General features: G+C 41.0%; 2 protein-coding genes and 1 long non-coding RNA gene across 6 annotated transcripts; 1 reads left to right on the forward strand and 2 right to left on the reverse strand.

The window, feature by feature from the left end:
- Nucleotides 1–5,082: 5,082 nt before the first annotated feature.
- TYMS (thymidylate synthetase) lies at nt 5,083–18,663 on the reverse strand. The gene is made up of 7 exons (XM_035564020.2): nt 18,327–18,663; nt 17,559–17,632; nt 16,169–16,343; nt 10,285–10,386; nt 8,947–9,122; nt 6,863–6,934; nt 5,083–5,941 (listed from the first exon to the last, which is right to left on the reverse strand). The coding sequence occupies exons 1-7, from the start codon at nt 18,502–18,504 to the stop codon at nt 5,804–5,806; spliced, it is 915 nt and encodes a 304-aa protein (XP_035419913.1). The 5' UTR covers nt 18,505–18,663; the 3' UTR covers nt 5,083–5,803.
- LOC126913196 (uncharacterized) lies at nt 18,286–22,328 on the forward strand. 4 transcript variants are annotated; one of them, XR_007707880.1, is made up of 5 exons: nt 18,312–18,432; nt 19,399–19,477; nt 19,604–19,732; nt 21,231–21,282; nt 21,382–22,328. It is a non-coding gene; the product is annotated as an uncharacterized LOC126913196 (long non-coding RNA). The 4 variants fall into 4 exon arrangements; XR_007707878.1 differs by having other exon boundaries at nt 19,615–19,732; XR_007707879.1 differs by lacking the exon at nt 19,399–19,477 and having other exon boundaries at nt 18,286–18,432; nt 19,615–19,732.
- A 109-nt stretch (nt 22,329–22,437) lies between these two features.
- On the reverse strand, nt 22,438–33,662 carry CLUL1 (clusterin like 1). The gene is made up of 7 exons (XM_050709015.1): nt 33,560–33,662; nt 32,052–32,200; nt 29,219–29,386; nt 26,827–27,277; nt 25,431–25,568; nt 23,755–23,969; nt 22,438–22,611 (listed from the first exon to the last, which is right to left on the reverse strand). Exons 1-7 carry the CDS (start codon nt 33,660–33,662, stop codon nt 22,438–22,440), a joined length of 1,398 nt encoding a protein of 465 aa, XP_050564972.1.
- Nucleotides 33,663–60,073: the final 26,411 nt, after the last annotated feature.

The following is a 60,073-nucleotide window of genomic DNA, read 5'->3' on the forward strand; positions in this document are numbered from 1 at the left end:
ACTACAAACCCGGGAAATTAACGTGAAGCCTGAACTGATTGAACAACTTAGCCAAGCTCCAGGCAGGAAATCTGTAGCACAGCTAGAAATTGAACCCTGACTCTTAACCAAGTGCATCTTTTCTAGCAGGCCATCTCTCATCTGGACAGATCTCCAGGAGAAAGAACGATTTCCTGTAGCAGAATCACTGCTGTATTCACTTTGGCTGTCTGAAAATGGGAATAGCTGCTTGTTCACAAAGGCAAGCAGATCCCAAAGCTGCTGAGTGTGCTGAAGTATGGCTAAGACAGTCCAGCCCGCAGGGCAGCTGCAGTCCTTACCTGTAGACACTGAGCTTAGATGACCAGAGGGGGTTGAGCTGGCTCCTAAAGGACCCTAAACCCTGAAATGATCTTGAGGCAATCTGGGAGGCAATTACCTGGCAGAGCTGCCAGATCAGTTTGTGTGAGCATTACCTAATGGCTTCCCTACAAAGACAGCCTTATTTGCTTAGGTGAAAGCCGCTGTCCTTGTCCTGCAATGGAAGAACCATTTTCACTTTGCCTTTGACTTGTGTGGTTCAATACCCAGTTAAGGGGCAAGAATTTCTGAATGCACTCCAGAGAGGCTCTGCCCTCACACACACTGATTTTTTTTTTTCTTCCATGTAACTGAGTTCATCCAGACCTGGGTCAGGTGTAGCCCCCTTATAGTAACTTACAAGTGCAATCCGATTCTTTTAGTATTGGTAACATCCTTGAACATTGTTTCATCCAAATATTCACGTGACCTTTCATTTAAATGGAGTAATTAAAATAATTTGCATTTATTGAACCACACAGAAGGGATACTGTACAAATGTTTTGATATCAGTTGCCAGCAGCTCTTGTAGCAGCTCTTGTAATATGTTAATTTGGGAGACTTCAGGTCTTGTTATTTTTCCCTTACAGTGCCACAACAAAGTGATATTTAAACAGCTCCTACAAAGCTAGTGCCTTGAGTTATTGCCAAAGTGACAGCTGCAGGCAGGGAAGGGTGAATGAAACCTTGTCTGTCACTGATGGACAAAGAGCTCCAGAATAAGGCTCTGCAAAATGCATCAAGAACGAGAAAATCTTTTTCTCCCTCCCCTCCAAACTAGTCTGATTGGTTTCTTCAGCTATGTCTGTGATTTCTAAGCATAAACTTGTATGCAGTTCTGTAATTTTCTTTGTTTCATGTCATGCTATAGGGCTGCACCAAGAGACTTCTGATTCCTTTTAATCCCCAGTATTGGACACTGTGTTTAGTATTGATTTGGGGGGGGGGGATGTGGGGCAGAAATTGCTAGGACAGTTTGTCAGAAGCCGTCTTAAAAAATCATGAAAGAATAGAAACACTGTTGATCTTTATCATTTAGTCCTTTATCATTTAGTCTATTATTTAGAACATTCCTCTTGTGAGCTTAATTAAACACAGGCATTGCTGTTGTGTTTTCAGTGCCTGTTTGCTCTCATGCTGAGAGTGTTGGCCTCTGTGAATTGGTCCAGCACTTGATAATATTTGATGATATTTCAGCATCAGGAAGTCTTGAAAGCATGTTAGTTATACAAAACACTCCTGTAACAATTTACCATGAGATTCTTTTTTTTTTTTTTATTAAAAAGATGTTGCTACTTGGTGTTCCCAATATGCATTAACCTTGTTACACATGTGGGCTACAAAGAGAAGTTAGAAGTGTGATTAAATTTCAAGCATATGAAAGTGAAAAGTTTATTTTTAATAAAAGGTACTCAAGACCTGGGCTATATTCAGTCTTCAAGGCACTTCACGGATTCCAGACAATAAGGTGGCAAACTTACCAAGGCAGACAAATGAACAGACTATGGATTTTGATGATTGATGAAGTGTTAGTCTCAAAATTCAGAGACAATTCTTTCTTTTATGACCCCTTATCTCTCATAAGTAGATAACTCTCCTAGTGGTATTGCTGCAAGGCCAATTTTGTAACATATAAGACAACAGGAATAATGTGGGTTACAGAAGCTTGACTAACACAGAGGCAGTTAGTGTGCCTGACAAATGTGCTGGCCTTCTACAGTGGGGTTACAACACTGGTGGATAGGGGAAGAGCAACTGACATCACCTACCTGGACTTGTGCAAAGCATTTCACACCGTCCCCCATGATATCCTTGTCTCTAAATTGCAGCGACATGGACTTGATGGATGGACCACTCGGTGGGTAAGGAATTGGCTGGATGGTCGCACTCAGAGAGTTGCTGTCAATGGCTCAATGTGCAGGTGGTGATCAGTAACAAGAGGTGTTCCTCAGGGGGCAGTGTTCGGACTGGCGCTGTTTAACATCTTTGTCCGTGACATGGACAGTGAAACTGAGTGCACCCTCAGCAAGTTTGCCCATGACACCAAACTATGTGGTGCAGCTGACAGGCTGGAGGGCAGGGATGCCATCCAGAGGGAGCTGGACAGGCTTGAGAGGTGGACATGTGCAAACCTCATGAGGTTCAACAAGGCCCAATGCAAGGTCCTGCACCTGGGCTGGGGCAATCCCAAGCACAAATACAGGCTGGGTGGAGAATGAATTGAGAGCAGCCTTGATGAATATTAATTATATTATACTGCACATTATTATTATATTTTATTATATAATTATACTATATATGTGTGTGTATGTATAATAATTATTATTAATTATAATTTCAGCCCAGAAGGCCAACTGTATCCCAGGCTGCATCAAAAGAAGCGTGGCCAGCAGGTCAAGGGAGGTGATTGTTCCCCTGTACTCTGCTTTCATGAGACCCCACTTGGAGCACTGCATTCAGCTCTGGGGCCCCCAGCATAAGGACATGGACCTGTTGGAGTGAGCCCAGAGGAGGGCCACCAGGATGATCAAGGGGTTGGAGCAGCTCTCTGATGGAGACAGGCTGAGGGAGTTGGGGTTGTTCAGCCTAGAGAAGAGAAGGCTCTGGGGAGACCTTACAGCAACCTTCTAGTACCTAAAGGGGGCCTAGAGGAAAGCTGGGGAGGGACTCTTTGACAGGGTGTATAGTGATAGGACAAGGGGTAATGGCTTTAAGCTAAAAGAGGGGAGATTTAGATTAGCCATTAGGAAGAAGTTGATGCTGTGGATGCCCATCCCTGGAGGTGTTCAAGACCAGGCTGGATGGGGCTTTGGGCAACCTGGTCTGGTGGGAGGTGTCCCTGCCCGTGACAGGGGGGTTGGAACTGGGTGAACTTTAAGGTCCCTTCCAACCCAAACCATCCTGTGATTCTACTATCTGAGCAAAGTGGTACAAAATTTCTTTGCTATCTCCAAGTTGATTGTATTACCCCTGGAAACTGGGGAAAGGTATGATGAAAGGATGCATTTGGAGAAGAAATGATGGAAGACTGGAAAAGGAAACTTCAAGGCCAAACTGGGAGGCAGAATGAGTGTAGCATTCAGCAGGGCGAATGGCAAGGACTCAGAAATGATACAGCTATGCAGAGCTAGCAAAGAACTGACTTCTAATGCCACCTGTAGGGCTCTTTAATGCCACCTGTAGGGCTCTTTAAGTCATCAGTTGGAAAGCGTGAAGGATAGGAAGCTGCTGGGGACAGCTTATTCATCAGAAAGAAAGTCCAGGAACACCCCCTTCTCTCAAAAGGCCTATGGGTTCCTTTCATAGCTTCCCAAAAGATCTAGAAATGTGCTGTTCTGTCTAAAATACTGCTTTAAATATAGTCTTCAGTCATACCAGTCATCTTTGCCAGCAGTGAACAGTCTTCACATTCTGTAAATTCTTTGAGTACTTCCTTTGAGTACTTCCTGTTTAAGTCTATATATTCAAATTTTCTGAATATTAATTTCCATTGCCTGAAAACATGCAAGTCTCACACTTATTAATTTAAACCACATTAAAGCCTGCTGTATAATAAACTACTTCTACTTTTTTATATCTTTCTGATCTCTTGAGCAGCATAAACTAGCTTGGACTTTAAGGTCCATGCTTCATGTCAACAACTGCTATCAGTAGTAAATCGTGCTAATAAAGAGGAACAGTGATGTTTTAGTTAATTCCTATAGTGAAAAGAAGTAGCTCTTCCGGAGCTACGTACTCGTCTGTTACCACGTTTAAGCATTCTGTGTATGTCCATATACCTATGGAAAGATAGACCATTTGTCATGCTTCATACTTAAAAAGATTTTTTTTTAATGGTTGGACTAAGTCCTCTTCAATTTATGAAAGGCAGGCAATGATTCCCATTCTAAATTCTTTCTTCTCATGTCTGGGTGTGTCTGTACTGGTCAACTTCACCATGTGCTAATTCCCTCTACTCAAGCCTTGAGGCCAACATTTTGCTTCACATTCTCTCTAGCTACACTTGCTAAAACACCCTGCACATTCCACCTTAACTGAAGTGTTACATAAAGTGGTTTCCAGCAAAAGGAACTTAACTTGCTAAGTGCAGGCAGAACTCTTAAGTGACTGCACAACCTAAACTGTTTTCTTGTACTTTAGAGGGCTGTAAATACACTCAAGAATCGTTAACTTACAAAAGTATGGTCATGGTAAGAAGCTGCTGACAACCTAAAGCTGCGAGGTATGATTAATATAGATGACACCTGAAGAACCTAACTAGATGACCTTAAAACTGCTAGAGCTGGGATGAAATTTACAGGAAAGAGCGTGTGACATGGCTTTCAGGTCTAGTAACAAGAATACTGCTACTGTCTGTGAGTTCAGTGTGTTTAACCACAGATTAGCTACTGAGCATCCATTTAATGGATCAGAAAAAGGTAAAGTTTGATCCTTCCATGTATTAAGCAAGTTTCTGGTATGATCTCAGGTGAAATAGTCTGTACAGTCTGATCATCTCTGTTCAAGAAAGGTGGACTACATTAGATGCTGAGGAGAACCTATCTAATAAGCAGTAGCTTATTTACATTCGGTGCGCTTACAAAAGACAATGACATCCCTGTGCTGTGTGTTGGGCTACATGTCATAGAAAGAAAACAATAATTTAAGCTTTGTAAGTCCGACTGGTTGGAAATTAAAATACATTTTTTCTGTAAGTATTAATGTACTGAATAGGAGTGAATAAGGGCAGAAAGACACAACTAGTTTTACGGTGAAAGTTGCTTTCTTTATGGAAGGACATACAGGAAACTGTTGCCCATGGTAGCAGAGATTGGACTGCTAAAATAGAATTCACCTTTGCTTTCCAACTCTTATTAACAGCATTTACCTTTGTTTCCCAGCTCTTACTTACTACTATGAAAAAACATACTAAAATTAAATATGCATCATCCATTCCAAAAGACTTTTTTTAAAAAAAGCTTTATTAAACATATGTATTTTAAAGACTTCTATAAACTTGAAGAAAACCTCTATCACACATAAAAGTTCTTATTTTCAGTACTAAATTAATCATCTAAGCAAGTACAACTCAGAAATAGTAGATGAATGGTAACTGAAATGGCCGCTGTTAACTGAAACGATGTGTAGAAAACCATCTCACAAGCAACCTAAAGCTAGGGTAACCTCTGCATAGTACATGCATTGCTTACACAGAAGGAATAATCCAAACTCACCTTCCAACTCACGGAAGCTAAGAATTCTACTCTGCTTTGTAACAGATGGAAAAAAACAGCAGCGCTTTCCATGCCTAGAAATTTGTTCTGACAACTCAGTACTGAAGATAACATTGACCTATTATCGCCCATTTATTTTTCAATAATAAAGCTTATACCTTTTGAAGTATATAAAAAAAAGGTACTGTAAGCACAGAGAAAGCTAAGTAGCTTCGGTAAATTTCCATGTTAATAGAAGCTGTTCTACCGCATTAAACAGCCATCTCCATTTTAATAGGTGGATGAGGATTATAATCTTCAATCTGAAAGTCTTCTGCCTTAAAGTCACAGATGTCGTCAACCTTACGAAGAAATCTGAGTTTGGGGAAAGGTCTTGGCTCCCTTTGAAGCTGAAATAAAAGCATGTCCTAAGTTTATTGTACAAAGGTAATACTTCGAGGCAGAGATTTATGTTATAAATTTGATCTCATTAATCTCAATTCGGATTACACCATGTAGATTCTCCCTCCTCCCCAAGAAGACTTAAAGGCAAACAAATGACAGTTTGGCAGTATCTAATTTAGTATTTTGATTGGAAGCAGCAGTGTCCAAATGCACTGCAAGCAGTTTCAGTCTGTAGAGCAATTCTCATGGATGCAAATTAAATTCCTTCCAGAGGAAACTAAATTGGAAATTCTGACCCAGATGTGCATCCAATGTGCTGCAGTTTCTCATGGGAACATTAGGGCCTAAACCAATAACTAGTTCTCTGGATGGTTTTGAGCCATATGAATGGTGAGGATGTTCACTCCGAGCAAAGTCTAATCAAATAAAATTCTAATTGTTTCTACCGCACCAAATTAGATCCTGAAGAAAATATACCCTTATTCAGCCAAATAGTAATACCGACTAACTAATGTGAATTGATGAGTTATCCTTTTCTGCTATACTCCAAAGACATTTTATTTTGTGTTTATCCTATTAGGCAGAACAGTTTTCTAAGGCTTTGTAATGATGAAGTCAAAAGTAAGATACAGATTCTGGGTCTCTAACTTGGTTCTAGAGTAGTACATTTCAATGTGGAATGGTACATTGATGTACATTTCAGTCATGTTTGTATAATATTTCTGTTTGCAAACAGAGGTGAACATAGGTTAAAGGCCAGTTTACTACAATAATACCCATTTTCAATACTACAATTATTAGCACAGAAATGTGAAGAAAAGACATACAAATGAGTATCTGCAAAATAGTAATTACAACACCAAGGTAACTTTGTATTGGATGAGCATTGTGGAAGATAAAAGGATACAAGAACACAAAGTACTTACTTGAATTTTTAGAGGTTCCACATGATTCAGATATATGTGAGCATCTCCTAATGTGTGTACGAACTCTCCAGGCTGAAGAGAAAGGAGAATACAAGTGGTCTTCAAATAGTCAGATTTCAAGAAAGCACAACATTACAATGCCTACGGTGTTGATTCTTAGCATCACACAGCTGGCACGGAACTGCACCTTCTGTACTGGATTACATTATCAAGACATCCTTGCAAACTTCAGTGGACAGTCTCTTCCCAGACGCATGCATGGTTAATAAAAACATAATGAAACTCCCATTAACGTACTAAAAAATGTATCCTTGAAATCTTCTTCAGGAAACAGGTACAGTAACTGAATGGAGTACTACTGATCTGTTCACCCAGTTGGAAACAAGTGTGGCAGTGACCTCCAGCTTTCTCTTTCACATCCTCAGCAAGTTAGGACTTGCTGAAGTTGTTTCAAACTAGCAACCTTAGTCACTACTGAACAATGTAGTTTGTGGCAATGGAGGTGTCAGTCACAGGCTAAAGCATTTATCCAGCATCCAAATGAGTTTTGCAGGCTTGCAAGTTCTGTGACTTAGCAACCCGGAAAAATCTAATTTAACTTAAGTTTTACTTTACTCAACCTCTGACCAATGTAGATGAGCCTTTGGATACATCATGCTAAATGTTGTATGTCTGACACTCAGAGATTACACTGCTACAGTACAGAAAGGGCAAGGCAAATTTCCTTGTACTTAGTTACAAAGGAACAGCATGGAGCTGTGACAGGGGAGGGTCAGGCTGGGTGTTAGGGAAAGGTTCTGCACCCAGAGGGTGGTCAGGCACAGGGACAGGCTCCCCAGGGCAGCAGTCATGGCACCGAGCCTGCCGGAGTTCAAGAAGTGTTTGGACAACGCTCTCAGACACATGGTCTGATTTTAGGGTAGCCCTGTGTGGAGCCCGGAGTTGGAATTGATGGTCCTTGTGGGTCCGTTCCAACTCAGGATATTTTATGATTAGTTTAGACACCTACCTTGAGTGGTCAAAATTGTCTGTCTTCAGAGGCTGCATTACTTCTCAACTAATGGTAAGTAGGGCAAAAAAATTTGAAAACTAAAATTTATCACTACCCATTATACATGTGTATTAAAAATCTATTTAATTTGCAATTTTATACAAACCAAGATATTAAAATACTTATTCAGAGCTCTGCATCACCTAGCACTTCTCATTGTAATATTTCACAGTGTGCTAGATTTTAAAAGCAAAAATTTGTGGATCTCTCCACAGGAAAAAAAGGAAACCATCAAAGCTGTGAGAGGAAGTGGTGGAGGGGGAAGAGCTACTTTATGGACATAATGTTATTTTTGCTTTTCCTAGTACTTTGGCCTATTTTTTTAAGTATGTCTATTCTCTTGCTGTGAAGTTTGATTCTTCCCTACTTCCCTATTTTAAATTAAGTTCCCTTTCGTATTGCTGGTAGCAGGAGGATCAGGCCCAAATGGCCTTGCTAGTTTAATTTTTAAATGCTCTAAATACAAGGCGGGCTCGCTTGTTTAAGACTGTGGGCCACTTAAATTACTCTACCGAACTGCAAAATACAGCTCTGGAATCAGGGCAGTACCTATTTGAGCACATACTGCCACTCTACATAACCATCTACAGTAGGAAAAATAAACAAACAAATAAATAAATAAAGCCACAAAACTGAAATTATAGCAGGAAGTTAGGTGGGCAGAATATCCAAATTGGAATCTTGACAGCAACTACTGAGCTACTGTTCACTTACAACAAAATAACAAATTCTACAAAATTTAATCACTTGTATGTTATTATCCCATAACAACAAATGCTCAGTTAAGATTTCTGAGTAGAGTACTGGAACAGGTCTGTTTTGACACGTTCAATTAAAGAGACCTGGAGAATCTCCTCTGTTTGACCTGAATTTAAGCATTCTTACACTGCTGATCCCAACTGCCAACCTCTTTTACACATATTTCAGCAAGATTTTGAAAAGTATGTTCATTCCATTTTTTTTGGACATGACACCAGACTCTTATCTTTGTCACTCTTCAAACAACATCAGGTAAAATGACTGATTAGCCTACCTTCAGCCCTGTGACATGGGCAATCATGTATGTGAGCAGCGAATAGCTGGCAATATTGAAAGGCACTCCTAGTCCCATATCTCCAGACCTCTGATAGAGTTGGCAAGACAATTCTCCATTTAGAACATAGAACTGGCAAAGGGCATGACAAGGTGGCAAAGCCATCAGAGAAATATCTACGAATTGCAATACAGGAAGAAGGGGAAAAAAAGTCAAAACAGCATTAGTATCATAAATGTAGAAAATGCAAAATCTGAACGAGCACTTGATGAGATATGGTAGACAGCAATATCAAGCTGCACTACCATTCTGTTGCTTTTCCTCGTTTAAAAACACCTGCTGCCTGAGCAATTAAGACTGGGTCATGACAAGCTGCCTCCTGGGCTGTATGATTAGAAAAATCATAAACAGATATTCCACAGAACAGATTTACGCCATAATGCTGCACAGCAGTTTGGTTTTACTCACCTAGGTGAGCCAATTGATTTCCCTAAAGGAAGGCATTAAGACTAAAATTAAGCGTGTACCCTAAAGCAACTTCCAACAGCTTCATCTTATGCTCTTCTCAATGCAATGTATCTTTACTGCTTGTTTATATAAAACCGAGTGATCAACAATAAACTAATTAGCAAACAAAAGATCTTTTGAGTGCTTATCTACACTTAAAAGTGAAGATAGTAAATTTACAGCTAGGTAAGTAAAACTTTAACCCACTCCTGATATCGGAGAATGTTTAACCTGTAAAATACCAGCAACAGTGCATGGAAACCTCTTTTAGAGACATGAGTGGAAAATGCTGGGGGATTTTTTTGTGGGCATGGAACTACTGCTGCTGAAGTAAAACATCCTCTAGCAGCAGCTCTTATTTAGAAGCAGTGCTACAGAGTGAATAGGCATCCAGACAACGTATAGCCAAAGAAAATGATTACAACACAAATAATATTTTTGTTCTCTAGTTGCAAGGATTTTTATAAGTTTATGGTTTAATATATGACTGAAAAACAGACATGCTGCTTTGGTATACTTTTTTTTTTAACCTTTTTAACATAACAACTTCTGTCATTGGTAGTAATGTACATCCCTCACTCTAACCTGCTGAGAAAAACTTTGGAGTAATCGTTCAAAAATTGTGAGGTCTGAACGTGAGAATTAAGTAGAAAGAGAACCAAGCTGATAATCCCTGACCATTTTTATTGCATTCAGTGACCTACATTCCTGGTAGTTTTATGAAGCATAAGCAAAGACACCAAGATGGAACCGATTGCTGACACAGTACTTAGAGCACAGGTTACCATACAGTAAGATAACGGCATTCCCTTAATGTGTGCTGTTCCGTACCTTTGGGATTCCAAGCACACATAATGATTCTTCTGTCATCTGGATTGGTTTTGATCATATCAATCACGTTTTTCAGCTGATCAACTCCTTGGTTGGAATAATCTGAAGAAAGATACCAAATATGATCTAAGTCAGATAGATTCAAATCATGATTTATTTCCAAAGCCCAGCTCACACCCCACTGAAAGGTCATACCCAAATAACAGCCTCTGAAGATTTTAGTGGAACTTTGAAAGTGACTAGATTTATCAGTTTGCACCTTCCAAGTGTAGGCTATTCTTGGTCTTCCTTTGGGTGCTCTAAGGCTTGTGAAATTCTCGTGATGGTATTACAACACGTCCCACCATCTCTTGTGCGCTTTCAGTACCTTTAGCACCCATTGAAAGGGGAACATTCCTATTTAGAACATTTTCTTCAAAGCATCAACAACTAGACATTTTTTAAGACCACAAATGAAATCTGCATGAACACTACATCCCAAAAAACAATGGTTACAGTACAAAAACCTTAATTGTACAAAGCATGTTACTTCATCATTCATGACAACTTGTTACCTAAACAGGACAAAGGCTGTATTGGAATGAGCAACAAGATAGTCATTCTAGTCATCTAGTCATCCACATTACTTAAAGTAATTCTCCCATTGCACTTCTGGATTAAGACGTCTTTGTCTCTAGATGTTAAACTTACATGCTACAGACCTCCTTAAAAATACACATATATATTTATGTATTTTACATCCAGACCAGTAACATGGAGTGCCATGAATTCTTTGAATGCTCAAAAGCAGGAAGTTTTTGGCAGGTGAATATACACATCCATCTGGGAGCCCTGGGAGCAGCAGTAAGGAACTCGGGAGAGCAGGTAATTTTTTCACCAGCCCTCCCAGTCAAAGGGAAGGGGATTGAAAGGTGCAGTCAGATCCAGCATTGACGTTTGGCTACTTAGACCATGGGACTTGCTTTGAGAAACCTGGGGGCTGATGAGGTCCACCTGTCAGAGAAGGGGAAGATCACCTTCGGTCATAGGCTTGCCAAGCTGGTGAAGAGGGCTTTAATCTAGAGTTGCCAGGGGAGAGGAACCTCAGCACATCCCACTCCTCCTGGTTGGATGCCAGTGTCAAGAGAGATGCCCAGAGCCTGGAGAAGGGTCACAGGTCAGCAGGAGAGCACCTGAAAACCCACATAAAGGAATTCCAGCCACTCCAGGCAGTAACTTACATGTCTTTATAGCAGTGGGAATAAATAAGAGGAGTTAGAGATGTACATGCACATGCTGGGCTACAACCTCACTGGCACTACAGAGACGTGGTGAGATAGCTCCCATGACTGGAGTGTTAGGATGGAAGGATACAGGCTCTTCAGGACAGACAGGCAGGGGAGGAACGCCATACTGCACCTCGTTCTCACCAACAAGGAGTGTGAAATTCAAGGGCAGCCTTGGCTGCAGTGACCATGAAAAGGTGGAGTTTAGGATCCTGAGGACAGCAAGGAGGGAGCACAACAAGCTCACTAGCCTGGATTCCGAGAGTGCAGACTCTGGCCTCTGCAGACTTGGCAGAGTACCATGGGACAAAGCCCTGGAGGGAAGAGGAGCCCAAGAAAGCTGGTTAATACTCAAGTGTCACCTCCTCCAAACTCAGGAGTGATGCATGCCAACAAAGAGGAAGTTGGGCAAAAATACCAGGAGACCTGCATGGATGAACAAGGAGCTCCTGGCCAAACTCAGCTCTAGCCGCACAGCCCAGGTCCTAGAAGGCAAAGGCAGAGACTGGGAGAATGAAGAACCGCCCACTGTAGGAGAAGATCAGGTTTGAGACCATCTAAAGGAACTGAAGGTGCAAAAGTCCATGGGACCTGATGAGATGCATCCACAGGTCCTGAGGGAACTGGCAGATAAAGTTGCTAAGCCACTGTCCATCATATTTGAGAAGTCATGGCTTTTTTAAAAAGGGAAAAAAGGAAGACCCAGGGAACTACAGGCCAGTCAGCCTCACCTCTGTACCTGGCCAGATCATGGAGCAGATCCTCCCTGAAACCATGCTAAGGCATATGGAAAATAAAGAGGGGATTGGTGACACCCAAGATGGCTTCACTAAGGGCAGATCGTGCCTGACAAACCCGGTGGCCTTCTACAATGGGGTTACAACACTGGTGGATAGGGGAAGAGCAACTGACATCACCTACCTGGACTTGTGCAAAGCATTTCACACCGTCCTCCATGATATCCTTGTCTCTAAATTGGAGAGACATGAATTTGATAGATGGACCACTCGGTGGGTAAGGAATTGACTGGATGGTTGCACTCAGAGAGTTGTTGTCAATGGCTCAATGTGCAGGTAGTGATCAGTAACAAGAGGTGTTCCTCAGGGGGCAGTGTTCAGACTGGCGCTGTTTAACATCTTTGTCCGTGACATGGACAGTGAAACTGAGTGCACCCTCAGCAAGTTTGCCCATGACACCAAACTATGTGGTGCAGCTGACAGGCTGGAGGGCAGGGATGCCATCCAGAGGGAGCTGGACAGGCTTGAGAGGTGGATATGTGCAAACCTCATGAGGTTCAACAAGGCCCAATGCAAGGTCCTGCACCTGGGCTGAGGCAATCCCAAGCACAAATACAGGCTGGGCGGAAAATGGATTGAGAGCAGCCCTGAGGAGAAGGACCTGGGGGTGGTGGTTGATGAGAAGCTCAACACACACTAACAATGTAATGCAACCCTATCCTGGGCTGCATCAAAAGAAGTGTGGCCAGCAGGTTGAGGGAGGTGATTCTCCCCCTCTACTCTGCTCCCTCAGGTGAGATCCCACCTGGAGCACTGCGTTCAGCTCTGAGGCCCCCAACGTAAGGACATGGAGCTGTTGGAGTGATCCCAGAGGACCATCAAGGGGATGGAGCACTTCTCTGATGAAGACAGGCTGAGGGAGTTGGGGTTGTTCAGCTCAGAGAAGAGAAGGCTTCAGAGAAACCCTACAACAACCTTCCAGTACCTAAATGGGGCCTACAGGAAAGCTGGAGAGAGCCTCTGTCAGAGAGTGTAGTGATAGGACAAAGAATGATGGCTTTAAACTAGAAGAGGAGAGATTCAGATCAGACATTAGGAAGAAGTTCTTCACTGTGAGGGTGTTGAGGCACTGAAAAACGTTGCCCAGAGAAGCTGTGGATGCCTCATCCCTAGAAGTGTGTAGTGGGTTTATGTGGCAAGGTTTTGGTAGCAGGGAGGCTGCAGGAGCAGCTTCTGTGAGAAGAATTCAGCAGCTGCCCCATGTTAGATAAGGGCCAGTTTCAGCTGGCTCCAAAGGGACCTGCCGAGCCAATAAGTGATGTTATTTGCACCTCTGTGAGAGCAGATTTAAGAAAAGGAAAAACAAACAAACAAACAAACAAAAAAGCCTGCTGTGCAACAGCAACTGGGAGAGAGGAGTGAGAGCCAGCCCTGCAGACCCCCAGGTGAGTGCAGCAGGAGGGCAGGAGGTGCTCCAGGCATGCAGCAGCAGTTCCCCTGTGGCCTGTGCAGAGGCCCCTGGTGGAGCAGGCTGTCCCCCTGCAGCCCATGGGTCCCACACAGAGCAGATCTCCACGCTGCAGCCCGTGGAGGAGCCCCTGGTGGAGCAGGTGGATGTGGCCTGGAGGAGGCTGCGGCCCATGGAGAGCCCCCGCAGGAGCAGGCCCCGGGCCGGAGCTGCAGCCCGTGGAGAGGAGCCCACGCAGGAGCAGGGGGTCTGGGGGGAGCTGCCGCCCACCCGTGGGGGACCCGTGCTGGAGCAGTTTGCTCCTGGGGGATGGACCCCGTGGTACGGAGCCATGTGGGAGCAGTTCTTGAAGAGCTGCTGCCTGTGGGCAGCCCCCGCAGGCTCAGTTTGGGAAGGACGGCATCCTGTGGGAGGGACCCCACGTGGAGCAGGGGCAGAGAGTGACCATGAAGGAGCGGGGGAAATGAAGCATCAGGGACTGACCGCAGCCCCCATTCCCCGTTCCCCTGGGCTGCCTTGGGGGAGGAGGTAGAAGAGAGTGGATGGGGGGGAAGGTGTTTTTTGTTTGCTTTTTTAGTTTCTCACTGCTCTAGCTTGTTAGCAATGGGTAATAAATTACATTAATTTTCCTATGCTGAGTATTTTTGCCCATGACAACAATTGTTGAGTGATCTCCCTGTACTTATCTCAACCCTTGAGCCCTTTCCATCGTATTTCCTCCCCCTTTCCCTTTGAGGAGGGGAAATGAGAGAGTGGCTGTGGTGGAGCTCAGCTGCCCACCTGCATAAAGCCACCACAAAGTGTCCAAGGCCAGGCTGGATGGGGCTTTGGGCAGCCTGGTCTAGTAGGAGGTGTCTCTGCCCATGGCAGGGGGGTTTGGAGTTCGATGAGCTTTAAGGTCCCTTCCAACCCAAACCATCATTCTATGATTCTATGATCTAGAGCTCACAAGGTCATTTATAAAAACTAAATTTCCGTAACATTCGGTGCCAGAAGGGAACTTTCATCTCGTATATCACAGGATATTACAATTCACCCACTGACCCTTGTGCTGGCTGATTTTAGGCTCAATATCAATTATATATGCAATTCACTGGAATTAACTTACCAGCAGAATGGATTCCAAAATAAAAGAGTCATTAGTTGTTATTCATTATTCTGACTCATGTCAGTGAATCAGCATGGTTGGTAACTAATTTTTTCTAATAACTCTTATTGCAACACAACACCAAATTATAGCTATAGGGAGAGACCCAAGCTGGCTGGGAAGCAAGGTAGTAATACATAATTAGCATCTCAGGGATTTCTTCTGCCAGCAGCACTGTGCCAGAAGCCTTTTCAAATGGTTTTGTTAGCTCCTGAAGCTAATTACCTATCCATTAGTAGCAAAACATAACAAAATCCATTAGCAACAAAAGTTAAGGGTATTTATCTCGTTCATTTTTGCTACACTACGTTAGGCCTCAGTCCTTTTACATTCAGTAACGCAAAAACATTTCTGTAAGTTTTTAGACTTGTCAGTTCACCATTTGGACCACCTGTGTTAACATAAAACTGTACTCTGCCAGCGGTCAACATGCCAAAATTAAGTACAGTATCTATATCTAATGTCAACTTTGAGAATGCATTGACAAGAAAATACAGGAAAACATATAATTAACCATTTTGATATTCTACATGAGTTAAAAAAAAATCACACCAACCAGACAGGAATATTCTTTTTTTTTTTTTGATTCTTTTTTTATGGCAGTCCTTCTAAGTTTTTGTATGTCCTCTGCTTCGATGATTTAGAAAGAGCCATCCAGACACTTCAGAGTAAGTTTAATGGACCAGTTCCACTGAAAATAATATCAACAGATATTGCATCACATCGTAATTTGTTACAGCTATTCTATCCACAGCATCATCAGCTGTGGATACATCCTACATAGTTCCAGCTGCAAAATGGAAATACCTTTCTGTTCCACAATCTCCCATGGTGCACTAACATCAGCTCCTGCCAGCACAAGTGCATCACAGAATTAGGATCCTGTGTTAATATTCAGAGTGCAGTCTGTGTTCCACTGCAATCACACTGAGCTAGCTCACATTTCTGGATTGCAATACAGATACCTTTCCATCTATCAATGCCCATGCCAATTCTACATTAAAGTAAAATAACACACGCCTTATGATTCCTCTGCTCTATAAATGCCAAACTACAATATACAACACTGCTTCTTTCAGGATAATTAGATTCAGTTAATTAAAAAATAAAAAGCAAAACTCACCCTCTCTGAGATTATTCATTCTGTTTTTCAGTTCACCCTGTGAACAGTCCTTTTAACAACAGTCCAAACCATCCACAGAATTCTGGAAGTGAGGTGTTACAGTCATCTCACTAAGCAATCAAGGTTGCATTTTTATGTGATTACCTGTGTGCATATCTTTGTATTCTGCTCCAAAGTGCCTCCACTGGAAACCATAAACTGGTCCCAAGTCCCCCTCCTCTCTGGTGCAAAAACCCTGCTTATCCAGGAATTCACGTGATCCATTGGCATCCCAAATCTTCACACCCTTTGCAGAGAGCTCTTTGGCATTTGTCGAACCCTACAAAATACAGACAGTACAGAGTCTACCTCCTAATCCCAGCACAGACGACATGACTCAAAATGGCTGCATTAAGCTTTGCCATTCAACAATCTCTCTCCACTTTTAACATAAAGGATAAACAGTCTGATTATTATACTAGATGCTGTTCTTGCACTTAGAATAAAGCTTATGAGCAACATACTAGACTGAGGTTTGAGATGCTATGCTTCTGTTATTTAACTCAGGATTATTCTGTGAACACACAAACAGTACAGTCTTAAGGTCACATGCAGTATATCAGTTCACATGCACATCTACAGAGAAAAACATTTTGCTTTTTAGATGAATATAAGTAGACAAAAAATGTATGGCCTAGACATTGTCTTTCCCAAGCCACCTATAATGAGCTTAAGGTCTTAAAACCCCTCTTGTTAGCATGACAAAAATTAAGAATGTGACAAAATGACCTAGAGTCATGCAACAATAATTGTAGAACAATGAGCTCCTCAACAAGTCCGAATCAGCAAACTCAGAAATTCAACATAACAAGTGTTCTGTTTTGGAGAGTATCTAGTCTTTTATCTTTGGAAAAAGGATACTTAAAAAAAATATGTGTGTACTTGAGTCCTGCTATTTAGCAAATGGTTAGGTAGATTTTCGCACACCAGTACAATGTCAAAACGTATCAAGAACTCTTGTATAGCAACATATTATCTACAGAATTTTAGTACTCTAACTACAGGTATTAGCTCTATTAGGTCTCATTTTTTTGCTGCTAAAAAGCCTAGTGTTTACATCAGTCTTACTGCATCTGTGGTTCCTCACTGCTTGTTTCTATTCAAATCAATAAAAACTACCTCAACATTAAAAAGTGGATCATTAAATTGTTTACAAGCTACTTCATATTATTATTTCTTATGCAAACGCTACTAAAATAGGCTATATTAGGCTTTCCAACTGCAGAGTATAGCTAAAATAGCACAAGAACTCACTGTATGAGACTATTTCCCTTAAAAAAAAACAGTCCAAAAAATTTAATTTGCAACAATGCAATAGTCTTCACTAAAATACACGGAATGTCTTGAAGATAATGGTCTTGTGCATGCAGTGTGTTCTGCTGTATGAACAGAAGCACCCGCAGTCATCCCAAATTCCTTAACCTATTCCATACCAGAAAGTTGTTTTGACATTATTCTCAGGCGTGCTACTGATAGAGACATCCAAATACTGAACCTTGATAAACCACAGCAGCTCCTCCAACACGCCTTTCCAGAACACTCTCTTGGTTGTTAGCAGTGGAAACTGATCTGAAAAACAGATACAAGGTGTCAGAAATGATCACCAATTTGTTAGGGTGAACCGACTTAGGGTTTTCTCCAGAGGACAGTGTCCTCATCTGATAGTCAGGAGTTTGGAGACAAGATAAGAAGCTGGGAAAGGATGTGTAATGCTCTTATTGGGACAAAGGAAGGTAAGAGCCTGACTTTTCTTTTCCTGGAGCAAAGTGCAGCAACAGATGGAGGCCGATGGCTTGCAGAGGGGGATTTTGCAGAGCGCCGCTGATAAGACACTGTGGGGCAGCATGCGGGGCCGTGTAGGCCTCCTGTGTAGGAAGTACAAAGAGGAGGCTTCGAAAAACTTTTATAGGATAACCAAACCTATTTCAGAGGAGGCTTAGGGTAAACTTTTATAGGATACACAAACCTATTTCACCGGTTCTCCCTCCTCTGCCCGCATGGCAGGAAGGTTCCCTCCCCATCTTCCCCGTTTCACCACCACACCCAGGGACACTACCACCCCTCCCCGCGATACCAAAAACATTGCCGGGGGGTGTCCCCGAGCCGTCGCAGCCCGGACAAGGGCGAGGGGGCTGCAGGGCTGCCCCCACACACCTCCGCAGCCCCCCGGGGCTCCCCCGACAGAGAAGATGGCGCCCGACCCCCGGCGCTGCGGGACGGCCCCGGGCGGGGCTGGGGCCGCGGGTCCCGCCTCGGTGCCGACCTCTGAGGCTGTAGCGCGCCTGCATGCCGAAGACGGAGATGGTGCCGGTGCCGGTGCGATCGTCCTTTCGGTGGCCGTGCTGCAGGATGTGCCGGACCTGCTGCAGGTACTGCGGCTCGCCGGCCATCGGCTCCAGGCCATCGACGGCCGCGCTCGGCGGCTCCCCCGCCGTAGGCATGGCGGCGGTGGGCAGCCCGGGCTGTCCCTGCGGGCTGGGGGGGGGGGCTCCGGCTCCGGCTCGGGCTCTCTCCAAGCCGCGGGCCTCCTCTCGCCCGAGCCCGCCAAGTTTTGCCTTCCCACCAAGCAGCGCGGAGGAACGGGCGGAGCAGGGCTTCCCCTTCCTCCCCCCCCCCCCCCCCGCAGTGGCGTTCCCCACGGCTTTGCCCGGGACCCCCCGGGGCTGAGGGGGGCTGCGGACCCCTCCAGACCCGCCGGGCTGGGCTGAGCCCCCGCTGCTCGGTAGCTGGCCGTGACAGCCCCTGTGCCGCCTCCAGTGGCCCCCCCGGAGCGCCGTGGCTCCTCGCCTTGTCGCCCAGCCGCCAGTGAGGGCTGCAGGGACAGCAAAATGGTGTCACGGCGGGCACAGTCGAGTGAATGAGTTGCCGAAGGGACCCCAAGAGAAATCCTCAGTAGCATCCCCCTCGCACGCACCCAGACAGGCCTTTCCCGAAAACCTAACCGAGCCTGTGCACCAAACTGTCCTAACTTTTTACTTGTTCCACCCCACGGGCAAATTAATCCATCTCTGGTCTCTTTCATAGCAGGCAGTGCTGAGCTGGGTAGGACAGAAGGCTTCGGCCTGTGCTGCCAGGCTGCAGTGCCTCAGGAGGGATCGCTCCAGCCTCAATACCCAAAGCCCCGAGTGCAGCCCAGCACCTGCCTCCATCATCTTCTGTGAGATGCTCCTGCAGCACGATGTCCCATGCACAGGCTTGCCTGCTGTGTTACACCCACCCATGCTTTTACAGCTGGGCTCCTTTTCTGCCATACCTTCTCACCAAGGGTACCACTCGGTGCTGGATTTTATTGAGTTTCATCTTGTCGATCTCAGCTTCTCTCCCCCATTTTTCAGCATCGTTTTGCATTCTGACTTGTGCCTTCTGAACTGATTGAAATGATTCCAGATGCAGCATCATCTGAAATTTTTCTAGGTATATTTTCTCTGTTCATCAAAACAAACTCTTACCTGAATATTTCTTCACTAGTATGTCTTAGAAGTTGAGCATTTCCTAAGAGTCGCTTATCTCTCATATAAAACCCAACTTTCTAACTACTAGTGTGATTACAGGAGTTATGACTACTAATCTCTCAAGATTAGGATCCTGCAATACAAGCATATATAATGGAGGTTGAATGGAACAGAGGACTGTTTACTAGAAAACATTACTTCTCCTTACTGCAGGCAGGTAACCATATCTTTCTCACTATTTAAACAATGAAATTACGATTTTTCTTGTGTCTCGTGCATGGTTTTGTACATTTTGAAATGTGTAAAACTTAATTAGCAAAGACACAGTTGAAAATGGTGATAACCATGTGCCAAAAATTCTAAGAAATGTCGGGCACAGTAAATGAAACCAAATTACTTAGAACTCTGCTTCTGAGAGATGTATCAGTACTTAACCTTTATTATAATTTGCAAATACCATGCAAGCTAAAGTGTATAATGTAGGAAAAGACAAACATCTTTTCTGATAAAGGATTCCCTGTTGATTATGGCTCCAGAGGCAAACTACAAGTAAAAAAGTGCCAAAGGCAGAAGACTTACTCATTACTGCATATTCAGAAAAGTCAATTAATGTGCGTTATAAACATCAAAAGCAACTGGAAGAAGAGATGGAAAGTTTTCATTGGAAAATAATATACTATATGCATATGGAAATCTGGTTGATTCAGACTTAGCTGAATGTGCAACATCTGTAGGGACCAATCTGGAAAAGGCTTAAAAATGTGCCTGAATTTAAGTATGCAAATAGGAATTATTTGCATGCTTAGAGCTGATTATTTCCTTAAGTCTTTGCATAAACAGGACCATAGCTGGTTATCAAAGATTACCTACTTTACAACATAAATAATATTTTATTTAAACAAATGACACTTAAAATGGTCTTGAATTTGTTTTCCAATTAAAAGATTGCTACAGTCATCAGTTGCTAGCTCATACGTCATGGTATTTATTAAGCAAAATTGTATTTATATGCAGCTACTTTAACCATAGGCATTTAACAATTAGCTGTACATCGAGCTAAGGAGTATTTCACCTAAGGAGAGTATACTGGATTTCAGGAAGTAAGATTTCACACATCTTCTTTCCTAGGAGAAAAATAGATAAATATTTTATTTTTAATCTGAAAGATGTTTGACAAATAAATATATGGGGAATGTATCAGTGTCCTGCTGTAAAAACATATACAACACAAAAAACAGGCCGAAGCGGATTTTTTTTCTCTTTTTCACTTCTTGTAGAGCTTCCCATTTTCTTGTGGAGCTTCTGTTTTTTCTTTCATGATACTTCCATGTACCCTGAATTTGTTGTGCAAATGGAACATAAAATGGTATTGCAGTTTGGAAATTAACGCCACTTACTTTTCTCGGGTATGAAATGCATATACAAGATGTGTTGCACAGGCAATTCAGGCTAAAAATTATAATCAGACTAAAGAAATTAATTTTGTCATCATAAGGACATGAAGATTAGTCTTATATGATCTGAAAGAGTATATATTATCAATAACTATAGAAATTACAGAGAATTTTGAAGGCAAACTGTATATCAACTGTGGGAGAATTTTATTTTGTATGCTTACAAATATTAAAAACTATGTATTTTAAATATAATTTCACCAACATAAACCTAATAAAAATTCATGGTGAGGCTTATTGTATTCTGTCTAAATTCTGCAGGCCAGGCCACCTCAGCCTCTCTGATGGAAGACATCTCATCTGTTTAAAAATTGTGAGTCTGACCTCAAATAATGACAGTCAATAAAAAAACACTGACATTTTCTTTTCTTCATCTATTTTGTTAACTTTAATCCTTTTTATTTTCCTTCAGATACTTCTGCATGCGTTGAGGTTTTGCTTCCCAGCTTCATTTGCTAAGATGAGGCTGTCAGACACTCAATGACCTGAAGAGGAGCCATCTCTGAGTCTAGTGCCTCTTCAGCAGATCCGTGGGACGCTGCAGTGCTTGTAGGTCTGCACTTCTTGTGGCTCTGGCCTTTAGGAGTGCCATTTGTGAGCATAGGTGGCTGCCAGAGTTGTGCATGACAAGGCTCCTCACGTTTTCTCCAGGTTTTGTGGCTAGCCCCATGGCAGCATGGCATCACCAGTAGCATGATACCACCTAAAAAACACACCATCTTTCCTGGAGTTTCCCCATGGGGTGAGATAACATGAAGCAATGTTTGCCCCTGCCTCTCTGGCCTCGTTCCTCCCTCCCCATCTGGAAATCTCTTAAACACGGAGCGAGGCCTCCATGAGCAATTCTTACAAAAATGGTTAGAAGGCTGTGGGAAGGATTTTCCTCTGCACACTCCTACAAGTCAAATTGCAGACTTGGTTAACTGCTACTCTGAGCAAAGCACTGCTAATGTGCAAATTTTATGGCAAAGCAACTCTTTCAAGTCAAGATGCTGGTTCTAACTTTTCAGTCCTTTATTGTCAAAAATAACATGGAGCATGCTCTTAAACACCACCTAAAATAAAAAACATAATGAATAGTGGTAATTTCAGTTTGTACTTGATTAATGAAGGTGAAGACATGGTATCTGATGCCAAAGCTCTGGACTCTGGTTGAGAGGCAATTCTTTTCTGATGGAATATTTGTCATTACATTACCTCATCCCAGATGTTACTTAAAGATCGAGGGTTTCACAGTTAAATAAGTGAAGTCTTTTAATATCATCTTGTCTGCATTTTGCAGGCTGAAACATTGAGCATTTGTTTTTGTTTTCTGTAACGCTTGTGTTTGTCTCTCAATCAATACATTGTTTCTAAGGAGACAGTCTTGAACATACCATGACTGAATTCTGTTCCATCTAATGTTTATTGCAATGTAAACATCTCTTATGAAGAACTGTGTTCTCTATAAAAGGCGAAGAGAATGAACTTACCACTTAAAATTCTGCTTGTATAGTTGCAGTGCTTTTCCAGCTATGTATTCAATGAATTCAGCACTCTGTGGGTCTAAGTTCGGAGGAACTTTAATGGTGAAAGTAGGCGAAGTCAGAATATTCACATCTACCACAGTTTCATTTGCACCAGAGGGATCCGCAGGTACCACCTAGAAGAGAGCAAATCAGTACTTTAGACACTACAACCTGCTGTGTGCTTTCAGTTTTGTTTATACATACTGTGCCTTCCATCTTTAATAAGAAAAGATTAAACAAGAATATTTTAAACTTGTCTACTTTCTTTAAATTACTTTGTTCTGAAAAGACAGTGGGAGTCTTGAGTTTATGCCAAAGCTTATTGTAAGCAGTGGGAAGAGGTGACATGGCACTGCAAGACCGTGTTTAACAACTGTAAGTTAATATTTAAACCATGAACTACACTTATAAAGAGCTTCTGATCTCTTAATGAAAACTTACGTGTGAGTTGTTCCATTAATTTCAAAGGAAAGTTTGCATGGTTGAAGTTACTCATTCCTATGTGTTTTTCTAAACCAGACTTAGTTCTGTAGCTTTATTTTCCTGAGCAGATAGCTCAGACTTGGTTGGGAAAGTGTGCTTAAATATTGCTCGTCTCCTTGTTCCTGATTTTGGGGGTGAAGGGGGTGTGAAGGGGGTGTTGGTGGACTGCACAAGTATTTTGTATAAAGTTCTTGTAGTAATAGTAGTGCGTTGGATTTATGAATTGAAAGGGAGAACGGGATTTGTCCCTGCCCAGTAAAATCGATTGAATTTACCTTGAATGTATTCTTGTGGGCAATATGTAGTTAATCATGATGTATTCACTGCAATATTGACAGCTGCTCTTTATGATATGCAGCTTCCACTGCAATAACCTGCATAACAGTTGCTTTCTTTGTGCTTTGGGATATATAGGTAGAGACGGGTACATATATTCAGTGATCCATTAAGGATGTATTACCGGCTGGTACAGTGAAATTTGTCCAAGAAGGTAATCGGAGGCCAGCCAAAGCTGCTAGTATCAATTTGCTCTTATCAGAGATGATTTGCGTTAGCCTGTCAGGCAGCCATCCAAATAAAAGTATTTAGAGGAAAATAGTTTCGAATCTCTGGAGTTTCAGCTCATTGAGGGATTATCAAGCATATATAAATTCAAGCAGAGTAGGAACTTTCCATTGTAAAGACCAAAAATTACATGTGTGCAAACAGCTACAGTCCCCTAGAGCATGCGTGTGAGCAAGGCATAGTTGGAAGACAGCACTGTGCAATAGTTCCCTTTATTAGATAACCCTTACCTTAACTATATTGAAAATGTTTTCTGGTCCAATGGTCATATTGGATAGCTCAGAGACCCACCCAAATCTTTCTTTCATCTTGCTCAACAAGTAGGAAGTGTCTTCTGTATGACGCTGAACCATCTGGAGAATCTGCTCATACTGCTCGCCAGAGAGATTAACCAGTTTAAAGGCTTCATCAAACTTGATGTGCAGTTCAGGAACATTTGGGCAATCTGTTTAGAAAGACAGCCAGCATGAAGCTTACAGAAAGTCATGTGTCTTCTACTTGGCCTTCTCTATCTGAAGTACAGAAATCTAGGAAAACTACAAAAACAGTCTAGCAAGGAGGCATATTTTTGGGTTAGTGTTAAATAATGCTAAATAAAAAAGTTTAATTCTTGCTGACCTATTTTGGTAGCTTTAGTTTAGGCTTACAATGACTAAATGGATTAATTAACCCGTTTGCTGTATTGCGACTTACCAAGTACTTTAAGGTTTGTATCATATTGCATAGCAATAGATTGTCAGGTATGGTAACGAAGAAGTGGTAGTTGTTACCTTTAGCAACCACTTAATCTCCTTATATGTTATCTCTTTTTTTAATTTCTCATTTATCAATCCATTCCAAGTGTACGGGTTGTTAGAAGACTGTAATTCATGATGTTAGTATTTCTGATGAGTGTTAAGGCCTAATTTGCTTTATCTAACAATTGCTAACGTTAGTATGTGACTGAGGATTGCTGTCTCTTTTCTTTTGTAAAATGTGTAGTTTAAACAGTAATACTATGTTATTCCTATGCAAGAATTACCATGGACACATTCGATTTATTCTCTGTCAAATAGGACTGTCAAGGGACACCTTCAGGCTGATAGCACAGCAACCACAGATACAAACTGGTATGTGTAATACACAGCTGTAGACAAAAAGGTATTTTTAGTGAGATGGGAATGGTCCAATGCTCTCTCCAAAATGTGTCATTGGATCATTTAAATCTGCAATGCTGGAGATGTTCTGAAGATATTTGGATTTAAGTATTTCCTGTGGCTTTTGAGGCATAAATAACTCTGGAAACGCAGGCATGTTATGCTGCAGTGGGAGCCCTGACAGTGTTTCTGTGTGATGCAGTCTGATTTTTTTTCCAGGTGCTCCTGGAGAGTGCATGCCAGAGCTTTGCCATCTTCTTACATACTGAGAAGCATTCCCCTTTTTATTTGCTATGTCAGCCTTGTTTTACAAGCTCTTCGGTGCTTGCTTTCCTTGTGAGGAGCTAATGCTGCCTGGCATTATGTCTGGTTGTCTGCAGGAGAAGCCAGTGTCAGGAGTTTCAGCTTCACCTCGCTTTCTGCTTGGCACCTGTGCACCCAGGCAGGACCGATTGCTGCCTGACCTCTTGCTGCTCTGTCGGATGGCAACTCTAACAATGTATATAGGTATTTTGTGTAGAACTTCGGACCTCCAGCAGTATGTTAACAACTGAGTTATACTGACACTGTGTGGAGACAGTGGGGAAAGGTAATTGAAATCATCTGGAATGACTAATAGTGCTTAAATTCCTAATTACAGTGAAAACCCAGTGACTGGATGTTAATTCCAAAAATATGGAAACAGCACAGTAGAAAATGACAGCCTCAAGATGTACAAACCAATGGCCAACACATTATAGAAATAAATCAGAAAATCAGAAAGTATTTACCATGCAAAAGATTGTCTTGACACTTCTGACATCTCTCGTGAAACTGTGTGCATCCGGAGGAATTCTCTCGAAGCTCTTTGCACAGAGTTCTTTGACGTCCTGACACAATTTTTGAGAACATGCCACTTCTGTCAGAATCTAGGGCGAAATTACAGTATTTTTAGACTGATGTTAAGCTTAGGTTCTTAATAAATACACATTTGTTACCTATTACAATTGATTATATATAGATACTTTTAGTACTGAATCCAAAATAACTGGCATAAGTCCAAGCAAAAAATAGGGATTAAACATTCAGAAACAGAAATCAGGAGATGATGTAAACCCTGTTTTCTTCCAAGGAATTCATATTATTTCCTTATAAAGGCAAGGTAATGTATTTCCCACTGATAGTCAAACAGTTCCTAATATTACTACAGACCATTTTTACAGCATGAGCATTCTGATAAGATCTGTTTGACCTTCAGAAATCAGGATGTTTTGTAATTGTGTAGAGCTAGATGAGAGCACAGTACCTAGGTAACATGGGTCATGATTCAGGAAAAATTAAAAATCGCTTTTGTAGAATCGCTTCAATTTATGTTTTCTGATGACTGTATAGTGACTATGCCACCTTCCACTCAGAGTTGTTGCATGTCCTTACTGTGATCTCTTAACAGATCGGCACCAGCATGTATTTGAATGATTGTCTTTGTTTTTTGTTTGTTTGTTTTGTTTGTTTGTTTTAATTTTCATTAATAAGATAGGAAGGATAAAGCTTATTTGTATTCTAAAGGTTGACTGAGGGTTGTTTCCTCCATTGAGAGTTATCACCTAAACCAAAGTTATGCCCAGTGTTTTCCTGCTTACTGGGAAATCCCATGGCTGTTTTGTATTTGACTGGTACGCTACACTGCACCAGTAGCTTCGGGCAGGGCTTGCAGCTGTCTGGCAGAGCTTAATGCCATTTGGCAAGGGCAGGCATATGCCATGACATCTCGCAGAATTACCCTGACTTTTTAGAGTTGGAGACATGTCAACATGGCATGATACATAAGTCTTCCTGACAAAGGCTGAGATCAGACCTGTCAGTCAGCCTTATGAAAACCTGCATCTGCCATGATTTCAAGAGCTCCTGAGGAGCTCCTGAAAACATTTTGAGAAATACCATGAAAATCAGGCTGTGTAGGACCCATAAGTCCCACTATAATATTTCTATGAGGTTTCTAGGTGATTTCTTCTTTTTAGTTTATCCAATGAATTTATGCTTGACCCATGCCTGTTTAACCAAGATAGCCTCCAGAGCTTCCATACCACGTCTTACACTAACATGCCACGGACTGAGCCATGAGCTGTAGTTTAGCAATCCTGAGAGGTTTGATGTCACTGACCATGCAGTTGAGTTTTGTTTTCCAACACTTGCCTTTGGCTTGTTCTGTCAAATCTCTTCTATTATCTTTGTATTCATCAAATACTTCAGTAATCACCTCACTGACACCTTCAAACACTGTCTTGCTGAAATCAAAGACTGTCTGTAGGAAGCCCGGTATGCCCCAGTCTTTCTGTAAGCTATCACTTCTGGTGGTGTCGTTGGGTAAAGCAGGCATGCTGGGGGACTCATTCAAATCCAGATCAGACATGAAATATGCTTGAAAGGACTGGTCAAATTCTTTTTGCATGTGCTTGAAAAAAATGAAACTTTTGTCAAATATTGAGCCCATGTCCGATAATAGTTGGCTAAATAAATCTTCCATTTTTACTAGCTGGGTATCCTCTTTCTCAGGCTTTTCATTAACCTGGATGTCTTTTCCTTGGTCTTCATGAAATGTGAAAATAAGCGTAGGTATTTTCCTCAAAAAATCTTCAACCTGAATATAAGAAAGAGATGGATCAGCTGCCAGACAATTTAACAATTTTTCATCTCTCAGGGAAGTGGCTCTAAACTCTTTTTTCAAATACCTATAGTAACAATGTACTCTCTTAACAACTGAAATCACAGCAAATTCTCCAAAGTAATTTAAGATGTTAGACTCAAGACGTTTAGTCTAAATTGTTAACTCCAAATCACTGAAGAAACGTGGCTGCCAGTTGGCCTTTAATCTGTTGAAGCTTGAAGTTAGTACTGGCTTTTGGGTTTTATCCAACATACAGTTTGGACTTTACCTTGGAAATATTTCTGTGGTAGTTATATGTCATGTACAGAACAGAAGGCAGTTGTTCTCACCGTAATCTGTAAACACCCTTGCCTGCCACCAATGGCCAAATGCTCAAATTCCTCTGCAAACTGAAACCCATTAAAATCAATAAATCAGTGGCTCTGAGTCCATGGTTTGATGACGGAGGAGACTGAGTGACAGCTCTGCTTCGTGGGGTTCCCATTCCATAGGTCTCAGCTGCTCATTCCCTGCTTCCCACTTTGACGTAATGCCTTCACCTGAGCAGAAACACTGCCTTGTGGAGCCACAGTTTATGGCATTATAAAACTGGTAAGGGTTAAGAAACACCATGTCAAATATATATGTACACATATACATATGTGTATACATATATGTATACGTACATGTATACATTGACAGGTATTTTGGCAGAACTAGAGGGAAGGTACATTGTGAACCCATCCTGGAGGATCAGCCTCAGCTTGTATTGCCCCCACTGCCTGTGTGCCATCAGCCACAGCTAGAGTCTTTGTCCTCTTTTTTAAAAACAATTTAGGTCACAACACATTTCTCACTTCAAATAAATCATAGAGCTCACAGAGGAAGTTATTGAGAGTGTCAAAGACAGTGGCGGTGCAGTGTATGTTTACTGCAAGGATTTCGACCTGACACCCAAAGACTCCTGAAAGTCCAGGTGATACTTCAGGAATTAATAAGGAATATCTAAAAAGCCCTAAGAATCACCAATAGGCTTAAATTTAATCCATCCCACACTTTTACTTGAATAATTTTAAGAATATGCACAAATGCTAAACAGCTTTGATCTAAAGCTTGTCACTTGCAAGACACACCATGTGTAAATTTTCAATTAGCATATTTTTCAGTGCCTGGGGATCTGAAAGCTAGGTAATCTGGCTAAAATTTCAGTAGCAGTAATTGTACAGGATCTGTTGTTAAGCTGCCGTTAAAGCATATGACCAAATTAAAAAAAAAAAAAAAAAAAGAAAAAGAAGAAAGAAATTACAGTTTTGTTAAATCTTGTAATAATGTACCAGCCAGGAAAGCATACTTTCTTTCTGGTAGAACTTGGGGAATCTCTCTAACAATTAACAAACCTCTGCTAGCATGTTCCTCTGTTAAAAACAATTAAATACTTTAAAGCCATTTTGTTACTTAAAGAGTAGATATAAAATAACCTAAATACAGAAAAGAATGATATCGTGTAAGCAGATTATTTTTTCCACAGGGACTTTTCCTAACTCTTTCTACAGTTTTAACTCTGCTGATTATCATATGGAACACAGAGAATCTATGTGGTATTTTTCACAAACAGTTATTGAGCATCTTAATGCAAGTCCTACTGTGAGATACATCGCTCTGTATCTGGAGTGACTCCTTGGGAGCCAGGGAAATAATCAGTGCCCATGGAGCCACGCCAGGGTGCCACAGAACTCACTTTGGCTCAGTGTTCAATGAATGTAATTGAATGTAATCTGTGCCTTATAACTTCACATTTCCAGGCCCTCCAAATCAAATTAATTTTAGTAAATTGATATAACTAAAAGAGCTGGCTACTGAGAAAATAAAATGTGCTCTCTCCAAAACCAGTATGTGAATTCAAGGGTATTTCCCAGATACAAAATTTTTTCCTACCTTGCTTCTAAATGTTGACACACTATGTCTGCAAGTTGTAGAAAATCTCATGCAGGTACTTTCTAAACAAGATTCACATTCATCCCATAGATTTTTCAAGGATACTTGGCATTGTCTTTCTTCTTCTTCTAATCTTTCCTTTACTTCATCCATAATTCGCAAAGCTTCCTGAATAAGAAAAAAGATTCAGTTGATGGCAATTTTCAGATTAATATCCTGAATACTTATCCCAGTGTTGATCACTCATTTTGCCTATTTATGGATCATTTTTTCTAATCTTTAACCGTTTGGGTAGGTTGCCTCTTCAACTGCGTTCACATGTGGAAGGAAGAGAAAATTGAAAAGCTTTCCCATATAGAGTTTTCCTGACACTCAGAGAGTGTAATGTGCAAAACCAAACTGATCTCTACAGTCAACCTGAATCTTTGAGATTAAAAAAGAAAGAAAGAAAGAAAGAAAGAAAGAAAGAAAGAAAAAGAAAAAGAAAGAAAGAAAGAAAGAAAGAAAGAAAGAAAGAAAGAAAGAAAGAAAGAAAAGAAAGAAAGAAAGAAAGAAAGAAAGAAAGAAAGAAAGAAAGAAAGAAAGAAAGAAAGGGAAGGAAGGAAGGAAGGAAGGAAGGAAGGAAGGAAAGTCTGCTTTGTTACATTGCTCTGTTCTTTAAGGGCCTGTGATGCTTTATGAAGCTAGGTCTTTGCCATGCATAAATTCTCTCTCTAATGCAGAAGTATTCAAAAGTATGTATTTTCCTCTCTTTGGGATTATACTAATCCAAAAACTGTAGTGAGGGTGTTCTTCCCCCCCTTGTGGAAGTGTGAGGTACTTCTTCCACACCAAATGGAAACAAGATGCATTTTGCAATGCTGCTTCTAATTACTGGATTACTTCATCCAGTAGAGCACAAAGCTGAGCAATGATTAGAAGAAGCATTTTAGAATAGACTGGACAATGGAAAGACAGAAACCTTCTTCTTGTTAAAGTAGATTGCACATCATAAATTTATTTCTTCCAGTGCAACATATTTTAATACATTAGGTTTCCAAACACTATTTCACGCTGTTCCTAAGCATGACAGAAATACTTAATTGGTCAGCCTTACTCCTTCCTGGCAGTATTTCAGTAGAGTCTCTGAGAAAATAAGACTTTTGTCAGAATGTGCTTGGTGGAGCTAGTAATTTTGGTATTCATGTTCGATGTTTAATTATATTCTGATCTTTCTAAATATATTTATTCAGTGTTTTATGAACTCTTGCTGTTGGGGATAAGTTCTGTGCAAATGAAATCATCCAGTAAGAACCAACAATGGACTCAATAGTGGGAACATAGTGGTGTTTCTAAAGATGTTAGCAAGTTACCAGGAGCTTTTTGACTTGCTAATACATGTAGTTTAAACTAATCTCCAAGTTGGGCCAAAATTGAATCTTCCTTCAAGCTCACTGAAAGCAATAGTTAGGATCTTTTTTTTTCTTCTTTTTTTTTTAATATACAGCATTCTCCACTTCACTGGATCATCTGAGAACATTGCTCTAAGCTTAGGCATTGCACCAGGACATTAGGATTTCCTCTAATCCCCTGTACTTTCTCTAAAGAGCATAATTATTTGCAGCAATATAATTTTTTTCTGAAGGTCTGAAGTCTGTAAAGCAAGCTGGGAAGTGCCTTGAAGCCTGCAGTGTATGAGGACATGGAGGGCAGAGCAGCTGGACTTTCTGCACTAAACAACTTTGCAAAGCTGCCTGTAGTTGCCTTGGTCTTCATTCAGTGAAGGAGGTGATTTCTAGAAATGAACCATAAAAGCAATAAAGAAATAAATTCAACACATTGCTGGATGTTACAAACTCAAGTTCTTTCTCCTAAATAATGTTTGAGTCCATGTAGAGCATTTCATGGCTCCTTTTACTGCAGAACATCTATGTTTTCACATGGTGGTCACCACCAGCTTTGACTATGCCTAGGCCACTTCTTGTCACTAAACAATTGCAGAATAAAATGCAAGAACCCAAATCTCAAGGAGGATGGTGTCAGATGACACGTTTTAACTTACAACCAGGATGGGCCGAGACAGCGTAACGTGTTAACTTGTGGTAACTCAGCTGCATTTTGCCTACTGCTCGCTCCTTTATTTTCAGTTTAGAAATGACTTAGACGTTCAGCCACAAGGGAAAAGTTAACACTATGGCACTCAGTTAGGAAGCTGTGTTTCTGAGGAAAGACGGAAACTCTTCATCTCTAGGTTTTGAAAGAACCAGAAAATCTGGAAAAGGCACCAGTGAGACAGGCGTTGGTCTCATTCAGTGCTTTACTCCAGTGCAGTCTGAGAGCTTCAGTCAGAACTGAAGGCTCAGTATGCCAGGTTCCTGCAAACACATAACCTCTTTCTTAAGATAGTGGCAAATGTGAACTAATGTTTTAACTTTTTCAGAAGTGTGAATCCAGGCTAGAAAAGGATGTCAATTGGCCCAGCTCCTGGTTCAAGGATACATACATTGAGAACCTCTACAGAGCTGCTGTAAGAGTTTTCTTTTGCTGGTAAGAAAAAGCAGAAGCAGAGATTTGCCATCGCTCCTGGCTTTGCTATGTGACCACACAAAAAGATGTATGCTCCTCAGAGTGTATATACAATATGGCTTGAATTCTTCCCAGAAAAAGGGAGACTCCAAGGGATCCTTTCTTGGTTGGTTTTTGGCCTTAGCATAATAGCATGCTATACCACGTCCAGGAGGTAGGCTAAGTCCACGTACAATCTGCTTCATCTTTTGATTAAAAATAACCACAACTTAAAAAAATAAAAAATAAAACACAAACAAACAAACAAAAACACGGATGCACTTGTTACCTGTTTTTCTTCACTGCTCTTCTTCAAGGTCTTCATCAGATCTACATGTTTATCTTCATTTTTTTCCATCATAATTTTCATCTGCTTAATACCAATCAAAGCTTTCTTTACCTCTTCATCTACATATTTCTCTCCAACTTCAGATAACACTAAAATAAATAAATAAATAAAATTACAGAGTGACTTAATCCAATTTGAGCACTAGCACAAATTGCCATACACAGATGACAAAAGAAAGCAAACCAGCTCTATGTTTCCCTACAGTTGCCAAACCCTGGGACAGTGAATGCTGAATAACATGCAGCCAAGGCAATTTCCATCAGTTAAGAATTTGGCCCAGAGTCTTTGACAGTGATTAGCTGCGTTTAATTCAAGCTATATACTTGGCTGTCCCATTTCTGATCACCAAAACCCAGAATAGTTGAGGTTGGAAGGCACCTCTGGAGGTCACTGTGTCCAACCCACCTGCTGAAAGCAGGGTCAACTAGAGCAGGATGCTCAGGATCTCATCCTGGGTTTTGGGTGTCTCCAAAGGTTGTTCACTAGTTTCTTAATGACATAACCTATATATTTATTTTTGATCTGAAATCAATCTGTGAGAGTTTAATATTTTGAAAATGTAGATTACAGGAGCCTGCAACCTGCTTTCCTAAAAATATAATCTCTAGAGTTCCTGTGAGGTAACACCCGTAGAGTTTTGGTGAAAGGCCAGACTGGTCTCCACATTGCACTTTGAATCTCTTCGTAAGTGCACATTTCGTTATCTGTATTTGTTCCCTGTGCAGAAATACCCTGAATATTACTGGAGCTATACAAAACAAGTAAAGGGCACACTACCATGAGACTGCCAAAAGCATATGGCATTCATTTATTCCATTATATCTCTCTTCCCCGTCTCTAACATTTTGTTTGTCACAGAAGTACTATTAAAATAGACAGAAGCAAAGGAATATTTCATGGCTGATCCTCTTGGGATTCCTACCTACACAATAAAGCCATGCTTAGAGGTGAGTATACACAGAACATCTGTTGTAAGGTCGTGGGTTTTTTTTCCTAAATTAAGTCATTTTATTTCACTTATTTTTAATAATCATCTTTTCGAGCTAAGCATATAATTCTGGAATAAACATTTGCAGAGGTTATTTAAACAAACAAAAATCAGTGGGATTGACCATTGAGTTCAGCTTAAACTCTAATGATCTATGAAGGACCAAATAACCTATAAAAATGTAAACAGTTTATTTTGTCACAGGAGGCTTCTATATTAATACCTTTAGTTTCTCACTCAGTTGTTCTTATTTCCCCATTGTGTGTGTGGATGCTTTGCTTCAGCAAAATTCAGCTATGTCACAGTTTCTAAGCTCCACACATGAAAACAGATCTCTTGACTGCAATGAGCGTGGAAGTCAAAGTGCACCAGGGCAAGCCTGAATGCTGAATGGAGACCTGGGCCTAGGGGCTTTCAGCACCCACCCCCCACCCCCACCCCCCAAGAAACGCATACATACTCTTGAAGCTCTCCCGGAGATTCGTTTCCTCCTGCCTTGTCGGTGCACACTGGTGACCATTCAGACAAAGCACATATATTAGAAATACCCAAGAGGACTTCATGGTCTTTCTGTTAAAGAAGCAGGTTGATAAAGTTAGATGTAAGCACCTTTGTGATGGCCAAATGCCTAGGTAATTTTTACTAAGCATAATACAAGTCCCTTTATTTTAGTCTCTAACTATGGTTTCTCAGATCTATAATATACTCCTAAATGCTACTGTTAGTAAAAACACGAGTAAGAAGGTGACCTCATTCGTACTCTATTTATTCATACTAATAGATCAATTCCACTGAGTTTACACAGTGGTGTAATAGAACCAGGACACAGAAATATAAAACTGGAAGATTATGAAGCTCAGACTGTCTCTTGTCTCTTACACTAAAAGCTTTTTACTCTTTTTATTGTTATTTTATGTTATACATGAATCCATGCTAAACATTATTGCTAGTTTTTGAAAAGGAAATTTCTAGAATATTGTTCCCCTTCTTATCTCCAAATATGTGACCGCTTTCATTGTCCTACAGGATAATACTTAACATAGCAAAGGCAGTAATAGGTGTGCTAAGAAGCTGGCAATTAGATCAGTTTTATAAGTAAACACAGCAGCAATTGAAAGAAATTCCTACAAAAAAAAAAAAAAAAAAAAAAAAAAGGAAGAATTGACTTTTGCTGTATTTCCCTCCCAAAAACAGTTACATGAGAAAGGCTTATTTTTTAGAAACCATGCAACTACACTTTATAGTTCTCATCTCATGAAGTAAACATGGTGTTTACGTTCCTTCTTGTTAGTGCAGCCTTCTGGAAGATGCAATTATCAGCTGCAAGTGCATATGTAAATGAAGAGCTGGGATTTATCCATATCCTGGATTTATTTCTACAGTCACTTGTACATTTTATCTTTACATTTATAATTAAAGACTGATTAACTTTGCAAAGAAATACAAACCCATTACCAAAGAAAAGTTAAAAGCAGCATATTTACCATTAATACTGGAAACACGTCTTCTGAAAAATTGCTGCCCACGTCAGGAAGGGCTGGGGCTGCGCTCTGATCTAATTGCTCAGAGTGACAGGGATTTTGCCATGTTCGACTTATCTGATGACAAGGTACTTAATCCTATTAATGGGACATATTGTCGTTAGGCCGGGGGGGGTTGCTTGTATGGGACTTCGTGCTCAGCCGTGTGGGCAAAACCGCTAGGGGGAGTGTTGGATAGAATTACATAATTGAACGCGAAGTGGATCTGCTATTTTTCGGTAGTCCTCTCTTCTTTACAGATTTTCAGTCATCTTGCTTTTTACCTTAGGAGATATCTGCAACTTATGTTCTTAGTGAAATTATTACAATTAGTTTGGCTAAAAATAGCTTCCAACATTTAATCTCTTCAGCTATAAAAAACATTGAATTACGTCACGGCTTTCTTCATATACCTTCTGAAGATACAGAAGTTGAAAGAATTAGGGAACCCAGGTGCAGTCTGGCATATGAGTAGAGCCTGAGATGAGATAAGCAAATCTTGGCATTTTGTATATCATTATTCTTGCTGATGTTTGGGGGTTTTGCCCCCTTAATGATTTTCTTCAGTAAACCCATGTGTCTAAAGTACATCTGGGATCTGAGCTGCATGAAGTTTTAGATACTTTGAAATGAGATACTTAAATGCTAGCAGATGCTTGATATAAACTATGCACGAGTATTGTTGGCAGGTCGTATCGCACCTGTGATGCTCACCAGCAGTACTCCCTTGAAGTCAAAAAGGGGACAGTGAAAGTAGATGTATGTGGTTAGTGGTCCGTAACATCAGTTTTAATACATCCCTTTTGTTTGTTTGTTTACCTCGTAGTTCATAAGAGTCAACTGGTGATTGATGGTCAAGGTCCAGTAAGACTAGTGCTGCTTAGGCAAGGGACTTGTTTTTTTATTATTATTATTTTTAAAAACATGTCAGGAAGAATGGAGAACCCGTTAGCTTTTAATGGGAACTGCAAGTCCTCGACTTGCATTACATATTCATATAGCTCCACTCTTATTTTCTGAAAATGATGTAGGGGAGGGGAATTCATTTTTTGTTTTAATGTATATGAATTGCTGGTTCACTGAAATACTGCTGACTTCTTGACCAAGATTCATCATAGCACAAAATACTTCAAATTCTCTTTTGTGACTATAACAAGCAAGCACCCTTGAAGGACTTGCAGTCCCCTGCCAGGAGCAGCCTGACTCAATGTAGACAAAACTGTACTTGATCTAGAGTAAAAATGGCAGTCCAACAGATCACCCAAAGCTCATAGCAATTTGCAAGAAAGCAGCCAGCCTCAGCCCCATGGGGAAGGAGACCAGCACCCCTGCCAAAGTGTGGAGAGGCTGGAGGCTGCCTCAGGCACAGATTCCACGGCTTGTTTTCAGAATTGCTCTTCTTCTGAACGCCCTTGTGGGTCCACAGTCAAACACATTCATGCACCTTGCAACGCTAGTCCTTAAGGGAAATCAGTGCTGAAGCTAATGCTGAGACATGAAGCCTCATGCATGTCAGGCTCTTTTTTCTCAATTCTGTTGATTTTGAACATTGTGAAGTGTGTTGCATTGTCTTAGGTGTTATTCTTCATGTCTTATTATAACCACTATGTAAGCAAAAGGAAATAGGCATTATTATATAGATCTATTCATTAAAAAAAAAAAATCCCGATTCTTTGCTCCAATGTTATTTTTTATATATATGATGGTTGAAATAGGAGGTATAAGAAACCTAGGAAATTTCAACCTGAAGACAAAATTATCTATAGCTGATATGCCTGTTAAAGTGCACTTTGAAGTGCACTTGGGAACCCAACACTCTGTTCTTGAAAGGTAATTACTAGTAGTGCTCACTCTGGAAATCATTTCTCTCACATTCCATTTTGAATTTAATTAAACAGAAATCTCCAAAATTATAACTTCAGGTTACATATCAAATATCCATTCTATTTTCTTTTAATGTTTCAAATCTGTTCTGCACTGACCCATTGTGGATATCTCCAATTTTTGTATCAGCTGCCATGTTCAACTGTTTCCTCTTAATGTGTTGTTTTCTTCTGAATTTGAGTGATTCACTCACCCACAGTGTGCCATGTCACCACATTATGATACTGACATGCCTATTTTTTCACAAGCTAATACAAGCAGATGATTCAGAGCATACTGCTGTGGCTGCAAATTAAGATATAGTCTTGTAGCAACTACTCATACTGGACACAGTCTGAAGACGCCTTTGTGAGCAAAAGTCTCTTTCTCCCCAGCCCAACAGTTATTCGAGTACTGCTGTATATTTACTGAAAGTAATAAGTGTATATTGGAAAAAAATATAAGAAAATAACTAGAAAAGGGATTTGCAGAAAAACAGGCCTTTTGCAAGAATCTGATAAATTGAAACTGAAATAATTGCAATGATTCAGATCAACATTAAACTTGAACCTAATTGAACTTTAGCAATGGGAGTTGTAGCTGATTTTTGGAGTTGTCTTCTGTCCTACTGGATGACCTCCACAAATGTATAACATTTTTTTACAGTGTACTGTGACTTCTCCCTTTTTGTTGATCCATTCCACCTGGCAGGATTAAGAATCAAGAAATATGTTGAAATGGAATTTCCTGTGTTATACATTAGCTGTGGGATTTTGTTCCGGTTTTATATTTATACAATTATTTGCTGTTTGGAAGAGTTGTTTTCTACTATACATTTTCACATTTATGCCTGAGATAGGCCAGTCGTTTAATGATCATGCTGAAAGTATGGTTGCTTGCTTTCAGACTTCACAAGGCATGCAAAGTGCTATACATCGACATTAATTCTCTTGATACTTCTATGGAATAGTCCCCAGTTCTACCAAATCTTAATTAGCTTTATTTGTAAGCACACCATTAGTTCCAGTGCTTTCAATTGAAATTAAATCCTACTGGGGGCCTATTGTCTAATTACATGCCTAATCTAAAGCACGCACAAAGCTTTGCTAGCAGTTAGTACGGTTTTTAAGGCTATAGGAATTGAAGTTTTTATTTTGTTTTGTTCTGGTTTTAATACTTTCCAGTACTTCAGGAGCCCCTAAGTGGTTTCCACTTTCTCCTGAGAGGCCATGGGAGCCCTCCTTCGGTCTGACTTTGAGCTTTACCTGAGTAGTTGAAGTTAGGAAACAGGGTTCCTTCTTTAGCCGGGAGACAGAGATGCTCTCACTCATGCTGGAGGGACTAAGGAGCTGAGGCTACCCTAAGTTACATAGCTGGAGTTAGACCAAGCTACAAGCTTGTAAATATCTTGTACATCTCTTTAGCGTGACACAATCTCAAAGTTCATGAGCCCTGCAGCTCGGAGCCATGCCGATGTGATTGCCCTGTCTGGAGGAGGTTCAGGCAAGGCCACATCAGGGCCCTGCACTGTGCTCCATGCAAACACGAAACCAGCTGAAGGCATGAAATCAGCATGCATAGCTTAGTGCATCACTAATTAATGTGTCTTTATTTGAAACTATTAAGCTTTTGATGCCAGAGGGACCATCTTCACAAGTTTTGTTGTGTTTTAAAACGTATGAGACTGATTTCCTTTTGCTTATCTATCCATAGACATTCAGGAAGACTATAAGGTGTGGAAAAAATCTTCCACTTCACTGCTGAATTTTTTTCACAAATACTCCAGGGCTTTGACACAAAGCTCTAAATGCCAGTCCCAGCAGTAAAGTGACGTCTGTTGTTCACAGAGTTGTGCAAAGTTTCTTAACGTCTAATCCAAAGCCTCTACACAGAAAGGAGGGATCAATCAGGCCAGTAAGCGATAGCAATATATGGAACACTGTATTTGGGAAGACAAACTTATGAAGTAAAGGGATTTAAATACTTTTAAGGACCAGAGAATGAAAGCTTTAGAATTGAATGTAAGACAATATGAAGCTGAAACCTAAAAATTATGTGGTTGTCTTCAGAATTTGTGCTTGGGATATCAGCTAACTATTGAACTTGGAGTAGCACTATTACTGGTGTTATGTTATCAGCAGGAGATATCAAAGTCAGTGCAAGGATAACAAAATGAGTTAGAAACAATTTATTATAAATCTGTGAAGCTAATCTGCATGGTACAGTTACACAAACAGATTTCAGGAAGCATTTAATATTAAAATGCTGAAGTTTTCAACCAGATGTTTTGCAAGGATTTAGTTTCAGGCTTCCCTAGGAACATTAAAACAAAAAAGTTTTATTGCATGCAGACATGTAATATATCAGCTTTCAGCCTGCAACTCAAAGGAACAGGGTTCCTCGTGTGTTTTCATCTGGTTTGCTTAAGCATATCTTCATCATTCAGTTCTGTATCAGCTAGTTAAAGAGCGGTTGCTCGTTGGAAACAATTCTGGAGTTTAATGAAATTAAGATGAATGAATTATCAGTGCATAGTTTGTGAGGTGCTGAACAACTCTTGAAGATGCTGCTAACTGCCCCAATCTGCTGGTTTCTTGAAAAGTTAATTGAAGGCATTCACGATAGGGCCTTAATAATATTCAGCAAAACTGGAAATTGCTTTGGTGAAGAATAATCCTCTGGCTAGAAACTTGGCTTCTTGCTTCTGCTGCATTTAAAGTGGAACCAGCTCTGGTGCCTGAGGGTTCAAAAGTCCAAAGAGGGATGTCTGAAGATCACACTTCCTCAGTATAACCAGTAAGAGAACAAACACAGCCCCCTTGCTTGCAGTAGCACGGAAGTGGAAGGAGTAAAGCTGGAATGCTGCCTGAAGTTGTCTTTTTCTCCATTTCAGATATTAGAAGCAATTTCTAAGAAGAGCATTGCTGCAATTAGAATTAATGACTTCATGCTCCTAACAGTTCTTGCTTAATTGCCATTGCACATGTTTTTACAGCTGTCCTTTTATATAACTAGTACACTGCCCCGTGCAGCTGCCTCAGTACTCAGAGCTTTTAAAACTGTGAAAAAACAACATCAATTACAGAGACCTGACAAATGGGAGGAGAATAAAAAAGAAACACACAGTTCAGAGCAAATGAGAATTAGCAATGAGATTAAAAAAAAAAAGACAGAAAGGGAAATGAAGGTGAGACATGAAAGACCACAAGGTGAGACATGAAAGACCACAAATGCCAGGGGAAACGTTGATGGGGACAGCCTCTCCAAATGGAAATATATGAAGTAAAATACAATTCCATATTCCCCACCAATGGATAATTCGTTCTTGCAGACAGCAAAAATGTAGAAAGCCCATGAAGATGCACATGTGGCAGCACAAGAGAACTACATATACCTTAAAATCCTTCCTCTTTTCCTCCTGTTTCCTTCTGCTCTGGTATGAAACCATTTGGGCAAAGTTGGGAATTTGCTGATGCTTCAAAGTTCTTAAGACGTTTCCAGGTGCTGTGAAATACTAAGGACTAAGAAAAGAATATGGGAATTTTCAGTTCGGATTTGAGTGTGCACAGTGTGCACCTCAGCCACTGAGCTAGGCTTTCTTTGTAGCCAACCGAGAGCTTTAATCTAAGCCACAGTTGAACTGACCTGCTGTAGACCTTGACCTCAGAATTAGTTGAGTCACAGTTTGGAAGACCCTATTTTTGTTGCAAGTAGAAAGTGAATGTAGCAGACTAACCTAAACGTAGATCTCTAAAACTGGGACAGATGAATCTCATTGATATGACATGCAGTTTCAGCACGACCTGGCTTATTTCTAAGTGTTTGCCAACAGCATCCTGAGCTGCATTAAGAAGAGGACTGTCACCAGGCCATGGGAAGTGAACCTTCCCCCCTACTCAGCACTGGTGAAGCCACACCTGGAGTGTGGGATCCAGTTCTGGGCCCCCCAGCACATGAGACATGGAGTTACTGGGTCAAGTCCAGTGAATGGTCATAAAGATAACTAAGGGACCGGACCATCTTCCATGTGAGGAGAGGCCAAGAGAGCTGGGACTCTTCAGCCTGGAGATCTTCAGGGGGATCTTATAAATAAGTATAAATAACTGGTGGGAGGGAATGAAGACAAGAGAGCCAGACGGGAATGAAGACAAGAGAGCCAGACTCAGTGGTGCCAGTGACAGGACAAGAAGGAATTGGGCATGAAGTAAACACATGAGGTTCCATCTGAACACAAGAAAATACTTTTTATGGTGAGGGTGGTCACACACTGGAAGAGGTTACCCAGAGAAGCTGTGGAGTCTCCATCTGTGGAGGTATTCAAAACCTGATGGGACATGGTTCTGGGTAACCTTCCTTAGGTGGTCCTGCTGGAGCAGGGGGGTTGGACCAGATGATCTCAAGAGGTCCCTACCAACTTAAACTATTCTTTGATTTCCTGTTAATATTTGTATGACATGGGCCAAAATGGGATTCATAGTCTGCTAATTATGGTTACATGTAACTTCCAGCATGCGTGGAAGTTGGCAGGTTCTGAGCATTCACACTTAGAGCATAACTGCGTTAGAAATTATTTCAAGCTGTACAGATTCCTGTCTGCCATTTCCCAGCACCATCTGCAGTCAGACGAGATGGCAGTTACCACATCTAAATCATCATCTTTCTGAAAACTTGAATCCAAGTGTTAAAGTCATAAAAGATAAAGGAAGACTCCTACTGAGCATAACATAGCACAGTAATTTACTTCAGGATTAGACTCTAACACTTCAAAGTCTTTCTAGATTTTCACTTAGCTTTTGGGTTAGCTATATTCATTAATGTCCAGCACAGTATCAGATATCCTAATTTCTGGACAGTGGCTAGCCAGGATTCCTGATGCAGATGTTCTTATTTTGTTTCCTATAGGTAACAGATGTAAAAAAATCTGTGAAGATAGACTCATTTTGGTTATTTAACACAACGGAGAAAATGCTGTCTCCAGTGCTGCTGGAAGAATATTAAAGGTAGCCTCCTATTTGTGCATTTACATGGAACAAATTTGTTTTCTCACGAAAGTGCTAAAACTAGATACTTCACTGGTTTTCTTGAGCTTTGGAAAACTGAGATACCTCCTCTACAATTGAGGGCAATTTTGCACCTCTACACTAAGATTTTAGAAAGATGTGGAGTAAAATCTTTAGTAAGATGTAGAGTAAAAAAAATCATTCCAGCTCCAACTGGAAACTGGGCAGAAAAACATAGCCATTTGCTCATTCAAGTTGAGTTTTATTTAGTTCTTTAAGAACTGGATCTTTGTTATGTCCAGTATAGTCAGTGTATGCAAATTACTGATGTGCAATTTCACGACAAAAAGTTCTACTCTGGAATGTTGACAAAAATCTGGAGTACAGGGCTAGTACTATGCATTAAGATGTACTCTCACTGCACATTCTGGGCACCTTGCAGAAAGGGTTTTGCTCCGCATCTGGTCAACAGAGAGATATAAAACCCTTCAGAAAATAATTGAAACCGTGAGTTAGGCAGTACTTAACTTCCTAACTCAGCTGATCTGAAATGGCCACTTCGTTTCATCTGCAAAAGGAGCCAGAGCACCTGGTCACATGTATGTAAGACATAGCAATGGTCAGTGATTAATCCTAAAAATTCTGAAATAAAGCAGGTTCATTTGAAACACCTTACATTCTAGAAAGCTTTAGGAGGTCCGTAGTATAGATGTGATTTTTTTGCTAACATTAATCAAAAGTATTTTGCTAGAGGCACTGGAAGATAGTATCATACTACTTATTTTCCTCCTTGACCTCAGGAAGAAATTTTTCATTTCACTCTTTTGCCCTGGCATCTCTAGTAAGATATCTCATATCCCAAGAGCAGGTTGTTGAAGGCCTATTCATGTGTCCAGGCCGTGTAGGTTTAACTGCGCATACGCACACATTTGTATATTAACACAGTAGGCAGCAGGTCAAATCCTTAGCTGATGTAAATAAGCATATCTCCCTCATCTCTGCAAACAGCACTGATTCATACCAGCTGAAGACCAGCACATTTTCCCTAGGTCTGGATTCAGTAAACCACACACACACACAGTGCAAAGCAGCCTATTGTTTGAAGGAAACCTTTCTTGTTTAGGGCACTGCTGAACAAATAAACCAGGCAGCAGAGGGAATTAACAAGAATGAAGAGCATTAGCTCCTCAGAGAAAATAACACCAGAAAAGCCCTTGGTATCCATCAGTCAGAATTCCTTTAGTGCTAGACAAAAGCTGCAATGGAAATTGCTGTGTTGTGACCTACGTGATCCCATGTTGAACTATTTACTTGAAATGCTGTGCTTCTAACACATTGTACAGATCAAGTATCATGAGCAAGGAATGAAAGCAAATAAGAAATTAAAAAGAACTTAAACACTATTCAAGCAAAGCACTTAACCACACATTTAACTTTTAGCCTGAGAGTAGTCCCATTGAAGTCAATGGGATTACTTCCGTGCTTAAAGTAAATCATGCGCTTAAATGGTCCCCTGGATCAGGATTTTAAAAATCTAAATGGCTAGTACTTAAACATGGATACGATACAATAGGGGAAGAGAAAGAGAAAAATCTGTTTTCCATCTCCTGCTTCAAGTGTGCTGACAAAGGCCTGATAAGATCTAGCATCAGGAAGTTGGAGTTGGAAAAATCCAGCCTTGAAATAAGACATGTCCTCATAGCTGTGAGGAAAATATTGAGACACCTTATGTGAAGGAAGTGGATTTACCCTCATGCAGAGTTCTTATAACGAGATTAAATATATTAAAAGAAAAAGTGGATTAATCCAGATTTTGGGAACAAAATAAACGCGCTAAAAATAAATAAATAAATAAAAATTAGGTAGTTCCTGAAGATGAGATCCCTCCAGATTAGTTCAGTATGATGGTCCAGCTCCATCCTCTGGTTCAAGAGATTCCTAAACTACTGATTAGGAGAAGGATGATTTTTTATTGCCCAGCTTTTTGCATTTCTTGTAAGCATCTGCTACTTTTGGAAGTAGTACTGCACTACATGCATTCTTGATTTAACCTACTACAACCGTGTTTATTTTTGAGACTGCATGAATTGCACACACACACACTGTGAGGGGATGAGGCAGGCCAGCATTCGCAGTCTTTTCTGGCAGCTGTGGCTGGCAATAGAGCGAGGGTCACTGGGGAGCATCGTGCCTGAGCCAGCCCCAGCAGCCAGGGTGCTGCACAGTGAGGAAGGCACCTCCATTTCTCCTCACCATGGCACACACTTTCCAATCTCTTGAGGAAAAAAACAGGTTATTGCAGTGATGGCATATCTGGATAAAACTTGCATGTCCTGTGATTAACCAGAGATCAGACCGGATGATCTCATTCAGTTTTTTCTGGCTGCAAACACTATAAACTCTTGTCCTGGGCCAGGGCCATCAAAGCCCATCAGAGTCCCTGGAAATACTCCTATTGACTTCTCTGTGCGTGAACAGGACTTCAGCTCAATCTACAGCCTCTGCCCAAGTCAACAGGAGTCTAAAGAGAATGCAGCTCAGCTTCCAACAAATACATGTACCTATATGACCACAAACGGAGCTATTCAGAAAAGACTAACAATAGCATCATCACAGAAATTAAATGTGTGAACGCTCAATTAAAGACATCTTCAGGGCATATTCTCATCAACTTTCTCTATGAAAGGTCCATCGAAGCGAAAAGCTTTGAATGTTGCTTGTAGAAGAGAAGCTTATTACGGTCTAAGCCCCTGCAGAATTCAGCCACTGGAGAAAAACTGTTTCACCACAGTTTGTCTATTTCCCAAAACAAAACTGAGATCAGCCCACATAATTTACATGAGTATTGGCTGGATTTTAAATGAGAAAAGAGTCATGTTCTGGGCCAGAAGCACAGCTGGTATAATCCTAAGGATCTAGTTCATTGCAGTAATATTTTGCTGCAGTTTTAAGCCAGAGCTCCTGCAAGTTTCAGTATGATAGCTCTCAGCTTTAGACCCAAGACATAGTACTCCCAAGTGCTGGGAGTAATTAACCGTGTACTTTCCCCAAAAATATTGCGGTTTATGACTCCTGTGTCTTTCATGGCAGTGAGATGATCCTAGTTTAAATGTTAGGCTTTTTGCTAAATACTAAGCTGCATTTCTGTTTTGATTTATGCAGGGATTGAGAAATAGAAGCATATTTACATATAAATTCACCATTGTTATAAGACAGGTGTTAATACAGTATTTATGTGGCTGCCATTTAAATGCAAATAATAAGATATTTAGGAATGTTAGTTGAAAAAAAAAGTAATTTTTCACCTTTTGTAGGTGAAAAAAGTTGCATTAACAAGCATCTAGACAAATTTGTGATATTAATGTTTCTATGCATAGTCACACGAAGGGAGATTTGCATGTAATGGCTTTGTGTCTTTGTCAGCAGATTTGTCTTCTGCACTTTCTGTCCTTGAAATAGGGAATTCATGAGGCAAAGGTAACACGATATAACTTTGCTCTACTTGGCAATTCAAAATTCCCACAGGTAAGACCAAAAATTGTAAAGCATATAAGGATTAGGGTCAATTTTCTCAATGCTGGTCTATTAAATTACGGAGGTAGCTGGCTAACCAGGCACGATAACAAACACCCTGATTTTCAAGTGTGATAACCACCCCAAATTTCTTTTCCAGAGCTTAAGTCTCTGTGGCTACGTGTATCCTATCTTTGTTAGCCTCACCAAAATTCGGACTTTAATTTGCTGAACTGTGTGCCTCAGTGTGCTGGTTTTATTCTGTAGGAAAGAAAGCTCCGGTTCCTCCCTTTGTCCTAGTTTTTTCTAGCTGTAAGCTTGCTTTGGACAATAGCCAGAGCTCAAACACTTCTGTAGGCAGAGTGGACAGTCGGATGATATTCAGGCTCAAGCACAAGTCTGACCCTTGAATTGATAAGGACTTGGTACTGATGTACCCAGGATTGTCTTGTGGTACAGCCTGCCCTGGGCCTAGCAGAAGTTGAAGGTGTGTCACCTCCAACTACTGCAAGGGCTGGGGCCCTGTGTAGAGCCCAAGGCCTGGGTCAGCCTCATGCACTGGCAAGCAGAGAACAAAGTCATGGCCATGGAGTACATTGAGGGAACAAGCAAGAAAAAACATGAAACATTAAGTATGTACATGTAATATGTACATGTGAGTGTAATATGAAGTCACTAGTCAGACAGAAGGACTCTATTTGAGAATAATGATCTGGAAAATTTACCTCTGGCTAAGATGATAAACTACTTTCATAAGAGAGGGATTTTTTCCCCCTTTTTGTGATCTTTGCTTTGTTAGCATTTGTTTTCAATTATTTATTCGTAATTGTTGCATTTTCATTAAAAATTATAACTTTGGCATGTAGGACTGAAAGACAGGTTTCATGTATGTCAGAGGCATGCATCCAAGGAGTAGTGAGTTTGCTTTTTAATAAGAGAGAGGCTGCCACATGAAATTATCCTGGTTAAAAAATAAAATAAAGTAAAATAAAAATCCAGGAAAGGCAGCCTTTGCTATATGATATATTTTAGAAATAACATTTTAGTCATAGCATTCTACAAACTGCAAAAACCATGCCTGTCATTTCAAAACACTTTAGGGAAAGGCAGCTGAATCCCACTCCTAATTGTGAAACGATAAGCACGGTTTCATGCATTTTTGGGGAATGTGAAATATTTCTATCATTTTTGCTTTCATTTCTCCTGATCCCTACCTCCTCTGTCTTCTACTCCCCTTGCTACTTAATGTAGCATTTAGGACAGGAAAGCCATATATTGGAAATACGTACGTAAAGCTTTCTTACAGAGTCTCTTAGAGAATATATATTGATTAGAGGCCAGGGGAAGAGGCTTTTTCAAGAAGAGGCTTAACGGGAGAAATTGAGCATTTGATACACGAGTATGGAGTGAAATGCTGGAACAGTGCCATGGGGGCTGGCAGCTGAGGAGAGAGCCAAACAGCGTGGGGTAGCACAAAGAGATCAAAGTAGTGAAAAATAAGCCTAAATATAAGGGGAAATATCCTGGCGCTGTTGGACTGGAATGGCGTCCAAAGGGAAATTTTTGCGTCTGAAGACAGAGACTGGACAAGGGGCTGGAAACACTTCCTGGGCAAGAATTCTGCACTGACAGAGAGATGGATGCGTGTCTGTCAGCTCAAATACCATGACCAGAGACACAGGATTAGTCATAAGCTACTAGCTTCCACATGGTGATCCCAGGAGGCTGCAGCACTGACACTGCCTGTTATAAATCTCCTGCAAGGAAGCAAGGCACCCAAGAAAGATGTTTAGCACACAGTTAGAGAGACGGGAGACCTGACTTCTATCTATCTCAATCCCACATCCTTCCTGATTGTCTAATTTGCTCAGATGCTGAGTTGCCTCTGGAGACACCTAATTCCAAGGAGGCATCTCAATTATGTAGATCAGCAAATCACAGCTGTTTCTCGACCCAGATGTTAGAAACTGCCTCCAGCACGCTTCTCCCAGAAGCCGAGTCGCCTGTGGTCGGCTGCACAGACAGCTCCTCCGCACCTTCCCCATTCCACCAGACCCGAAAGCCAAGTCTCCCCGTGCTCCTCAGTGCCGCTCCACCAGGCTGGTTGTTGTTACAAGTCAGGGCAGATAAGCTTCAGGCTGAAAGTTCAGAGCTGTGGTTGAAGAATTGGATCATTATGGAGCTATGTGGCTTCTCAGATTGATAAGTAATGTTTTCATTGCAGATGAGGTTGCATGGGCAATCTGTAAGTTATCAGAGCTGTCTTCACTTCCATTTTCTGGGTCCGGGCTGTTTCCAGGTTGACGTGAGACACAGGTGAGCCTCAGCTTGCCATCCTGCCTGTCTACCAAACCCTGATATGTCTGCACAACCTACACAACCCAAGGACTGGCCCTAGGATGTGTGCGTAGACACAAGCTACAACACACAGGGGGAAATATGGCATGATATATCACATCATGTTACTCACCACAAAAACTTTCGCTAATTGGATGATGAGCCCAGGGGAGACGAGGAACAGCTGTAGAAACTGCACAGGAACTCATGTGTAGTTTTTATTTTAAAAGCCTTAGCTCCAGAGGGAAGTGTCCTTCTACCGGCCACTGTTCTGCATTATGAAATGGAAGGGCTCCTGTCCTGACCTGTGTTGGTGACATTCCTCCCCTAAGGGCTTAATTGTCTACTTAGCTGTCACTGTCTGAAGGAGGAGGATATAGCAGAGAAGGGGTCTTAGGAAACCTTGTGGAAAACAAAGTATTTGGCCAGCACATTTAATTCAATAAATAAAAGGACTTGAAGTTCTTAAAAATCTTGAGTACATCTGCCCTGGACTTGCATTGGAAGTTTAGGTTTCTTTTCTTCAAGATTAAATAACATTTAATTAACATTTACTCTACAGAATCACAATCTATTGTTTCCTGATAGTAAAGCTGATCCTTCCATTAAATGATGCTTATGACTAATTCCTTTGAGTAGTAAATACTTAAAACGATATTTCTTGCTCACCTCCTAACAAAGAAATTTGGTGCTGGATCTCTTCCTGCTGTTATGTGGATGGGGTATTTTCACTAAATCTAAGGAAACAAACCAGACAGAGGTCACTTATTTTGCAGAGTATACTTTAAAATGTTTGTTTGGCACCTTTGAGCTATTCATATCTTTTCACTGCCACTACAGAAAAATATGGTTTTATACTTAATAAACATCATTAAGGAGCTTTCTGTTCTTGTTTAAAATGAAGTAAACTTTAAGACCTTATCAAAACAAGTAGGTTAAGCTCAACTAATCAGCCTGAACTCATACTATTAATAGTGAAGGCAGCATCATTATTCCACTAATCTTTGTCTGGAATACTGGGGGCAGGTACAGATTTCCATACAGAAGAGGTTAAACCAGATGAACCTTTCCAAAATGAAAATACAATAGTTGTCATTTATATTTCTTAAATCTGGAGAGGAGTATTCTGCCCAGCTGAACAAAACGGGACACATGAAATTGAGACTTTTTCAGAAAATGTTATTTTACTTTCTGCAGGAGGACAGTTGCTTTGCTATAGCTTGGCCAGGTGGAGCCTGAAGTGATGTTGACATTCTCATGGAATATGATTATATCTGTATCAAAACTACGTACATTGCTCACCCTACATAAAGTACTTATCAGACAAATTATGATCTCAGCTCAGATATTAAATGCAGTCTGATGAAATTAAGATGATCAGCAAACAAAGATGCACTTTTGATTTCTGTCAGCCCCATGGAAGAAGGATATAAAACTTGGAAAGGAGGTAAAATCGGATTTTGTATTTTCAGATAAAATAAAAGCAAATAATCAACTACGTCCAAAATACAATCAGTTACCTGGAAATCACATTGCATCATTGTTCATTAATTCTTTTATCCACAACATGAAACATTTAATCCAACAATGCCTCATGTATGTAGGTCAGGATGAGGACATCCACTGACAGCATTTGGGTTTAGTTTTCCTTTTCGTTGGCAGATTCTTCTCCAGGTCTTACTGAAAAGTGTTGTCTGTAGTTCCTAGAGGGAGTTGAAATGTAGATATTTCTGTGTATGGCTTCTCTTAGTGATCATCTGCAGCACTAAAAAACCTGGGCATATCCCTGTGAACACTTACCCAGCAGTACTTTCTCCTTCTTAGTTCTCCTAGAGAATGGTTCCCTTTCGGAATCTTTAGCACAACAAAAACACAACATAAGGCCTTTTCTTTTTTACATAAAGACTGATGTTTAGACATTATTTTTAGCCACTAGCCCAGGAAACAAACTGCAGCTGAGAGTTGCTGCCTTTATGTGACCGAAACTGTACAGATGAGCAACTAGGACAAGCATCCCAAGGTCCCAAGTATCTGGGGTTTAGATAAGCAGCTATGTAAGACACCAGTGTGCAGGAGCATAGGAGAAAGGCTTTAATTTTAGTCTGCATAACTGCAAAAAATTAATGCTATATGCTGACTGAAACCTTTATAAGAGAAACATTTTCTTACATTAGGAACATGGAAGCATCAAATGGACAAATGATCCCCGTCAAATGTCACAGTGCTGTGGAGCTGTAGGGCACTCAGATCTCACTTTTTCAATAAAATTATCTAATAATCTTTTCCACAGTTCTTTGCTGCAATCTCTTAGCATTCATACCCTCCCTTTAGTAGTATTATTTCTTACTGCAACTGTTTCTTACAGCTGTAAATTTCCACAACTGGAGACCTCAAGGAGATTAGACTCATTTTTCTCTGTAACATGCACATAATTTACAGGAACATTAATGAGAAAAAAAGTAGATGACAATTCCCCATCTGTCTGATGTGTTTGTGCTAAAACAGCACAGCTGCATTTTAAAAGGTACTGTGGATTAATAAGAGGTGCTATCAAATAAGTTGTAAGGGCTCCCTATTTCTCTTACAGGTAGGTCGTAGTGGTAATGAATGGCTTATCACCACTGAAACCACCTCTAACATCTGTTCTCGCTACACGTGATAAGTAAGGCTTCAGTTCTCACATATGTGAACAGACTTAGGGTTTTTGATCGCTGAAGAAGCGTATGCACTGAAATATGAAATCGAGAATGGAATGCTTATTGAAGAAATAATGATAAAAAATCATGTTCTGTGACATTAGAAAACCTTAGTTGTTTTAATGTCAGACTGTGTCCAGAACCCACTTCCAGTTTTCTTGAACAACGGAAGTGGTTTCAGAAATGAAAGCTATGTACCTCATTTTGCCACATGTCTAGAGGGCCAGGACAAAGTTCTCTCTCAGATGTTTTCAGTGTTCAGGCGTAAAAATAAAATATTTCAATCTAAGAAAGTTTCATGCTTTTATACCCACAATGGAAAGTTCTTCTTCCATTCCCCTCAGCTAAAGGGAGATCAACCCTCCTGTCCTAGCTTCAGAACTTACAGATGATATTTCTTTTTCATTCAGAGAAATGAACATAGAGACCTTTTAGCAGAAACTTCTTCAACAAAATGTTTTTTTCTTCTACCCAAAGGCCATGATCAAACAATATGAGTTTAGCTTCTGTGCCAGGAAAATCTTCACACATATAACCCATATGAAGGACACTCCTCTGACAATCCTGCAAATGTTATTTAGGACTGAGATAGCCATATCCTTCATCAGGGCTCACATATCCTTCATTCATGCTTACTTATAACTGCTGTCAGAGCAAAGAACAGTTTACAGAATAAAGCCTCACAATCTACTTATTTCAACACTAGTCAAATTAAAGAGAAATGTGTATCAACAGTCTTCCAAGCATTTACTCTATTATTTGCACTTAAAGCAGCTGCTTTTCACACACACACACGAAAAGAACGCATGTAAGCTTCACTCAACTGATGTTTGTAATGTTTGCTTGCAATTAAATAGCATTTGCTGATAAACATAATCTTCAGTGTTTGGATTTACTGTAAAAAAAAAAAAAGATTTTTCATGTTATGGAGAAAACAGAAAAATGCAATTTTGTCAACAACTTGCAACATTTATCCATATCATGTGAACAGTCCACTTGAAAGTGGACATTTGCCAGAAATACCAAATCTATGTCCTTAGCACATATTTTTTCTCTTCCTCACTTATTAACTGGGCCCTCTGAGGTCCTTCTCTTCCATTCCTTATCCCTTTTGTTCCAAGTAGCCAGGACACTGATAGTAAAATGACAGAGATTCACTCACAGACAGCTTCCATTTTGTGAGTATATGGAAAACATATTTGCATATGCAACTGGAGGCAATTATATTAGGAATCCAGTTATGTAGCTCTGCTTGCCAGTGCAGATTTTGCAAGACATCCTCATGGCCTCGGCAATCAAAAGTGCTCCTCAAATGTTCTCCGCAAATTATCTAGCAGTCCCACTGGCAGGGGGCTGGCAGGGGGATTCGCTCCTCTGACCAAAAATCCATTATACAGGTAAGCTCATTGTCCTTACCCAGCTCTTCTTATTTCCTCCATTGAACAAGATGTTTTCTTCCCTGTCCTGCCTCTCAGTGCTTGTATGGTGATGCTAGCACATGACAGTGGCTGCATATTAGCACTGTAGTGTCTAGTTCCTTGTTAGCTCTTCTTCAGGTAACCCCAAGCACCTGTGCCCTGTCCTGCTCTTCTTTGCCTGGAATGCTAGCAGTAATACAGCAAAAACTGCTTAGTACATTCAACTCATACTGAATTTTAGCTTCTTCCAGGTTGGTCGGGAAAGGAAAAATTACACTGCCTAATGTGCCAGAATTAAGGTATTTCTGCCCATTGTCACTTTTTCCATAACTCTGAGTTTTAGGCCACCTGCTTCACTGTTTTCTTCATCATATTTTCTAAATGTGTTTCCTTTCTATTTGTGTGGATGATGAAAGTAATGCATTTTAGCTGAAAACTTCTGTTTTTCCAAAAAGCAAAATCTGCTCTTCCGTATGTCTCTAACTAGGGCAACCTCATAAGGAAGTCATACGAGAGTTTAATGCTAACGCCTCTGTAACCACTTGTACAAAAGAAAGTATTCAGGGATGGAAAGTACCTATTCTCCAGGCTCAGGCTTGGATTTCGAGATATCAGGCAAAGAACATTATCAGTCCGCTGTCTGGGGAATTGATTGTTTGAGATTTTTGTGGAAATCATCTGAAACCACAGGATTCCACAAAAGTAGCCCTGCTCCGAAAGAGCTAGTGTTTGCAGAGGGATGGCTCACTTGCTGACAGATAACCCACTTTCTTAGGGGAAATAGCTCTCCTGCCCACTCAAGAGTCCTTGAAAAAGCAAAGGCAGCAAGTTCAGTCCTTCAGGTGGTATTTTCACTGAGGAAAGCAGAGGCAGTCCCACACAGGTCTTGGGGAAAAAAAACAACTTGGCTTGCAGAATGTGTCCTGTAGGAGCATCTAATCCCAAGCAGTGGCCACCCAAAGAAAGCTCAGATGCTGCTCTTTGGTTTGGTCCCAAAGAGGGTGGTGTTATTTCTGGATAACTTGTGCTTCCTTTTTTTTTCAGTCTCTTTATGAGAATTTTGTGAGATTTTCTTAGTTACTTGTTATCCACCTAAGCTACATTAAAACTGCTTGGTATCTGTTAGCTTCTTGTTCTACGTATGAGGACAGTAGCTGGCAAGATTATTTTTCTGCTGTCCCAGGCAATCCTTGCAAAAACAGCCGTTACGATGTCGAAAGAAGCATTAAATCTCTGGCATAACAAAAGAGAATCAAAGTGTCTTATAAAAAAAAAAGGCTAAAGTAGTGTTATTTTCCCAACACACATTCAACAGTATTGTAGAAAATTCCTTCAGCAACAGAAATGGAAAGAGCAACAAAGTTTAACATTTCAGTGTCTTACTCAGCAAAGTTTTCTGAGGAAAACAGATCAGCTGAAATCGTACACTTTGTTAGTTTTTCCATATTCTTTATTCAAATAAAGATATATGAGCTACATATGTTCCCATTTAATTTGAAGATTTTATTCTAAACGCCTTTGATGTACATTAACTTGATATTTTTATTTATTAGTCATTGAAAAGAGTGGCACACGGGAATAATGTTGAATGTGCTGTAAGTCAGTGCAGTATTTAGTCTGCAGAGATTTAATCAGAAAAGCAGGACTTGTAGAGAGAGGAAATATGTTTTACTAGCCTAGCTGCCACAGTTGAAAAAAAGGACACATCTAAAAAGCTTTGCCTATTTTTCCAATTAAATATTTGGTCTAATAAAAAATAGTACCTCTCTTGTAGCCTTAAACCCCAGAAGCTGCAGTAACAGCAGCATGACAATACAAAAGATTAATCATTAGTGCAGACATGGCCACAAAGTTATGCAGCTTCATTGTCTGCATCTTCCCCTCTGCCCAGAATATAAAATATGGCTATTAGACTCATAGCTGACGATTTTGTTAGGAAATGTACTTGATGCATTTCATGAGGGAAGCGAACTTACACAGACGAGACAAGTCCTTCTCAGTCTTACGGAGCAAGCGGGACTGTGCCTGCACAACAGCTCAGCACATAGAAGCAGGAGCAAACTCTTGGTTTCAAAAAAAAAAAAAAAAAAGAGCCTGGCTCTGTGGCTCTGTGATCTTTGTTTCAGTACTACTCAGGCCCACGAAAAGATGCAGGGTTGAGTCTGAGTGACAAGTTTAGTCCCCTCTTAGGGGAAAGGTTTGACATTCCTTTACCTAATGAGTAATTGTATCATACCACCCCTGCTGAGCTGCTAATAGTGAGTAAGAGACATTTTGGGACTGAAGGAAGCTAGGAGTCCTTTCTAATTAAGCATGCCCCTCTCTGAGTTTCTAGATAAACTCCACAGCACTTTTTTCAAAAACCTTGTGCCCCCTCTCAGTACGCTGTTCGTCCTGCATGCTTCATCCACTGCTCTGCAGGGAGAAAAATTCCACTCGAATTCCTTCTGTGTCTGGTCATTCCATAGATTAAATCAGAGCCCCTCGGTTTATTGCTAGGAATGCAATCATCTCAGCTATTGACATGTCCCTGGACCCTTCTTATTCCTATTTCCACCCTTAAGGTTCCTTTGGAGCTTTTAAAGTCAAAAGCCGCATTTCCTTAACCCTTTTGAACTAATATCTATGACTTTATGCATCGTCTGGTTTATCTCCCGTGCTTTGTCTATGCCAAGAAATATACAGAGCCATGAAGAGTGCTCGGTTTTGCTTTTGATGTATGGCCACTTCTCTCAAATTTCAGCTGGATGTAGATGGGGTTGTGCTGAGCACAGGAGCCCCGCGATGGCTCACCACATACTTGCATCCCATAGCCTCTATGTCTCTTGTTGAATTCTCCCTTTCCTTCTTTGTGTCCTCACAAGCACGCTGCTCTGCCCCATGCCTCCAGTTCCTCACACGTTGTCCATGCTTCCGACCATTGCAACACAGATAACTTCCTCCAGTGTCCTTCAGTGCCCCTAAATCTTTTGGGAAGCCAAGCTGCGGCTGGCTTGGACCTGTGTGCGTGCCATCTGGTCAGCCAACACACACAAGTGGGTGGGTCAGGTGGACACTTCCAGACTGAACAAATGCTGAGCTTTGTCTGCCTCCCCTCGAGGAACAGATGCCCCTCTGGCTCTCATTTCTCTACAAGGACAAATGGTTTGATCAAACATTTAGGGACTAAACAATATCGAGCCCTGTGCCCCTCTGTCAAACCTGACTGAAACTGGTGAACTGCATTACAAAGTTACCAAGAAAAGATTGAGAGCAGACAGATAAATGGTCATACAAACAGGCTGCAAAAGTCATGTAAGATTCATTTTCTTAGGAAATCAGGCTGAAAATCTAAAAGCCTGGGTGGAGAATGACATCAGGGAAGCTGGATTTGGCTTCCTGATTCTTAGGCTCAGCCTGTGCATTGCCATAAATAACGCTGCTGACAGGCAGTTTTGGATTGCACAACAAATGGACCAGGGCAGGGCTACTCCACGGAGCAGAGCAAAACACAGCCTCTGTTCTTTCCTGCTCTTCTGCTCCTTGCTGCCAGATACCTCCTCCTCCCCCTGCCCTTACACAACCCGGGGTAAAGAACAGGCTTCTGAAGGGGAAATAAGTCCTGGTGGTTATTGCACCCCAGGTCCCCCAGTTTAGAAGACAGATTGCTTGTGCAAGGGAGTCTCACACAGACTGTGGCAGGGCTGAAATCCCCAGGTCTACAGCCAGTCCTGGTGTGGTCCTGGGCCTGGGTCTTGTGTGCATTTTAGTTCTGAAGCACCTAAAATGTCTTTTGCTCGAGGGGGTGTGAGTCCCCATGGTAGAAAAAGGCTACTTGTAAATTTGTAAAGGATGTATACTCAAGTAACAAAAACACAAACTGGCTAAGACTAGAAAGGGAGAGATTATTCTTGTGAAGCAAATTTCCCAGTGTATGGGCTCTTTACCACAACAGGCTTAACAGAAACTAGCAATTTTCTGGGCTCTTTGCTATATTCTATCTTCGTGGCACCTCCTTCATGATGTGAAATGGAGCTCTTCTGGCACTGGAATTTTGTCACTCTTCAGATATTCTAATTATCTGCCCTAACAGGAGCCTCGTTTCCTAGTTCACTGTTTCTTTTTCCTCCCTTGAGACTGTTCCTGGCATCTGTTTCCACATCATTATGTGAACGCTGAGTACAAAAATGTCTTTAATGTTTTAGCAAGACTCTACCTTACTTATCAAGTAAATACAAATCCGCAAATCTCCAAGAAAATCTACTGTCTTTTTCACTGACCCTTTTTCTCTTCAGGTTGAGTTTGAAAAATGCCTTGTAACACATATTAAAACCTTATGATTTCCTGTCTCTTTTTTTATATTTTTTTTCTTCCTTGGCTGTCTCTTCTGATGTGGAGTATTGTTGGCTGCTGCTTCATGTATCTGCTCTCATCCATGTAAAGCCCAGTCCCACCTGATTGTGATGGGGGGAAAAATAGTGTGTGGGGGGGCAACTCAGCATCTCACAGAATTAATCTTCAAGAGGGAAAGCACAAATGTTAAATTTTGAAAAAAATAAACAAGATAAACTCATTGGGTTACTGCAAATAGATCAGTGATTTCAAGGGCTTTATTTAGTTAATCTGAAAACTAGTAGCAAGCCCCAGAAAACTGCTTCTGTTTGCAGCCTCTCCTACAATGGATGTAGACTCTTTACTCTGCAGAGAAAACGGGACAGGTATGCAACAAATTAATTAAGCCATTTAAAACATTTCCTTTAGTGACCCCCTGCACACTTTACTTCCCTGTAAGACGACCTGCATCCTACCAGACCTGCAGGACCCTCCACTGCACTCCCCAAGAGAGGGGCTGCTCCCAATGCCAGCAGCTGCAGGCAGGGGCAGGGGACTCGCCGGGGCTCCCTGGAAGGGCTTTGCCATCCAGAACTGCCACCTCAGCAGCTGAAGCAGAAGCAGCAGCACATCTGCCTGTCCAGAGCTGTGGCCCAGGTGAAGGAAGCGTCCACGCTGCCATTATCTGGCCATGCAGATCCTCTGCCCCAGGAGCTCTCTGCTTTGCTGCCTGCTTCTTGCCCCGGTACAGGCAGGGAACTGCTGCACGTCTGGTTTGCCATTGCTCTGTCAGGTTACACTAAACCAGAACCCAGCCCCTCCATGTGTGCCTAAGAGATGTCCAAACACCCATTTTTAAACTCCTGAGTGGGCTGTGTAGCTCCTCAGCTGTCCCTTCATAAGTACGGGCTGAGCTACATTGTGCCCGCAAAGAGAAGCATGTCAATTCAGTGAAGAGGGTAATTAAGATTTTATTGAAAACACACATCAGAAGGAATGTCTCCTTAAAAACTGCCTCCCTGCACATAACTACAGGCTCTACCTTTTGCATCCCGCTTAGGAAAGAGCTAACCAAGCAGGAAGGATTTACAAGGAATGCTTATTAAGGAACAGCAGTTTCAAAGAAGAGTCAGGATCACAGCGTGCAGAAATGCTAACGGTGCCATTAAGCAGATCAGAGTTTCAGACAGACTAGCTGCCTTTTTGTGTTTGGCCATTTCACTCCTCGGAGCTGCTTACCAGCCGATTCCCTCTTCTGCCCTGCCCAAGAGGACTATCTATGTAGTGCATGTATGCATACGTCTAAGTAAAAGTGAAAAGAAAAAAAAAAAAAAAAAAAGGAAAACATGCTGATCTTAATGTGAAAATGTCCATCCCACAGGCTTTCACATGGAGCAATTGCTATTTGCTTTTTCCTTACAAAATGTAACCCCTTTCAAATTTAGTTACATGTAAAGTAGGCCCAAACAAACCTTTAGAGAACAAATTAGTTAGCTCTGTGGCACCTCATAAGGCTGTGGAATCCATGAAAACCGCATTCCTTGGATTCTAAAGCACTAGCCATCCCTGCTGCTCTTTCAAATAATGTTGGTTTTGCTGACTGCTCTCTCTGAGAGCCAGCACAGTTGTCTAATTGTAAGTAAATAATCTTGAAACAAATCTGTGTTTGACATACTGTCATGCTAACATTTACTGTTTTGAAAAGGGGATTTACTTCAAGGATATTGAAAAATTCCATTGGTGTTTAAGAGGAGTAGCAACTGTGACCCTCCATAAATTAAAATGCTTGACCTTGCTATATGATATAGATGATCTAAAGTATTTCACGTGTAAAGATCAGAGAAGGCAGAAAGCAAACCTTCCTCCTGAAGGTATGGTATTATGTTCATGCAAACATCCACAAGGGATATAAAGGTTTTCAGGGGTTAGCTATTTAAAGCTGAGACTCTTCAGCTCATGTGTAGCCCCATGAGCTTCTTTGGAAATATGTAAGGTTGGTTATAAAGATCTACCCCTGAAGATTGCATTGCCAGGAGAGGACATTCAGGACAAATCCAGTTCTTAAGAAAGACACTGGTGCTACCGTGATGCCAAAGTTCAAGAGCTCCATGAGCCCTTCAGACCACCTACAACCTGAGGCTGCCAAATCCCAGAGTCCTGTATTTTCAAGGGAATAAGGAGTTGTGAAACCTAGGCTAAAAATCTGGGATAGGCAGCCTGAGCATGGCCCATCACTGAGACCCTCACGGGGCAGGCTGGGATCATTTAGGGACTCAAGGTCCAACAGCCCCCCTGCTCTTGAACATAAAGCTGTAGTAGTTGTGGCACCTGAAACAGTTGCCTGTAGCAAAGGGTTTGCTCAGCTGAGATGCCCTAACTCTGGTTCTCTGTTCCCTGTAGTATAAACCTAACAAGCTGGCATTCTAGGAAGTTCTGAAGAGCTCAGCAAGCTCTAGCATGAGGACACCACTGTAGCAATGCAATTACAGCAGTCTGCATGGTCACGGTGCCTGGAAACCCCAACACTGCAAATCTCTGCACCTTGCAGAGGATCTGCTAGCACCCAGGATGAGACAGATGACATGGTACATCTGAATTGCAGACTCACCTCCTGTATAAACCCATACCCAGGGTATTCTGAGAGTGATGCAAAATTCCTGAATATGTGTGTTTCAGCTTGTTAGACGTAGGCTGACACATTACTTTTCTTAAGAAGAAAGCCAGGTTGTATCAGCTCCTAGTACAAATGCTGAGTCCAATGTACCTTGTACTATCAAGTATAAGAAGACAAAAAAGTAACAGAATTTTGCTTCTGATTTCAGACTGTGAACAATTTAGAATATAATTTTCATATCATACTTTTACATGACCGAATGTTTTTTTCCCTATTACCGTGCATTTAGCTTTTGCCAGTGGTATAGTTTAGTTCTAACCTCTTTCATGTTGCCATTAGAAAGAAGTGACAAGAATGGCTTATTGTGAACAAATCTGATAGAAATACCCGTGAGAAAAAAAATATATATTTTGTGACTAACGAAAACATTTAAACCAAATATCCAGATGTCTAATCCATCCTGTTAATAAGTTTGCCATTATCCAAAAACTCAAACTATTGAAGTGCAGTCAGAGTGATGGAGGTGTACGAAGTTTTGTTTAAATTCTTGGCTCCTTCAGGGAAAAACTCATTTTGGATTTGTGTACCTCTGTTTCCGTCTGAAAGTAAAATCCAAAGAAACAGGACCTGGAACTGCTTTTGGTGTTGATTCAAGCAGTGCATGAAAAATCAGGTCAGTTCTCACTGGATCAGCACCAATTTCACCATTTCCAGTCAAAAAGTTATGATGCATGTTATTAAAATGTTCTCAAATGGGACTGTGTAAAACAACTCCAGCGTGTCACACACCAGTTCTTCTGGAATTGCGCGCTACCCGTGGAGAGATCACTAATAAATGCTGCTAACAAATTTGCCCTTTTTGACCTCATGCTGTGAAGTTACCACAATAATTAAAAAAGTTCCTATATCAAATAACAAAGCCCCCTTTTTGACAGAGGAATGCGTAATGTTTGTAGATTTTCCTCTCCAGTAAACTGTCAACATTTTCAAAGGCAAACAGGAAGATGTCTAGTGGTGAGACCACAAGATAGGGAGTCAGGAGGTCTAGGTTTATTCTTGGCCCTGTCACCATCACACTACATGACACACGGCTCTTCTTTGCCTTGTTTCCATCGTTCACCATGCAACAGCGCTGGTACGCATGGATGTTGCAAGGCTGTGGCAATGGTAGCTCATATCCTTATTATTTAGGGAGGCTGGTGAAGGAGTTTTACATACAAGTTGCACATGCAAGAAGCACATGCAATACCCTGTGAGTCCCCATCCGTACCCAGCATATGTGGGGAGGGGAAGACTGGGGGGTCTGGGCTGTGCTACGTGCCCTGGGAACGGGTGGTGATTAGGAAAGTGTTGGTAGCAGGATGTTTTTGCAGGCACCCACAGCTCCTGGGCATCTCCAGCAGTGCAAGTTTGCAGAAAACTCCAATTGCCTCTGAAAAATCTGTAAAGTTTTTTGCCTCTCCGAAAAGTTGAGCTGCTTTGCCGGGAATATTAACTGCTCTCCCACGAACACATGTACTGGCCACGAAGGTGCCATCATAATAGTTGTCGTTTAATCCAATGTTTGTCTTCAGCAATAAATTTTCAGCAACAATCCAATTATATTGCCATGGGATCCCAAAAGGTTTCCTTTCTTCTTCTTTTTTTTTTTTTTTGAAGCTGAATTAACAGTTACGTAATATAAGTTTATTTTTTTTCTTTT

This window comes from Cygnus atratus, chromosome 2 (genome assembly GCF_013377495.2).
Source record: "Cygnus atratus isolate AKBS03 ecotype Queensland, Australia chromosome 2, CAtr_DNAZoo_HiC_assembly, whole genome shotgun sequence".
Classification (NCBI taxonomy): Eukaryota; Metazoa; Chordata; class Aves; order Anseriformes; family Anatidae; genus Cygnus; species Cygnus atratus.

Bases quoted from the DNA above. Each gene is read 5' to 3' on its own strand.
- CLUL1 (XM_050709015.1), bottom strand. From the start codon at position 33,662: ATGAAGTCCTCTTGGGTATTTCTAATATATGTGCTTTGTCTGAATGGT. The intron at 32,201-33,559 runs GTATGTATGCGT...TATTTATTTTAG, and splicing joins TCTCCGGGAGAGCTTCAAGA to TGTTATCTGAAGTTGGAGAG. The intron at 29,387-32,051 runs GTAACAAGTGCA...TTTCTTATTCAG, and splicing joins AGAGCAGTGAAGAAAAACAG to GAAGCTTTGCGAATTATGGA.
- TYMS (XM_035564020.2), bottom strand. From the start codon at position 18,504: ATGCCTACGGCGGGGGAGCCGCCGAGCGCGGCCGTCGATGGCCTGGAG. The intron at 17,633-18,326 runs GTCGGCACCGAG...TCTGTTTTTCAG, and splicing joins GGCGCGCTACAGCCTCAGAG to ATCAGTTTCCACTGCTAACA. The intron at 6,935-8,946 runs GTAGGCTAATCA...CTTTCTCTTCAG, and splicing joins CCCATGTCACAGGGCTGAAG to CCTGGAGAGTTCGTACACAC.